At 39.7% G+C, this 72,089-nt stretch overlaps 3 protein-coding genes across 5 annotated transcripts; 1 reads left to right on the top strand and 2 right to left on the bottom strand.

The window, feature by feature from the left end:
* Positions 25,930–31,290, top strand: LOC109229031 (poly(A)-specific ribonuclease PARN). Of its 2 annotated transcripts, XM_019394333.1 has the most exons (7): positions 25,930–26,449; positions 27,070–27,200; positions 28,333–28,661; positions 28,951–29,064; positions 29,434–29,560; positions 29,642–29,912; positions 30,247–31,290. In XM_019394333.1, exons 1-7 carry the CDS (start codon positions 26,070–26,072, stop codon positions 31,049–31,051), a joined length of 2,157 nt encoding a protein of 718 aa, XP_019249878.1. In that variant the 5' UTR covers positions 25,930–26,069; the 3' UTR covers positions 31,052–31,290. The 2 variants fall into 2 exon arrangements, with proteins under 2 accessions (XP_019249878.1, XP_019249879.1); XM_019394334.1 differs by lacking the exon at positions 25,930–26,449 and having other exon boundaries at positions 27,113–27,200; positions 28,352–28,661.
* On the bottom strand, positions 33,271–35,927 carry LOC109229030 (probable L-type lectin-domain containing receptor kinase S.7). Its single transcript, XM_019394332.1, has one exon. It carries the CDS (start codon positions 35,678–35,680, stop codon positions 33,665–33,667), a length of 2,016 nt encoding a protein of 671 aa, XP_019249877.1. The 5' UTR covers positions 35,681–35,927; the 3' UTR covers positions 33,271–33,664.
* LOC109229028 lies at positions 38,503–53,869 on the bottom strand. 2 transcript variants are annotated; one of them, XM_019394330.1, is made up of 11 exons: positions 53,522–53,869; positions 50,683–52,763; positions 48,853–49,545; positions 47,857–48,546; positions 45,507–46,851; positions 43,004–43,353; positions 42,721–42,918; positions 41,096–41,253; positions 40,772–40,863; positions 40,589–40,695; positions 38,503–38,991 (listed from the first exon to the last, which is right to left on the bottom strand). In XM_019394330.1, exons 1-10 carry the CDS (start codon positions 53,700–53,702, stop codon positions 40,652–40,654), a joined length of 5,832 nt encoding a protein of 1,943 aa, XP_019249875.1. In that variant the 5' UTR covers positions 53,703–53,869; the 3' UTR covers positions 38,503–38,991; positions 40,589–40,651. The 2 variants fall into 2 exon arrangements, with proteins under 2 accessions (XP_019249875.1, XP_019249876.1); XM_019394331.1 differs by having other exon boundaries at positions 50,686–52,763.

Genomic DNA, 72,089 nt, shown 5'->3' with positions numbered 1-72,089 from the left:
ATTGTATTCTAGGTGAATGTCTATCTTTTAGAGAGCTTGTTATTATGTGGCTAAGTCATTTTTCCTATAAATAGATGGGTTTTACCCTATTATAATTCATCTCAAAATCATTAGAATTCTCTCCCCCCCCTCTCTCTCTCTCTCTCTCTCTCTCTCTCTCTCTCTCTCTGCTTTTCTCTACATTACTCTTCTTCTTCTTTTATTATTTTATAACACGTTATCAGCACGAGACTCTACCATTTCAAGAAGCTCTTTGAGAAGACTAAGCAAATATGGATATCTCTCAAAGTAAACTTGGATCAAAGTTCAATTATAAAAATATTTGTTTAATTGATTCATGTACGACGCATACAATATTCAAAGAAAAGAAATATTTCTCTCATTTAAATATGTGTAAGGCAGATATTACTATAACTTTTAGTAGTAGTAATTTAATTGAAGGCTCTGGAAGAGCTAGTATAACTTTGCCCAAGGGAACAATACTTATCATAGATAATGCAATATTCTTCTCCAAGTCTAGGAGGATCTTGTTGAGTTTTAAAGATATCCGTCGTAATGGATATCATATTGAGACAATAGATGAGAATAATTTTGAATATCTCATTGTTACCAAGAATATCTCTGACCAGAAAAGAATTATTGAGAAGTTATTATCTTTGTCTTGTGACCTGTATAAGACAAGAATGGGCACAATTAAGGTCTATCATAAACCAAAAGGTTACTGATTCCAATACTTTTGTACTTTGGCATGATCGATTGGGACATCCTGGATCAATTATAATGAGACGCAATATAAAAAACTCAAATGGTCATCCATTAAAGAATTTAAAGATTCTTTTAAATAAAGAATTTTCTTTCACTTCTTGTTATCAAGGCAAGTTAATTATTAGACCACCAACAATAAAGGTTGGGATTGAGTCCCATGCGTTTTTGGAACGTATACAAGGGGATATTTGTGGACCTATCCACCCATCTAGTAGGCCATTTTGGATATTTTATGGTCTTAATAGATGCATATTCTAGATGGTCTCATGTGTGCCTATTGTCATCTTGCAACCCGCATTTGCAAAATTAATGACACAAATAATTTGATTACGGGCACAATTTCCCAATAATCCAATTAAGTCATTAGACTTGATAATGTTGCTGATTATTCATCCCAAGCATTTAATGATTATTGCTTATCAATTGGGATAAAAGTGAAACATTCTGTAGCTCATGTTCACACTCAAAATGGCCTTGTAGAGACTTTGATTAAACGTCTGCAATTGAAAGAAAGATCATTACTCATAAAAACGAGGTTGCCCACTTCTGCTTGGGGTCATGCCATTTTGCATGCAGCAATGTTAGTTCGTCTCAGACTGACAAATTATCATAAATATTCCCTGTTCCAATTAGTTTTAGGTCATGAACCTAATATATCTCATATAAGAATTTTTGAATGCGCATTATATGTGCCTGTAGCACTGCCATATCGCACCAAGATGGGTCCCCAAAGACGGTTAGGAATATATGTTGGCCTTGAATTGTAACGACCCGACCGGTCGTTTTGAGCTCTAGCGCGTCGTTCGGCGGTTTGAGGCCTTGAGCAGCTTCACTTAAGGTATAATGACTTGTATACGTGGCCGGAATTGAAATTCGGGAAGTTCTGAGTGGATTTGGAAAAAGAATTCTCTTTTCGGAAACTTTAAGTTGGAAGAATTGACTAAGGTTGATGTTGAGTAAACGACCTCGAAATCGGAATTTGAAGGTTCCAGCAGGTTCGTATGATGATTTCAGACTTGGGCGTATGTTCGGATCGGGTTTTTGATGACCCGAGGACGTTTCGACGTCTATTGTGAAAGTTAGCATTTTGGAAGAATTTCATAAATTTGGGTTGAAGTGCATCTCAATGTAATCGATGTCCGTTTGGGATTCCGAGTCTGGGAATAGCTCCGTATGGTGATTATGGTGTTGGGAGCGCGTCCGGATGTGGATTTGGAGGTCTGTATGTCATTTCGGAGTCGTTTGGAAAAAATTAGAAAATTTGAAGGTTTTTGAGAAGTTTGACCGGAAGTAGACTTTCTGATATCGGGGTCGGATTATGATTCTGGAAGTTGGTGTCCGTAATGTCGAATGTGACTTGTGTGCAAAATTTGAGGTAAATCGGACGTGATTTGATAGGTTTCGGCATCGAATGTATAAGTTTGAAATTCTAAAGTTCATTAAGCTTGGAATGAGGTGCAATCCATGAATTCTATGGTGTTTGATGTGATTTGAAGGCTCGACGAAGTTCGTAATGTGTTTTGGGACGTGTTGGTATAATTGGTTAAGGTCCCCGGGTCCTCGGGTGTGTTTCGGGGTGGTTGCGGGTCATTTAGTGTTGTTCTGGAACTGCTGATTCTGGTGTCTGGTTTCCTTCTTCACGAACGCGAAGGAAGTCCTGCGTTCGCGAAGAAGAAATTTTGGGCGTGCTGGATTTGGCCTTCCCAAACGCGAAGCAGGGGATGCGAACGCGAGGCAATAACTGCTCAAGCTTGCGCGAACGCGAAGAAGGAAGGGAGTTGGGCTGGAAGTTCTTAGCCTTCGCGAACGCGGCTGTGGGACCGCAAACGCGAAGAGGAATTTGAGGCAGCTGGGTTTTTGGCCTTCGCGAACGCGAGGTGGAGCTCGTAAACGCAAAGAAGGGCCTGGCCTGGGCAGATTGTTTTAAAGACGGGATTTGGCAATTTTTCCTCCATTTTTCATTTGGTTGGGCGATTTTTGGAGCTCTTGGAAGGGAGATTTCCATCATCTATATCAGGGTAAGTGATTCCCACTTATTACAAGTTAAATACATGGTTTGTATCAGGATTTAATCATGGAAATTAGTAAAATTTGGGGTTTTCTAAGAAAAACCTAGAAGTTATTTTTTTGGATTTTGACCACGAAATTGGACATGAAATTTGGAATAAATTATATATTCGAGTTCATGGTGTCATGGGTAAAGTTTATCTTCGAAGATCCGGGCACGTGGGCTGAGGGTGATTTTATCAACTTTTCGATTGGGGTTGGAAATTGTTATAAATGATTATAATGAGTATTTGAGTATATATTAATGGATTTGCATAATTATTGGCCAGTCTTGGAGCGTTGGGCATCAGATTGAGTCGTCAGAAGGGATTGGGAGCCGAATATGGAACTTCGGAGCGAGGTAAGTCTCCTTTCTAACCTTGTAAGAGGGAATTTACCCCATAGGTAAAATAAATCAATATGTGCTCCTATTTGTGGGGGATACGTACGCACGAGGTGACGAGAGTCCGTGCGTAGCTACTATTATGCTTAAGTCCGGGTAGTCTAGGACCCAAAAGCATGTTTTACTTGTAATATTCGCAACCTTATTATTAACCTAAAATGCTTAAATCATATCGAACTTGGTAAATATATTTCTAAGAGGCTAAACATCATTTTCTTGACTGTTAAAAGAGAAATTGCCATTTTCTTGGATAACTGTTCCCTGATGAATTCTTGATTGACTGTTTGTATGTGTTTATCTTTGTGGAACGGGCCGAACGCCTCGGCAGATTAAATAGATGCATCTATGGTTCGCGTCATTCGACCCTCTGGCAGTGCAGAGTTTAAATATTATGTTGGATCGGGTCGTACGACATTGGCATGATTTGCGCATGCTTGTGTACCTTGCGTTGTAATTTATAAATAATGATATTGCCTCCCTGGTCCGAGATAAATTGATAAATGATGAAAATGAATTTGGAAATCCCTTGTTATCAAAAGGATTGTTTACTTGCTTCATGATTTTCTTAAGATGACTGTTGTTTTTAATAAAATCCATGACTAATTGTATTATTAGTACATTACTGTTGGATCACTAGTAAGTGTCGGAGTCGTCCTCTCATCATTACTTTTTCGAGATTAGATTGGATACTTACTGGGTACGTGTTGTTTGCGTGCTCATACTACACTTGTTGTACATTTTGTTGTACAGGCACATGTATGTCTAGTGGCCTTGTGGGCGCAGTGGCATGGTTGATACGGGGACTTAGGTGAGCTGCATCTTATGAGACGATTCGCAGCTAGCAGAGTCTCCTTAAGAGTATTTACATTTTTCTTTCCTGTCCAAATTTGTATTCCGTACAGATGCTGTATTTTATTTATTTTCCCAATTAATGTTCATGCACTTGTGACACCGAGTTATAGGATGATTATGGATTATTCATTGATGACATAGTTAAAATACTATTATTTATTTTGAAATCTCATCTTTTACTATGAAATTTAAGAAAAATCATTGTTTAAAAAAATACTAAAACGAGAACCAAATTAAGTATTTATGGTTGGCTTGTCTGACAGCGGTGTCCGGCGCCATCACGACCTTTATTGGATTTTGGGTCGTGACAACATGGTATCAGAGCAATAGGTTCACTAGGTCTCACGAGTCACGAGCGAGTCTAGTACAGTCTTGCGGATCGGTACATAGACGTCTGTACTTATCTTCGAGAGGCTACAGGGATGTTAGGAGAACTCCCTTTCTTGATTCCTCATCGTGCGATTTGGTTCCTTTGAGTCATATGCCTTTGTTTCTTTCCTATTCAATCTTATGCGACTGTGGGTGCAGCGACGTGGTTGATACGGGGACTTAGGTAGATGCATCTTATGAGATGATTCGCAGCCAGCAAAGTCTCCTTTAGAGTATTTACATTTTTCTTTCTTGTCCAAATTTGTATTCCGGACAGATGCTGTATTTTATTTATTTTTCCTAATTGATGCTCATGCACTTGTGACACTGGGTTCTGGGATGATTATGGATTATTCATTGATGACATAGTTAAAATACTATTACTTATTCTGAATCTCATCTTTTACTATTAAATTGAAGAAAAATCATTATTTCAAAAATACTAAAACGATGGCTTGTCTGACAGCGGTGTCCGGCGCCATCACAACCTTTATTGGATTTTGGGTCGTGACAACATGGTATCAGAGCAATAGGTTCACTTAGGTCTCACGAGCGAGTCTAGTAGAGTCTTGCCGATCGGTACAGAGACGTCCGTACTTATCTTCGAGAGGCTACAGGTCTGTTAGGAGAACTCCCTTCTTGATTCCTCATCGTGCAATCTTATGCGACGCGAAGCGCTTGTTATAACTTGGGAATTCAGGAATTGTAATGGTACTATAAATGTGGTGCAGGATGTTTCTCCCTACGTATTTGATTGAGCTATTGTCGTCGCCTTGCGAAAGGCTGTTCTATCATTTTAGCTCAGTATCAGTATTACCTAAAGTTTTGATATTTGGCATTGATTGTTATGATGATTCGTGCGTTGCTAGCGCACAGTGTGGCATAATGGTAGGATGCTTGTCTATGCTTCGAAGCAGTGAATGACTTGGAAGGATGTTTACTCAGTGCAAGATTTAGAGATACGGTATTTTATTTTTGGCGGAGGAAAGACAACCGGACTATGATTCGGGTATGGTTGATGGAGTAATGATACTTGGTATTTTCGAGCGTGGTGGAATCTTCATTTGTGATATGGTGTCATCATCCTTGATTGAATATAGAGTGTTAAGTTCGCCAGTGTTATGGTTTTCTTCACTTCGCCTTTGGAACAGAGTATTGTGAAAGGTGTGGGGGAAGCGGTTGTCAGAGATCACAGTGTGCGGTGGTTCAGGATCGAATCAGTGTTCCTAGTATTGATGGCTCGAGAAAGATGATTTTCGAAAGGGTTTAGAGCTGGTGGCGATCTGTTAGTTCAAGTGCTACAGAGATGGATTTTGACTTAAGGCAACAACTGGGCAGCGAAGGACGAGGAAGAACATGTGGGAGGTGTCTTGCGTTGGTTAAACTTCTAGAAGGACAAGTGTGAGAAGCAGGAGTCGAGTAGTTGCTTAAAGGATGAGTTTGACCAAAGTGGGAGAGTGACGGAGTAGCATATGGGCTCTGTGGTAGGATGACTACACGCCTTAAGAAAAGTGTAGAGAGATTTGGGATTCATGGTGGACAGTGACTAGGTCTACGGACTTAATTTAGAATATTGGCTATTATACGGGGGAGATTGGATACGACAGGAAGGAGTTGCATGATATGAAGAAGGATACAACATGACTTTGGATTCGAATGTGTCGTCACACCTTTAGTTGATGTCAACGGGGAGTGAACAGGTTTGTATAGCTGGTGAATGGGCACGAACCCGGGATGGTTTATTGGTTTCGTAGTGATTGTGCTTGGTGCATCATCGTTGGAAGGTTTCGAGGAATTTGGCAGGTCGATGGCGCGAGGTCATGTTAGAGATGAAGAATGAACTTTGGTGGTTTCCAGAGTTAGGCAATGGAAGCTTCGAGCTAAGTGGGAGAGGCCCACCGCCTACGATTGGATTGCATAGTTATCTACTTGTGATGTTTCTGGTCATTGGTGTATTGGTGGGTTATTACGACTAAGGGAAAGGAAACATCAGTGGTGATTTGAGCAAAGGATTGAGGAATGTGTGCTATATTGGGCCTTATCAGTTCATGTGCTAGCAGAGCCTTGGAGTTGATTATTTTCGGGACCAAGTCAGAGTGGGTGACTCTTAGCAACGGTCCTAGTGAATTCAAAAGTTAAAAGGCGGTGCTTAAGGATTTCAAGCCCACAATATGGTTAAGAATCGAGCTTTTGCAGCTGATTATGAAAAAAAGAGCGTGAGTGTTCTATGTTATCTTCGGCTTGCAGTGTAGCATTTGAAGGAATGAGGGAAAATGACTTCGGATTCGTAGAGGAATTTTCAGAATGGGTGTATCGGTTGAGGATGTGAATATGCGCGCAAGGAGGGTATGAGATGGTTCGTGGGATTTGAGACAGCATGGTCTTGTGATATAAGGTCACTCAGGATGAGTGCGGATTTGGGTTCGTGATGTTTTGAATGAAGCTAAATTATTCCTAAGGCAAGTCTAGAGTAAATTAGAAGAAGTCAGATTGGTTAGTAATAGCTGGATTGGCATGATGGTGGCAATGATCAGTTCCTTCAGCGTGTTGAGTTACACATGTGCTTTGTGGCGGTACATGCGAGGCTTGACGGCCGCCGTAATTGATTTTATTTGGAGGCATTCGAGTATTATGGCTTGTTATGTGTAGATGGATCCTGGAAGAGTTATGGTGGTTTAGACCACTACTTGATGTCGGTATTTTCTATGGATATGAGAATTCAGTCACGTGTTGCCATGGTTCTCTTGAAATGAGTTGAGCAAAAGGTTTCTATATGATGAAATGTTTACCCTATTAGTGGTTCAGGAGTTATGATGCAATTCTTGTACTTTTGCGCATTGGCATGATTAAGTCATCGAGTAGCATGGGATTTGGAAGTTGATGATCAAGGTTGCAGTTTGGTGTTGACAAGAATTTCACTAGCTCAGACGAGAAGGGAAAAAGGATTCAGATGATTAGAGTGAGCGGGTATTGTCTCCAGCATCACCTGAGATCGGTATCATGTGTCAGAGGCTTCGCGTATCGATTTGTGGATCCTTGATTTGCTTTACAGCATTAGTATGGCCGGTGGTATGGAGGTGCAGACTTGTTAACCGGTGTATAAGTTCATGGGAGCATATCCCACGGGAAGATTGTGTCAGTGTGACATGTAGTCACTTGATTGAGTGAAGGATTGAAACCAAGTATGGAGATTGTGGTTCTATCGTTCATGTGAGAAGTTATGCCTGAAGGACGCTCAGTTCATTTGGTTGTGGACTGTGGAAGTTTGTTCCGAATCGACGACTGTTCTTGTGTGTCATGGGAAAAAAGGGTTATTATGGACCCTTGAAAGGTTATTAGCCTAGTACGGTGCGATTAGAATCGGCTTGAGGTCCGTGGATGGATTTAGATATGAATATGGGCTCTATGTCTGGCCGGATGTGTTCACTTCAGCATAGCGCTCCTTATGGAGGAGTATTCAGACATTGGGTGCTATTGCATCGTCGGCTATTTCAGGTAATACTATATTGTGTCGTGTGAGTGGTGGAATGGCTTGATAAATTTCTTATATGCTTAGGTTCCGCATAGCTATGGTATTATGTGAGTAGGATAGCTCTCGAGATTCAGATCATATAACGCACCTTAGTTGTGCTTGAGTTTTGTAGCGTATGGCGCTATCTTGTCTCCCCAGGGATAGTATTATGCACTTAGTGTGCTCGTGGCCGATATTCGGGTATTTTGTAGTAATGAGCATTCTAGCTCGGTAAGTACCTCCTTATATAAATTTTACGTATGGATCGGGTGGCACGCCGCCACGGGTATGTTGTTTAGATCGGGTTGCACGTCGCAACAATGTGATGTTGAGTACAGTCCCCAATATCTATTTTTGTGTATTTTGTTTCCCATTTTCTAAGGAAGGTTCATAACACCTTTTCGGTTGTCTGATTAGTTATGTGGGTTGTGTAGTCCCTTCTAGAGTTCATTTTCCTTATGTATCACGTTCGAGTTTGTAGCTTATTGGCACATTATGGCATCACACAAGACTTTTGGCAGTGTCTGAGGTGTCTTATTGCCTGAATAACTTATACTCGGTGAGATGAGATTATTGGATCTGGGATCAGTGCGATCAGATTATATGAAGTGTATTAAAGAGCAAATACCATTATTTGGTTCATAATGGGGTGATGACTCTAGTCAAGAGTAGAGATTCAATGATTTGATGACTCTGCAGCTGGTTATGCATTTCTACACATCTCTTCCGTCATGGCGATATTGCAAGAGTTGAAACAAGACTTATATATGTCATGAGGTGCATTGTGAGCATCAGATTCGTGGGATGCCGGCTGTTATTATCAAAGAATGTTATTATGGTCATGTGAATTATGCAGTGCATGGTGTTAATTCAGCAAAGGCATGCAATAATGTTTTGGTACATCGTATGGTGATTGATACGATGTTCGTATGTTGGAAACAGGCCTGGTAGAGAATTCCGGGTGTTGGAATTTGGCTCCAAGGCTTATTCGGCTAAGTAAAAAAGGAGAATCTTCACATTTGTTCGAGCAAATGTGCTCAACTGAGTTGTGGTAGCACGAGTAGGTGCACGAGGTGTTAAACAGTGATTTCAGACAACCCCAGAGCAGTTCTTAGCACGTTCGAGGACGAACATATGTTTAAGTGGGAGAGAATGTAACGACCCGATCGGTCGTTTTGAGCTCTAACGCATCATTTGGCGGTTTGAGGGCCATGAGCAGCTTCACTTCATGTATTATGACTTGTATGCGTGGTCGGAATTGAAATTTGGAAAGTTCGGAGTGAATTTGGAAAAAGAATTCTCATTTCGGAAACTTTAAGTTGGAAGAATTGATGAAGGTTGGATTTTTGAGTAAACGACATCGAAATCATGATTTGAAGGTTCCAGCAGGTTCATATGATGATTTCGGACTTGGGCATATGCTCGGATAGGGTTTTGGATGACCCAAGGACGTTTCAGAGTCTATTGTGGAAGTTAGCATTTTGGAAGAATTTCATAAATTTGGGTTGAAGTGCATCTAAATATAATCGATGTCCGTTTGGGATTCCGAGTTTGGGAATAGCTCTGTATGGTGATTCTGGTGTTGGGAGCGCGTCCGAATGTGGATTTGGAGGTCCGTAGGTCATTTCGGAGTCTTTGGCAAAAGCTAGGAAATTTGAAGGTTTTTGAGAAGTTTGACCGGAAGTGGACTTTTTGATATCGGGGTCGGATTCCGATTCCGGAAGTTGGAGTAGGTCCGTAATGCCGAATGTGACTTTTGTGCAAAATTTGAGGAAAATCGGACGTGATTTGATAGGTTTCGGCGTCGAATGTAGAAGTTTGAAATTCTAAAGTTCATTAAGCTTGGAATGAGGTGCAATCCATGAACTCGACGTTTTTTGATGTGCTTTGAAGGCTCGACTAAGTTCGTAATGTGTTTTGGGACGTGTTGGTATAATTGGTTAAGGTCCCGGAGAGCCTCGGGTGTGTTTCGGGGTGGTGACGGATCATTTGGAGTTATTTTGGAACTGCTGATTCTGGTGTCTGGTTTCCTTCTTCGCGAACGCGAAGGAAGTCCCGCGTTCACGAAGAAGAAATTTTGGGGGTGCTGGATTTGGCCTTCCCGAACGCGAAGCAGGGGACGCTAACGATAGGCAAGAACTAGTCAAGCTTGCGCGAAAGCGATGCAGTGGTCGCGAAGAAGGAAGGGAGCTGGGCTGAAAGTTCTTAGCCTTCGCGAACGCGGCTGTGGGACCGCGAACGCAAAGAGGAAATTGAGGCAGTTGGGTTTTTGGCCTTCGCGAACGCGAGGCGAAGATCGCGAACGCGAAGAAGCGCCTGGCCTGGGAGATTGTTTTAATGACGGGATTTGGCACTTTTTCCTCCATTTTTCATTTGGTTGGGCGATTTTTGGAGCTCTTGGAAGGGAGATTTTCATCATCCATATCAAGGTAAGTGATTCCCACTTATTACAAGTTAAATACATGGTTTGTATCAGGATTTAATCATGGAAATTAGTAAAATTTGGGGGGTTTGAAGGAAAACCTAGAAGTATTTTTTTTGGATTTTGACCACAAAATTGGGCATGAAATTTGGAATAAATTATATATTCGAGTTCATGGTGTCATGGGTAAAGTTTATCTTCAAAATTTTTTGGAATCCGGGCACGTGGACCTAAGGGTGATTTTATCGACTTTTTGACCGGAGTTGGAAATTGTTATAAATTGGATTGTAATGAATATTTGAGTATATATTAATGGGTTTGCATAATTATTGGCTAGTCTTGGAGCGTTGGGCATCGGATTGAGTCGTCAGAGGGGCTTGGGAGCCGAATATGGAACTTCGGAGCGAGGTTAGTCTCCTTTCTAACCTTGTAAGAGGGAATTTACCTCGTAGGTGAAATAAATCAATATGTGCTCCTATTTGTGGGGGATACGTACTCACGAGGTGACGAGAGTCCGTGCATAGCTACTATTATGCTTAAGTCGGGTAGTCTAGGACCCAAAATCATACTTTACTTGTAATATTTGCAACCTTATTATTAACCTAAAATGCTTAACTCATATCGAACTTGGTAAATATATTTCTAAAAGGCTAAACATCATTTTCTTGATTATTAAAAGAGAAATTGCCATTTCCTTGGATAACTGTTCCCTGATGAATTCTTGATTGACTGTTTGAATGTGTTTATCTTTGTGGAACGGGTCGAACGCCTTGGCAGATTAAATAGATGCATCTATGGTTCGTGCCATTCGACCCTCTGGCAGTGCACAGTTTAAATATTATATTGGATCGGGCCGTACGACACTGGCATGATTTGTGCATGCTTGTGTACCTAGCCTTGAAATTTATAAATAATGATATTGCCTCCTTGGTCCGAGATAAATTGATAAATGATGAAAATGAATTTGGAAATCCCTTGTTATCAAAAGGGTTGTTTACTTGCTTCATGATTTCCTTAAGATGATTGTTGTTTTTAATAAAATCCACGACTAATTATATTATTAGTACATTACTGTTGGACCACTAGTAAGTGTCAAAGTCGACCTCTCGTCACTACTTCTTTGAGATTAGACTGGATACTTACTTGGTACGTATTGTTTGAGTGCTCATACTAAACTTGCTGTACATTTTGTTGTACAGGCACATGTATGTCTAGTGGCCTTGTGGGCGCAGCGGCGTGGTTGATATGGGGACTTAGGTGAGCTGCATTTTATGAGACGATTCGCAGCCAACAGAGTCTCCTTTAGATTATTTACATTTTTCTTTCCTGTCCAAATTTGTATTCCGGACAGATGCTGTATTTTATTTATTTTTCCTAGTTGATACTCATGCACTTGTGACACCGGGTTCATTGATGATTAAGGATTATTCATTGATGACATAGTTAAAATACTATTATTTATTATGAAATCTCATCTTTTACTATTAAATTGAAGAAAAATCATGGTTTCAAAAATACTAAAACGAGAACCAAATTAAGTATTTATGATTGGTTTGCCTGGCAGCGATGACCGGCGCCATCACGACCTTTATTGGATTTTGGATCGTGACATGAATCGCCCTCCATTATTTGCTACCTCAAAACATTAATGGGAGATTTGTTCGTTGCTCTATTTGCAGATTGTCGATTTGATGAGGTATTTTTTTCAAAAATTAGGGGGGGGGGGGAGGGGAGAAAATGGTGAAACCAAACGAGAAATATTATGAAAAAATCCATCATTGACTCATCTTGATCCACGTGCCTCTGTTTGTGAAAAAGATGTGCAAACGATTATTCATTTACATCAAATAGCAAATCAAATGCCAGATACATTTACGGAGCTGAAAAGGATCACAAAAATCACAAATCGCTTAAGGTAATGTTCCAATCCGTAATGATGTCACTATTGGAAAATCTTCTAGTGTCATAGATAATGAGTCAAAAGCACGCATAAAGCGTGGCAGACCATTGGGTTCTATAATGACCCGACCGGTCGTTTTGATTTGAAGAACCCCGTTCCCCTAAATAAGACTTCTCGTACTTGCTTTTACTGATTTATGATTTGCGGGGATGGGTAGTTCAGAATTTGGAAGAGTTTGGGTTGAAATATTATATTGGATCGGGTCATACGACCTTAGAATAATTTACGCATGATAATTATTTGGAACTCTCCATGATTTATATTGCTTAAATACCTTGAAATGTAAGCCGTTAAATGATATGACTGAAATTGAATCATATTTATGAAAGAAGAACTTATCACTTTCTGCTATTGAGCTTTCAGTATTATTCATGATATCCATGCTTAGCATAACTCTTTAATTATATTATTGTTAGACCATAGTAAGTGTCTAAGTCGACCCCTCGTCACTACCTCTTCGAGGTTAGACTGGATACTTACTGGGTACATGTTGTTTATGTACTCATACTACACTTCTATACTTAATTGTATAGGATCTGAGGCAGGTGCGTCTAGTTACCCGTCCGGCGCGTGTAGTTGATTTCCACTTTGAGACTTCACGGTGAGCTGCCTTCCGAGCTGTCCTGTAGCAGCTGGAGTCTTTTATGTTTTACTTTTCTGTTTATTTCCTCTCAGACAGTAGGCTAGCAGTATTCTTTTGTATATTCTACTAGATTGCCCACACACTTGTGACACTAGGTCTTAGCATACTCACTAGTAGACTTATGATTTTGGGTTTGCTTACATGATTCTGGTTGGTACTTATTGCTTCTGCTTATTTATGTTACACCTGCAAATTTCTAAATCTTCTTAACAAATAAGGAAATGCTACTACTTAATAATTTATTTAAACGAGAAACCACTAGTTAGCGATGTTGGCTTGCCCAACAACGATGTTGGGCGCCATCACGGTCTATAATGGAATTGGGTCATGATAACGTGGTATCAGAGCACTAGGTTCACGTAGGTCTCACAAGTTATGGGCAAACCTAATTGAGTATTGCGGATCGGTACGGAGACGTCTGTAATTATCTTCGAGAGGCTATGGGGTCTTAGGAAACTACTCTTTATTCACCTTCTATCGTGCAGTTGATACTATACTAAATTCTCTCCCTTATTCTCTCAGATGGTGAGAACGCTCGAAGCAGACGTTCCGGACCCGGGAGGAGCTGCTCCCCCCATTGCTAGAGGCCGGGGCAGAGGCCGAGGGAGGGCACCGGTCCGAGGTAGGGGACGAGGACGGCCCAGAGTTGCCCCAATTGCACCACCAGCGGATCCAGTAGAGGATCCCATCATTGAGGAGCAGGGCGAGGTGCCCGTAGCAGAGCCTGCCCCGGTAGATTTCATGACAGCACCGGGCTTTCAAGAGGTCATGGGTCGTATGCTTCGGTTCATGGATTCTATGACCCAGACTGTTTATTTCCAGCAGACCCAGCCACATCCCAGGCGGGAGGGGGAGTACAGACCCCTACTGCTCAGGCTTCTGGGCATGCAGTTGTAGTGTATCAGAATCCGGGTACACTACCCGCGGACGGGGCTCATCCAGTTGCAGCGGTTAGAGCTGTCAAAACGGGCTATCCCAGCCCAATCCTAGTGGGCTTTTAAATTTGGTGGGCTAGGGCGGGCCGACCCTCAATCTATATGGGCCTTAAAATGGTCAGCCCAGCCCTAAGAGGGTCGCAGGCTAGGGCTGGCCAGCCCTTCAATTTTTTTAGAAAAGAATATTTCTCCAAATCTTTAGATATTTTTTCGTGATATAATCTCTTGATCATATGAACGACTTCTATTTATTTAGAGTGTACAAGAATCTTGATATTTGACAAGGAATCTCGTAATTAAAATACAAATTCTCTATATCTCTAGCTCTTCTTTTTTTAACGTTACATGAATACTTTTTAGTACTTTTCTTTCACTTTCCTTAGGTTCAGGAATTTCTTCAACAAGTTTATATGTTAAGGTTTTTTAATTTAGGTTTAACATTATTTGTCGATTTCATCATTATAGTCCATGAAATTTTTAAAATTTATGATATTTGCTAGTATTGTCAATTTTTTGGGGTATTAAAACCTAACCTTTTTCTATACTGAAGAGCAATTTAATAATTAATAATATATTAAAGTAACCAAACTGATCATTGGCCACTTAAAATAATATTTTCTTTTGAAAAAATATTATTGGCCACTTAAAACTTTCCTAGTTCGTTGTTAATTAAGCAAAAGAAAAACTAATCTTGTCATACTACATGCATATCAAAAATATAAATTCTAGTTGATATGGAAGGGTAAATGAGCAATCTAAGGTTGGAAAATGGTGATTATAGTTGATATTTTTTTTTAGCTTTTACTTTTTAAAAATATTTAAATTTGAATATAATTAATTTTTGGCCCACGGGCCGGCCCAGGCCCAGCCTCGGTCAAGCCTCAAGGGCTAGTTGGCTGACTTGGGCCGGGCTTATAAGCCTCAATTTTAAATGGGCTAAAAAAATCCCAACCCATCCCTACCCAAGTAGCGGGCTGGGTTGGGCTGGCCTCAGGGGCCAAGCCCATTTTGACGGCTTTAGCAGCGGTTGTGCCTGAGCCTAGACCAGCTGCGGACGGCGAGCCGCAGAAGTTATTGGACAGATGGACTAGGCTACACCCTCCTGTTTTCGGAGGCGAGTGTCGTGAGGATGCCCGGGACTTCATTGATAGGTGTAGGGACAGACTGCACAACATGAGGATATTGGAGTCTCATGGAGTGGATTTCACTACTTTCCAGCTGGAGGGCAGGGCTCGTAGATGGTGGCAGTATTATCTTCTTGGTAGACCAGCAGGTTCTCCTCCCATGACTTGGGGTTAGTTCACACAGCTTTTCTTGGATAGGTATATTCCACCCTCCGAGAGGGAAGAGTTGCGGTATCAGTTTCAGCAGCTCGAGCAAGGTCAGATGTCAGTGACCGATTATGTGATGAGGTTTTCTGAGTTGTCTCGCCATCCACTTATGATACTTCCTACTGACATAGAGAGAGTGCGGAGGTTTGTTGTGGGGTTTCACTCCGGTATTAGGGACAATATGGCCCGAGAGGTTGAGATGGACTTCTTATCAGTTGGTAGTGGAGATTGCTCGGAGAATTGAGGGCTACAGTCAGAAGGGTAGAGAGCAGATGCAGAAGGACAAGAGGGCCCGTTTCTCTGAAGAGTTTAGAGGTGCCCCGGATAGGGGTAGAGGTCAGTTTGGAAGGGGTCAGCCTAGCAGACCCCCATATTCAGCACCACCACCGCCTCGAGGTACTCCAGCGCGCCCCTATTTTAGTGCCATGCCAGAGAGTTTTACCGCCCACCAGCCATCCAAGGTTCTTCCAGTGGGTACTCAGGCCACCAGGGTTTTTCCAGCTCCCATTTCAATGCCATGCCAGAGAGTTATACCGCCCACCGGCTATTCAGGCTTCTTCCAGTAGGTCTACAAGCCATCAGGGTCATACATCAGGGCAGCAGATCACCGCACCGAGGGGCTATTTCGAGTGCGGATATCTCAGTCACATGAGGAAATTTTGCCCCAGGCTTTGGGGCAAGGCAGTGCAGGGGGTCAGGAGCCCATGATTACAGCACTAACTGTCCGGCTGCCCAGAGGCGGAGGGCAGGCTGGTAGGGTCCATCCTAGAGGTGGAGGCCAGGCAGGGGGGAGTCTGACAGCTATTGTTCAGTCAGGCGGAGGCCAGCCAACCGGTGCTCCAGCCAAATTCTATGCTTTTTCGGCCAGACCAGATGCATTGGCCTCAGATGCCGTGATCATAGGTATTATTTCTGTCTGTGGTAGGGATGCTTTGGTGTTGTTTGATCCAGATCTACCTATTCATATGTATCCTCTCTATTTGCTCATTTACTGGATATTCCTTGTGAATCCTTGGGTACTCCTGTTTATGTGTCCACTCCTGTGGGCGATTCTGTAGTTGTGGATTGGATCAATCGGTCCTCTGTGGTCACATTCTATGGTTACGAGACTAGAGCGGACCTTCTATTACTCGATATGACCGACTTTGAGGAAATCTTGGGCATGGACTGGTTATCCCCATATTACACCATCCTCGATTGCCATGCCAAGACTGTTACTTTAGCGATGCTAGAGTTGCCGAGATTGGAGTGGAAGGGTTCCTCCGTTAGTACAGCGAGTCGGGTCACCTCTTTTCTGAAGGCTCAGCATATCTTCGAGAAGGGTTATTTGGCTTATCTAGCTTATGTTTGGGACACTATCGCAGATCTCCGACGATTGATTCAGTGCTAGTAGTTGGGGAATTTGCCGATGTGTTTCCTTCTGACCTTCTAAGCATGCCACCAGATCGTGATATTGATTTCTATATTGACTTGGATCTAGGTACCCAGCCTATATCTATCCCACCATACCGCATGACTCCAAAAGATTTGAAAGAGTTGAAGGAGCAGCTTGAGGAGTTGTTAGCAAAGGGGTTTGTGAGACCAAGTGTATCACCTTGGGGTGCACCGGTGTTATTTGTGAAGAAGAAATATGGGACTATGCGAATGTGCATTGATTACCTCCGGTTGAACAAAGTTACCATCAAGAACAAGTACCCGTTGCCACGCATTGATGATTTGTTTGTCCAGTTGCAGGGTGCTAGGGTGTTCTCTAAGATCGACTTGAGATCAGGGTATCATCAACTGAAGATTCAGGACTCAGATGTCCCGAATACTGCTTTCCGTACTAGATATGGCCATTATGAGTTTCTGGTGATGTCCTTCGGCTTGACTAATGCCCCAGCAACGTTTATGGATTTGATGAACAGGGTGTTTAGGCCTTATATTGATTCGTTCGTCATTGTCTTTATTGATGACATTTGATCTACTCACGTAGCCTGGGGGAGCACGAGCAACATTTGAGAGTGGTGCTTCAGACCTTGAGGGAACATAAGTTGTATGCTAAGTTCTTCAAGTGTGAGTTTTGGCTAGAGTCTGTGGCATTCTTGGAGCATGTTGTATCAGGCGAGGGTATTAAGGTGGATCCCAAGAAGATTTAGGCAGTTCAGAGTTGGCCTCGTCCCACTTTGGTAACTGAGATCAGGAGTTTCCTGAGGTTAGCAGATTATTATCGCCGGTTTGTGCAGGGGTTTTCATCCATTGCAGCACCTCCGACCAGATTGACCCAAAAGGGTGCTCCGTTCCGTTGGTCCGATGATTGTGAGGCGAGCTTTCAGAAGCTCAAGACAACTTTGACTATAGCACCGGTTCTAGTGTTGCCTTCTGGTTCGGGAATGTATACAGTGTATCGTGACGCTTCACGCGTTGGCTTGGTTGTGTATTGATGCAGGAGGGGCGAGTTATTGCATATGCGTCGTGTCAGCTGAAGATTCATGAGAAGAATTACCCTATGCACAACCTAGAGTTAGCCGCGATTGTTCATGCTCTTCAGATTTGTAGGCATTATCTTTTATGGGGTGTCATGTGAGGTTTACACTAATCATCGCAGCTTACAACATTTGTTCAAGCAAAGGGATCTCAATTTGAGGCAGCGTAGATGGCTTGAGTTACTGGAGGATTATGACATCACCATTTTTATCATCCGGGTAAGGCAAATGTGGTTGCGGATGCCTTAAGCAGGAAGGCCGAGAGTGTGGGTAGCTTGGCATTCATTTCAGTAGAGGAGAGGCCACTAGCCTTGGACATTCATTCCCTAGCTAACAGAATTGTGAGGTTGGACATTTCAGAGCCCAGCCGAGTTCTTGCATGTGTTGTTGCCCAGTCTTCACTATTGGAGCAGATAAAGGCTCAACAGTTTGATTATCCGCACTTGGTAGTCCTCAGAGAGATGGTACTACAGGGTGGTGCCAGGGAGGTTTCTATGGCGAGGATGGTGTTCTGCGACTCCAAGGTCGTCTATATGTTCCCAATGTCGATGGCTTGAGGGAGAGGATTCTAGAGGAGGCACACAGTTCTCGGTATTCTATTCATCCAGGTGCTACGAAGATGTATCGTGACCTGAGACAACATTATTGGTGGTGGCGGATGAAGAAAGACATAGTGGAGTATGTAGATAGGTGCCAAATTGCCAGCAGGTCAAGTATGAGCACCAGAGGCCAGGTGGCCTACTTCGGCAGATGACTATACCATAGTGGAAATGGGAGCGCATTACTATAGACTTCGTAGTTGGGTTGCCGCGGACCTTGCGGAAGTTTGATGCAGCTTGGATCATTGTCTACAGGTTGACCAAGTCGGCACACTTTATTCCGGTTGTGACTACATATACTTCAGAGAGGTTGGCCCAGATTTATATTCAGGAGATAGTTGGGTTGCATGGTGTGCCTGTTTTCATCATATCAGATAGAGGGCCTCAGTTTACTTCATATTTCTGGAGATCCGTACAGAGTGAGTTGGGGACCTGTGTAGAGCTCAGCACAGCATCATCCACAGACCAACGGGCAGTCGGAGCGGACAGTTCAGATCCTGGAGGACATGCTAAGAGCATGTGTGATTGACTTTGGAGGGTAGTGGGATCGATTTTTACCCTTGGCCGAGTTTGCTTACAACAACAGTTATCAGTCCAGCATCGAGATGGATCCATTTGAGGCTTTATATGGTCGGCAATGTCGTTCTCTCATCGGGGGGTTTGAGCTCGACGAGGCTAAGTTATATGGTACTGATTTGGTAAAGGATGTCTTGGAAAAGGTAAAGTTGATCCAGGAGCGACTTTGCACAGCACAGTCCAGACAGAAGAGTTACGCAGATTAGAAGGCGCATGATGTATCATTTATGGTCGACGAGAAGGTTCTCTTGAAAGTCTCGCCGATGAAGCGTATTATGAGATTCGGGAAGAAGGGCAAGTTAAGCCCCGGGTTTATAGGCCCATTTGAGGTGTTGAGGCGAGTTGGGGAGGTTGCTTATGAGCTTGTTTTACCTCCTAGCCTATCAGGGGTTAATCCGGTATTTCACGTGTCTATGCTCCGTAGGTATCGCGCCGACTTGTCACATGTGTTGGACTTAGGGGTGTGCATTCGATTTATCGATTCGATTTTGACCCTTATCGATAATTACTTATCGATTATCGATTTGTACATATGCTTATCGTTATCGTTTCAATAAGGTTTCGATTTTTCGATTTCGATTTATCGATTTTGGGGGCTTAACGATTCGGTTATCGATTACACCAATAAGAAAATTTGCGGGAGTCCACGGAAAGTATATCGTTATAAACGCGCCTAACTAATATGGACAAAAAGAAGCTAAAATAAGACGAACACTATTTATAATATAAAAGTTGTGTCAACAAGCACATGCAACAAAACTAAAGTAAGGGATCAAATGTATGCCACCAACACTCCAACGGTATAAAAAAACAAAACAAAACAAAACACATCATCACGGCTAATTCTGTTTTCCATTAATTTGAACTTCATTCCCTTGATCTTTAAATATGATGATTCCTTAAATGTGGTAGAGGAAATAATAGGGTAAGGGACTTAGGGTAAAGGAAAAGGTATAGATTAGGGAAAATAATATTGTATAACCGCTTTCAAAACCTTAAGTTACCCCGTCGGGTAAGTTAGTACCTTTAGTACCCTACCCTTACCGTACGTTAACGTTGGTTTACTTAATTTAAGTCCTTACCCGTAACGGTAAAATTACGGGTAACGTTACCCGTACCTTAGTTTTAACCAAACGTAGTTCGTACGTGTCTACAGTCTAGGGGTGTGCATTCGATTTATCGATTCGATTTTGACCCTTATCGATAATTACTTATCGATTATCGATTTGTATATATGCTTATCGTTATCGTTTCAATAAGGTTTCGATTTTTTCGATTTCGATTTCGATAACAAATAATGGATTCGATTTATCGATAAACCGATTCGAATGCACACCCCTAGTTGGACTTGGACTTTAGCACTATTCAGTTAGATGAGAGCCTGGGTTATGAGGAGGAGCCAGTTGCCATTGTTGCTAGACAGGATCACCAGTTGAGGTCCAAAAGGATTTCTATGGTAAAGGCTTAGTGGAGGGGACAGCCAGTCGAGGAGGCGACCTGGGAGTCCCAGCAGGACATGCGGAGCAGATATCCACACTTATTCAGCACTTCAGGTACGAATCTAAACCCGTTTGAGGACGAACGTTTGTTTAAGAGGTGGAGAATGTAACGACCCGACCGGTCGTTTTGCTTTCTAGAGCACCGTTCCCCTAAATAAGACTTCCCGTACTTGCTTTTACTGATTTATGACTTGCGGGGATGGGTAGTTCGCAATATGGAAGAGTTTGGGTTGAAATCGGAACACTTGGTTCCTTAAGCATGACTGAAAAGGCCAAGTTTGACTTCAGTCAACATTTTGATTAAACGGCCTCGGAATCGGGATTTGACGGTTCCATTAGGTTCGTATGATAATTTCGGACTTGGGCGTATGTTCGGATTGGGTTTTGGATGACCCGGGAGCCTTTCGGCGCCTAATAGTGAAAGTTGGTTCTTGAAGGTTTTGAAAGTTCTTTAAATTTGGTTTGGAGCAGGTTTTGGTGATATCGAGGTCCAAAATGGAATTCCGAGATCGAGAATAGTTTCTTAATGTCATTTAAGACTTGCACACAAAATTTGGTGTCCTTCCGAGTAGCATAAGTACGTTTTGGTGCATTGGAAGCAAATTGAAGAACTTGAAATTCATAAGTTGGATTCAATTGGTTTTATGGTGTGATTCTTAGTTTGAATGTTGTTTCGGGCGTTCCGCGAGTTTAAGCGAGTCCATTTCATGATTTCAAACTTGTTGGTATGTTCGAGCGAGGCCCCGGGGGCCCCGAGCGTCAATCGGACAAGGCTCAGACCAAGTTGGAAATTTGGAGCAGGAGCTGAAGCTCAAGCTGTTGTCATAATCGCACATGCGCTTGGCCAGCCGCATAAGCGAGCTCGGAGAAGCGAGCCAAAGAACGCAGAAGCGGCTCAACATGGGCTGCCTAGTCATCGCAGATACGGAAGAGGGACCGCACCTGCAAAAGCGCAGGTGCGTTGGCAGAGATCGCAGAAGCGACTTTTTAGCCGCAGAAGCGGGACCACACCCGCAGAAGCGAAACCAGCCAGCCTTAGGCTCCTCCGCAAAGCAGACCTTTGACCGCAGAAGCGGTCTCGCAGAAGCAGAAGTCCCTCCGCAGGTGCGGAAATCGCAGAAGGCAGAACCTTCATTTAATACGGGACTTAGGCATTTTTGACTCATTTTCATACTTGGGCGATTGGAGAGCTTTTAAGGAGGGGATTTCGACCTAGCTTTTGGATGTAAGTAATTTCTCCCAAATGTGAGTCAAATACTTAGATTATGTGTAGATTAACATGTAAAAATTAGTGAAAATCAAGGGTTTAGAGGAAAACCTAGGTTTTAATAAAAACACGATTTGACCACGAAATTGATTATGAAACTTAGTGAAAATCATATATTTATGTTCCTAAGGTGATGGGTAGCAACTTTCTTCGAAAATTTTCGGAATCCGAGCATGTGGTTCTGGGGGTGAATTTTTAGGAATCTTGCAATTTGATTGGGTAATCACTTTAATAGTGGAAATATGAACGTTTGAGCATATATTGATTAGTTTATATAATGTTTGATTAGTTTCGAGTCGTTTGGCATTGAATTTGGAGGTTTGAGCGCAATTCTTGAATTGGGAATTAGGTTTTGAGACGAGGCAAGTCTCCTTTCTAACCTTGTAATAGGGAATTAACCCCATAGGTGAATTAAATAAATATTTGTACCTATTTGTGGGGGCTACGTACGTACGAGGTGACGAGAGTCCGTACGTAGCTACTATTATGTTAATTTCCCGGTATTTTAGGACCCATATCATGCTATATTTGAAATGTTTGCGTCCTTACTTGCTAATATAATCACTTAAGTCATGTTAGGGATTGATAAAAAGAATTGTATAAGGTTGAACTCACTTACTTGAAGATTTGCATGAGGTACTTGACTGTAAATGAGAAATTTGTGTTTTCTTAAAAATAATTGTTATTTGTGGATCGGGTCGAGCGCCTCGGTAGTAAATAAATGCATCTATAGTACGCGCCGTTCGACCCTCCGACAGTGCACAGTTTAATATTATGTTGGATCGGGCCGTACGACCTCGACATAATTTGCGCATGATAATTATTTGGAATTCTCCATGATTTATACTTCTTAAATGCCTTAAAATGTAAGCCGTTAAATGATATGACTGAAATTGAATCATATTTGTGAAAGAAGAACTTATCACTTTCTGTTATTGAGCTTTCAGTATTATTCATGATATCCATGCTTAGAATAACTCTTTAATTATATTATTTTTAGCTCATAATAGGTGTCTAAGTCGACCCCTCGTCACTACTTCTTCGAGGTTCGACTGGATACTTACTGGGTACATGTTGTTTATGTACTCATACTACACTTCTGTACTTAATTGTACAGGATCTGAGGCAAGTGCATCTAGTTACCCGTCTGGCGCGCGTAGTTGATCCCCACTTCGAGACTTCACGGTGAGCTACCTTCCGAGCCGTTCTACAGCAGCTAGAGTCTTCCTTATGTTTTACTTTTCCATCTATTTCCTCTTAGACAGTAGGCTAGTAGTATTCTTTTGTATATTCTACTAGATTGCCCACACACTTGTGACACCAGGTCTTGGCACACTCACTAGTAGACTTATGATTTTGGGTTTACTTATATGATTCTTATTGGTACTTATTGCTTCCGCTTATTTATGTTACACCTGCAAATTTCTAAATCTTCTTAACAAATAAGGAAATGTTACTACTTAATAATTTATTTAAACGGAAAACCACTAGTTGATCGGTGTTGGCTTGCCTAACAACGGTGTTGGGCGTCATCACGGCCTATAATGGAATTGGGTCGTGATAGGTTCTAAGGATTGAAATCCTAGAAAAATAAAAATAAATGATCAAGATGACACCACGAAAGAGTCTCAAAGAAATCCATGATTTAACCAATACTGAGATTCATGAGGAAATCACTGAGCCTGAGACTCAAGAAAATAAGGAACTATCAATAAATCCAATCGATATTGAGACGAATTTGAATCGATCTGATATAGTGATGGATTATGTCTTTTCATATAATGTTGCATCTAGCATTATGCAACATAGTGAGGATCTTGAACCTCAATCTGTTGGCGAATGTCGACAAAGACGTGATTGGCCAAAATGGCAAGAAGCAATCTTATTCGAGTTGGATTCACTTGCGAAACATTAAGTTTTTGGGTCTGTAGTCCAAACACCTAATGGTGTTAATCCTGTTGGCTATAAATGGGTCTTTATACTATAAGGCCTGCCTTGTTGCACAAGGACTTTCACAAAGGCATGGTGTCGATTATGAAGAGACATATTCTCCTATTATGGATGCAATAACATTTTGTTATCTCATTAATTTTGTTGTCCGTAAAAAGCTTAACATGTATTTAACGGATGTGGTTACAACCTACCTTTATGGCTCACTTGATAATGAGATATACATTAAATATCCCGAAGAATTTAAAATGCCTGACACACATAATTCAAAGTCCCGAAAAATATTTTTAATCAAATCGCAAAGATATTTGTGTGGTTTAAAGCAATCAGGACAAATGTGGTATAATCCCCTTAGTGAGTATTTATTAATGGAAGGTTATATAAATGATGTCATTTGTCCATGTATTTTTATAAAGAAAACAACATCGGAGTTTGTTGTACTTGACGTATATGTTGATGACATAAACCTTATTGGAACTCCTATAGAACTCCAAAAGAAAATTGATTATTTAAAGAAGGAATTAGAGATGAAAGATCTCGGAAAGACAAAATTATGTCTCAGTTTGCAAATTAAACATTTGGCAAATGAGATTTTTGTTCATCAATCTGCCTACACAAAAAAGGTATTGAAACAGTTTTACATAGATGGAGCACATCCATTAAGTACTCCAATGGTTGTTCGATCACTTGATGTGAATAAGGATCCGTCCCGACCCCAAGAAAAGAATGGAGAGCTTTTTGGTCCTGAATAGAGATGGCAAAATGATTAAAAGAAAATATTTAACCACCCATATTATCCACTAAAAAGTGGGTTGAATAATGAACTTTTTAAAAATGGGTCAAATATGGATAAGAACCATATTATCCATTCAGAAGATGGATAACCAATAGGTCTAACTTTTACATTTGTAAAGCCTCAAGTTGGGGGTTCTTCAAGTTAGGAAGACTAAGAATTCTCCCAAAAGTGATCATATGCAAGAAGTCATGGATAATATGGTTACCCAATTATCCACCGGTTAACCCGCTTTTTATCCGTATTAAATATGGGTCGGGTCGGAGAATTTATCCATTTTTATTATCCGTTTTCGATCCGAACCATATCCAACTTGACCCGCCTGTTTTCCATTCCTAGTCCAGAAGTACCATATCTTACTGCAATTGGTGCACTAATGTATCTTGCTAATACAACAAGGCCCGACATAACCTTTTCAGTTAATGTCTTATCAAGATGTAGCTTCGCTCCTACAAGGAGACATTGGAATGGAATCAAACACATATTGCGGTATCTAAGAGAGAATACCGATATGGGCTTATTTTATGGCAACGATTGCAGTCCCGATCTTGTTGGTTATGCCGATGCTGGGTATTTATCTGACCCACACAAGGCTCGATCTCAAATAGACTATGTGTTTACATGTGGAGGCACTGCCATATCTTAGCGATCGACCAAGTAACCAATTATGGCTACTTCATCTAATCATGCTAAGATAATTGTTATTCATGAACCAAGTCGAGAATGTGTGTGGTTGAGGTCTATAATACGTATTATTCGAGAAAAATGTGGTTTGAAGTGTGACAAACTACCCACGATTTTATATGAAGACAATGCAACATGCATAGCCCAAGAATGGAGGATTCATTAAAGGAGATAGGACAAAGCACATTTCACCAAAGTTATTTTTCACACATGATCTTCAAAAGAATGGTGATATCAACGTGCAACAGATTCGTTCAAGTGATAATATGGCTGATTTGTTCACCAAATCTCTACCGACGTCAACTTTCAAGAAGCTAGTGTACAAGATTGGGATGCGAAGGCTCAAAGATGTGAATTGATGCTCTCGTCGTGGGGAGTTAATACGCGTTGTGCTCTTTTTTTCTTACAAGGTTTTGTCCCACTGAGTTTTTCCTGCAAGGTTTTTTACGAGGCAACCAAAAGGCGTATTTCTAAACCTGTGTACTCTTTTTCATTCACTAGAATTTTTTCTCATTGTGTTTTATTTTAGTTAAGGTTTTGACGAGGCACATTATTTGTTGAATAGACATTCAAGGGTGATTGTTATAAACAGAATTGTATTTTAGGTTAATACCTATCATTTAGAGAGTTTGTTACTTTGTGGATAAGTCATTTTTCTCCTATAAATAGAGAGGTTTTATCCCATTGTAATTCATCTCAAAATCAATAGAATTATCTCTCTACTTTTCTCTTCAATACTTTCTTTTATTATTTTATAATAACATTAGCATTATACAACACAAATATGAACAATCAACAAGATATTCAATCAAACAAATAAGAAGATACTATTTTTTTTTCTTTTATTTGTTTCAATCTCCAAACAACAAATTAGGAGAGAAAAGGAAAAAAAAACACACACACACCTAGTCGTTTTTCGCTCCTGGGAATGTAAACCCTTGGTACCCATGTCCCCCGAGTCCTGAAGAAGCTACTACGCGATGAAGGACTAAACATAGAATGAAGAAACAGTGTATGTTGAAACCTCTATCCACAATCCTAATCCAAATATCCCACGCTCCGATCACCTCTTTCACTACGCACCGCCGCGCCCTCTCTTCCTCTTCTTCCTCTTCCTTCGCGCTCAAGAATGTTACCAAATCCAACTTCGAATCAGCTCTCAAGGACCTACGAGGTCTTGTACGCGACGCCGATTTCGTCGCTGTCGATTTGGAAATGACCGGAGTAACCAGTGCTCCTTGGAGAGATTCCTTCGAATTCGACCGATATGATATTCGTTACCTCAAAGTTAAGGACTCCGCCGAGAAGTTCGCCGTTGTTCAGTTCGGCATTTGTCCTTTCCGTTGGGACTCTCACAAGCAATCCTTTCTCGCGCATCCGTAAGTCTTCGTTCTTTCATTTCTATTAAGTTAATTACATGTAATTGAGTTTAAGTTATGTGCACTGAAAGCGTAAAATTTTTTTTACAAGATTAAGTTAATTACATGTAATTTTTATGATATGCATTAATTGGTAAACTAATAGACATTGTAATTAACGCTATAGTGATAGGGTATATTACTTCAATCCTTTGATTTTTTTGTGAGTGTTTTCAGTATCTTCAGAATGCAAAGTTCGTTTCTTTGAATGATAATAGATAAGGTATTGTATTAAAATATGCTCTAAGCTAGTGATTCAAAATAGTAGCTACACGTTTGTTTCATTTGCTTTTGGTGAAATGCAAGGTTTGTTTCTTTTGCTTTTGGTGAAATATAGATTATCACCTAATTGAGCAGCGACCTACCTTGTTTGACTTAGAGATGTTGCATATTGCATTTTCTATATCAATTCAGCTCTACTTGGGCTCACATTGCGATACTGTTAAATAATACTTGTTTTTTAAAAGAAGGAAAAAGAGAAAAATGTGTTCTTTAAGGGGGGAAAAGCAGCGAAGATTGTCTTCATCAGTTAATATTATATTCCACCTCTCAGATCTGATGCTTTGATTTCTCTTTGGCAGACATAACTTTTATATATTCCCACGGCAAGAAATCCCTGGTAGCAACCAATCCTATGAGTTCCTTTGCCAGACAGCCTCACTTGATTTCCTGGCAAAATACCAGTTTGATTTCAATGTGTGCGTACGTGAAGGTAATTCCTTAACACCTTGTTTTCTTCTCTTGGACAACTTAATGAGATTATAGCATGTTTTGCGATTCGGAAACTTTATAATAACTGCTAGTCAGCCTTGTTCAAAAAATATGGTTCTGCAGCGGCTTGTCTGAGTCATATGAGGTGAGTCACACGAGTTACACAAGGATAGTTGGAACATTAGTGTACTGACTGAACCTATACCTTTCTCGGCCTTTGTCTAAGATCATGTACTGACTGAACTTGGCTCTGACTGAAGTTGCGGCAGTGATCCTGAGTTTTTTAGTATACAAAATCATACTAGGTTTTTTACTATCTTTTGGCTTTTAACTTTATCAACTTACTAGATTTTCATTGGCTGGAACTTGAAAGAAAGGTATAAACTGTAAACCATTAAATCATGATGTTGAGTTGTCCCACGTCGGTGGGAGTTGAGGTCCTTGGTCTCCTTATATGGCTTGGGCAATCCTCACCTCACAAGCTAGCTTTTGGGGTTGAGTTAGGCCCAATGTCCATTCTTATCATGGTATTAGAGCCAGGCCCATCCCAATTATTTTTAAATGTTAGCGATAATTCGTATTTTACCCAGAAGAACAACAACGTATAGGATTCATTTATTGGATAAAGTTCCTTTGATGCATCCAGCATCAGGATACATTCTTTAAAAGTTTGTGACGGAACGTAAGGACTGCAAACTTAGGAGTTGTCTATTGAGATATCAGTTCCCACCCCCTCATTATATAAGTAGTTTGACTTACCTATGATGGGCTGTCTCTTTGAGTGTCATTGTTTTTCTCTTGCAATTTGGATACATTATGTTACATCTTGCACTGGAAGCATTCTATAGAATTGGCTTTATCAAATAGAACGTTTTACATTTTAGTCTCTTTGCTACCATTGTAAGTGGTAAGCTGCAAATGTCATTAGTTTCATCTCCAAGTAGGTGAACTGATGTGACGGTTTTGGTTGGTGAGCTGTTATACTTTGTTAAGTTTGATTTTAAATTTTCAGAGACTTAGTCACTGTTTAGATTTATATTAGAGTTATGCACCCAATGAATTTCTTTTTAGCTAGCTCAGTTATCTCTTCATTGCTTTCATTTTTGAGATTTTACACATCTATGTAATCTCAGGAGTCTCTTATTTATCCAGAAGCCAAGAAGAGGAAGCAGTGGAACGTATAAATTCAACATTCATGGATGAATCATCGGATTCCGTGTATGGCTTGAGAGAAGATGCAGAGTTTCCATTGGTTAGGATGGCAGATGTTCTATTTGCTGAAAGAATGAAGAACACAATAAGGGAATGGCATGCTAGTTTGTTAAGTAAGGGAAGCAGTAGCTCTGAAATTAAACAAATGTCAACTGATCCAAACCAGAGATTTCAAATGGTTTTCTTCAAGACCCGTCCAGCCCTTGCCCTTAGTGGGTTTACTTCGCGCCAGCTAAGGGTGATTAAAGCGGTAACAAGCTCTTCTCTTCCATCTCATTCTTATCTTTTTGTACGAGGATCAACTTATGATGTGAGACTGCGAGCGCATCTTCTTTTTCCCAATGTTATCTAGTGTTTGTTTTTTGTCTAAAAGTTTGTATAAGAGGATGCATTCTTTTTATTTGACAGTATCAGTTATACCTTTTCTTTGTTCCTCGGCTATTCCCCAGAAATGAGAGGAGTGCTAAAGTATATAGTTATACTTACTGATATGCTATTGTCCTCTGACGATGATTGACTTTGTGAATTGGAAAATCCAGGTCACTAAAAAGCATTTCAAAGATCTAGCCTTTATCAGAGTAGCTGGCGAAGCAACATCTCCGCAGCAATTGATTGTCTATACAGATTCCAATGATGACAAGGATCTACTGATGGTAAGGCCTAAACGCTTTGAATCATAAAGAAAATTCTTGTTGAAACATCACATGTCATGATATGTACACATTGATTACATTTGTGACCATTGGGGTACGTTCCAGTTTTTGAAAGTCTATAAGTACTAGTTATAACCTTCTTTGTTTAGTTGCTGTTATTATTGGTATCATTTTTGCCAATATGAGGATCTATTCTCCTTATTAACTATTTATGATAATTTATCTAAATGGGGTGAGTAATTAAGTGGAAACCTTTGAGTAAATAATGTTTGAGATAATGATGAGAGAAAAAGAAAATAAGTGATTCCTTGTCTGATCAGTACCTTGACTGTATCTCATCATATCTATTCATGTCTTAACATCAAGTAGAAAGAGGTGAAGGAAGGCCTTCGTAAAGAAGCGGAAATAAAGGTCAAATCTGCTGTTGGATTTCGACATGTTATTGATCTTCTTTCCTCGGAGCGGAAGTTGATTGTCGGACACAATTGCTTTCTTGGTAAATAAATCTCTTCAGTTTATGGGAAAGCTACTTTTTCTATTGCATGTTTTGCTTATCACTTTTACACAATCAATGCAGATATGGCGCATATATACAGTAAATTCATTGGTCCACTACCTTTGACTGCTGAGGACTATGTGTCTTCCATTCAGAAGTACTTTCCTTGCATAATTGACACCAAAGTACTCTTGAATGCAAACGGTGTTTTTCAACAGAGTGTGAATAAAAGCAGCACATCACTATCCAGAGCGTTTGTCTCTATCTGTCCTCAAATTGCTTTAGGTGTCAAAACTTCTGGTTTGGCTGATAGACCGTGTGTAGAGGTGGAGGTTCAAGTAGATGAAAAAAGGTTTACTACCAATTCTACTCAACTCTTGGTACTGAATCAACATGATGCTCTTTTGTTACTTTATATGTGCTTACCATGTGCCTGGCTGTTTCTTGCTTCTTTTACACAATATCTTTAGCTCCTGCATGCATTTGACTCTCTGATGTTTCACTTGACCATTGATTTGCATCAACATTATCAACTGTGTTTGTTTTGCCTCTTTGGTATATTTCCTTAGCTTGTGAAGAAAATCTTTCGCTTCTTTCAGCACCCTTGTTGCTTAAATCTTTTGCACTGTATCTCAATTTATGAGATCAGAATGAATAATCCGTCTCTAATTTAAGTTAATTTGCAGATCCTTGAACTGGAACTCAGGGGCCAAGCATGAAGCTGGCTATGATGCATTTATGACTGGATGCATTTTTGCACAGGCGTGCAATCATCTAGGCATTGATTTTACCCTCCATGTGCTTGCTGGAGGTTTACCCAAGGAGACAAAGCTTCAGAATTATATCAATCGCCTTTACCTTAGCTGGGTTACTGGAGACATCATTGATCTAAGTACTGGGAAATGTACAACAGACACCTCAGCTTCGAGTAACCTCAAAAGTCGGTACCAGGAGATTTCCTTTCCTAGCATTGTTTTGTTGTGGGGATTACCATCAAAACTAAAAGCAAGGGAGATCAAAGCTTGTATAGTAAAAGTCTTTGGCCCAAATTCTATTTCCTCTGTCTACCATTTGGATGAAAGCGCTGTCTTTATTCAGTTTAGCAAGCCAGAACTGGTTTCTAAGTTTCTGGAAATAAAGGAAACTCTAAGTAGGAACAGCGATCCAATTTCAGTGTTGCATCCTCTTTCGGATATTCTGAATGCCGACTGCACTCATGCAGCTAACTATGATGTGTATCAACAAATATGCAGTTCACCCATCTCAAAGAAATTATTTGCAGATCAGGCTGAAGCTGTTGGTATCAAACACAAAACTGTATCATCCAGGGCAGAAGGGAAAAAAAAGGGAAACCAGGTATTTGGCAAAGAAAACGAAGTTAGGCTGTTTGATGAGAAAGTAGATGATATGATGAGTTCATCATATGGTTATTCTGAAACGGATAGATCTGCCGATTCTTCTTATCTCGATGAAGCTCTGGTGAGCAAATAGATTGTTTTCATAAATTTTTAGGCCCAAATTTACGTATATCTAGATCATTGTTGGCCAGATGTAGTGATCTGTTTTTCCAGATCCCTACAGCTTCATAGTGCTGTATTTTTGCTGATAATTCTGTAACATAATAGTGAGGTTGTAATGTAGATGTTGAAGAGCTACCTGTCAAGGAAAAAAGCGAGATTATCAAAGAGCTAAAGATCAATTTACCATTTTAATGCTTCTTCATGAGCAGATATCAATCTATTTCCCACTTCATTTATCTTGGGCCTATACAGTTTTGTATTAACACAAATTATGCATGAAAGTTTATAAATCTAAAGAGATACTAAAGAATCTATTAATGCTATCGTGTAAACGTATTATAATCTATATTGTTCCTAAAAATGATAAAAATAACAAACATCAAATACTATAAGTCGAGATGCGTGTAAGCTGGTCCGGGCACCGCAATTATAAAAATAAAAATAAAAAGTATTTTGTTTTCAACTTTAACCAAGTATTGTCCAAACCCCTAGTTACAGTTGAGAACAGAAAAACTCTGTTTCAGAATTGAATAATGTTCAGTCCTCGGATGCTTGAGTATCAAACCAAGTCATTATCTTAAAACCAGAAATAGCTAAGCATGACATCAATTGTGGCTTTGAAGGTTCATTATCATGAACACTTATTCCACGTAAATTCAGTATAATACAGGTTACTTCTGTCCAATGCTATAGCTGTAATAAATATACATGAAAAGGAATTTCCCTTCTCTTTGCCTTTTTTAGCTGATTCTCTAAATCCAAAGGAACCTCCAAATATTACCCCAACACAGAATTAAAGTACTCTTACAGTCTTCTCATTTTCTCTATAAATTTGCTATATGTAACTCATCATCTTCATGCCCCTCACTACTGCTACTAAGCTTATTTTCTTTTCTTCCTTTGTGCTTTTCCAATCTTCTCTCTTAGTCCAAGAGTTTGCTACCAACTCTTGTTTCTTTCTTCAACATCCCACATATTCATCACCAGCTCTTGTTTATTTGGATTTAAGTTAAACGCACTGATAGCGCAAACATTTTTCATACTAGCAGTGTAGTTTAACATGTGTTGTAGATTAATCACCATTTTACTTGTTATAACTGACCTGATTGTGTAACATATATTTTACACCGCCAGTACATGGAGCTTCCAGAAAACCAAACATCTTTTCTCATGCAAGAAACTAAACTAAATTTTTATATACTGTTTGTTTTGTCTTGTCTGTGGACATATCAGTTCAGATCATGCTTATAATTTTGGCTTTATTAAAGATTAAGCTGACAGAATAGTAGGAATGTGAAAAGATTAATCTTTGAGGATTCAAAGTGAGGAATTCTATTGACAGAAGAGAGAGAGCACAATCTGCCATCAGCAAAATGATGTTGTTGTTTGTTGGAATGTGCTCTCTCTTCTTCTGCCAATAGAAACTTAAATATCCTTTTTGGATCCTCAACAAAGATTACACATTTCCCATTCATAATGAATATAATTTGATGTGTTAAAAAATTAGCCTGGAGCGAAAAATATTTCAGATTGTTTACATCAAACTACAACACAAACCAGAAGTCATTACTGTATTGATGTTAGATGTTCTGTTTCTAGAGAGTAGATACATGTTCTGTAAATTAAATGAACATCTCTAACACTACACAAAAATGTTATTAGTCTAGCATTGGTAAAGAATGTGCTAGTAATGCTGAATAAGGATGTTACTGAAGATATTCTCTTATTTTTCATCCAAGCACAGATGCATAGTTTTCTTTGTTCAGCATATTTCTTCATCCTGTTATGGCTTGCTCAAAGTCCCATCAGGTACATAACTGAAAATGACATCTAGTTTGAAGAGTCATGCAAGTTTCTGTATCAGTTTTGCTTTTAAGCACATTTATTTGATCCTTCAGCAATTACACTGTAAATATTTTTATATAATGGAAGAGAGATTTTCAACTTGAGAAGATGGATACAATTGAAGAGAAACATGTTTTAGTATTTCACATGTCCAAAGATTGAGGTTAACATGGCATATTCTGGTAAACAATGATGAACTGAAAGTCATTACATTAATGAGAGGTCATGTGAACAAAATTTAGCTTTGCTTATAGAGTATTTTATTAACTAAAATTTGTAAAAAAGGAGGATGCCTTGAACTTTCCAAGTCATTGCAAGTACACAAATCAAATGTCATCCAAATACTAAGAAGAAGTCATTCTTCATCTGTCCAGCATAATCTTGAAGAACTCACTATTACATAAACAACTCTTCGCAGAATAAGCAGATATTCAAACATTGTTTTCGGCTAGTTCTACTTTCATAACTACTCTTAGCAGTTAAAGGAAAAAAAAAAAGAAGGTGCAGAAAATGAAACAAATGACATGTTAATCGGATAAGATTGAACAACTGAAAAAGTTCAGGAAAAGGGACAAGAGCATATGAGTTCAATATATTGGCTTTGAACTCAGGCTAGTTAGCTTCCCTCATTTCAAACATAGTGAAAACTATAGTATATATCAGCTCTCATTAAAATCGGACATGAAAAAATGAAAGAATTTTTAGCTATATATTGCAGAAAATTCACTAGACATTTACTTCAATCTACTCTGATTTCAAACTCAGGTTCTGGTGCTGCCTCATTGTCTTCGTCGTCTGAGAAAATGTCATTAATACTGAAAGGCAGACTAGTGGAGAAAGTTAGCGTTGGTTTCACTTTCGGAACAAAGATAGGCTCAGCTTCATTGTTGAGAATCTGAAATACTCTTCTCATACAAGGTCTTTCCATACTATCAGGATTTGCACAGCTTAAACCGACAAGTAGAAGCTTTCTCATCTCTTCCTCTTTGAAGTCACCATTTAGCCTTTTGTCTGCTGCTTCAATTATCCTACCTTCAGAGTAAAGCCTCCAAACCCAATCAACCAAATTCACCATTTCATGACCACTCCCTTCTCCCTCTATTGGCCTCCTCCCACAAGCCACTTCTAGTATAACCACGCCATAGCTGAAAACATCAGTTTTCTCGGTTGCCTTTCCATATTGAAGGTATTCAGGAGCAAGGTATCCCATTGTTCCAGCTGTAAGAGTCGAGACCGGACTCTTGTCATGATCCATAAGTCTTGCCAACCCAAAATCGCCAAGCCTCGCGTTATAGCTGACATCAAGCATAATATTGCTGGCTTTAATATCTCTGTGAATCACTTGCTGCTCACATTCTTGATGCAAATAAGTCAGAACAGAGGCCAAACCAACTGCTATATTATACCTATAAGGCCATTTCAGTGGATTCCCATTCTCAGATTCTTGGTATAGTACCTTATCAAGACTCCCATTAGGCATAAAGTCATAGACAAGAAGTAATTCTCCCTTCTCAATGCACCACCCTTGCAACTGAACTAAATTCTTGTGCCTTAAACATGCTATGATCGATAATTCAGCCCCGAACTCCGTTTTACTTTCGTGACTGTGCTTAGATCTTTTCACTGCAGCGATAGAGCTCGAATCCATGAAAAAGGCCTTGTAAACAGTACCAAAGGCGCCGTTGCCTATGATCCTACTTGAATGAAATCCTCTTGTAGCTGACCTCAGTTCCTTGTAGCTAAACTGCCTTGGTCCAGTAACAAGCTCAGCTGTCAAATTCTTCTCTGTGTTAAGGCCCCTCCATTTCTTGAAAGAAATCCAACCAAAAGCTACAAGAACAGCACAAAAGAAAGCTGGACCAGCAATTCCAAGACCCAAACCTAACCTCTTATGATGTTTATTGTCAGAATCTTCCTGAATAGTAGGGGGTTTCACTAACACAGAATTATCAGACACATTATGGGGATTATGCCTTGGCCTCATAGGACTAAATCCAAAAGTTTGAAAACTCCAATTCTCAATACAATGCAATTCAGTGCTTCCCTCAGTAGAAGCAGCAAACCCCACATACATAAACTCCTTTAGATAATCAGACAGGTCAATATCCACAGTCAAGAGTGGTTTTTTAGGCTTGTAACTTGAGTAACTCAAGAACACTAACAACTGCTTCTCCTCACTCTTGTAATCAATCCAAGAAGTAATCAAATTCCTACTTTTGAGATCAACACCAGCCAACTTTACATTAGCAGTCTTGATTGAGATAAGGCTATCTATATCAAGACCTACATGGTTATCATCAGGATCATTAAAGTGCAAATCTTGCCTAGTGTCAAACTCAACAGCAACAAACTTATTCTTGGTTAATTGTGATGAATTAACCAGACCCAAGAAACCACCTGGACTACCTAAAGTCTGATTATCAGGTGAAAGGAAAAAAGCCAAACCATCTCCAAATGAAGATGGATTGATGTTATTGACTGAAAAAGCAAATCTTGTGGAAAAAGAAACAGTCTTTTTAGATTCTGTATCAAAGAATGAAATGGGGTTGTTGTAAATGAGAGAACCAGAGCTTGAAGATGGAACTTGAAGCTCTCTTGTTAGACCCACAACCCCATTTCTGAGATAAGAATCTCCAAGAAGTGTGAAATTTCTCAGTGTAAAAGATTGCAAATCAAAGCTGCAATTTTGTGATGATACCAATAGTGCACAGTACAAGAAGCTTAAGAAAATGGAGCAATAAAAAAGCTTACTCATTGTTGACAACTGAAATAAAATCCAAGTGTTATCAAGAAATCTTGAATTTACACATATTAATGGGGTTATAGGAGAAAAAGTGGTGATTTAGTGGAGATAGATGGTGGGAATCTGAATGGGAAAATGGCGTATAAACGGTTAAGAAAATAGGCGCCTTTGGTCGGTTCTCTTAAGTTTGAAGAAAGATAGAAAACAAATTAATGAAATAAATATTTAAAAAAAAATTGAGAAAGAGAAAATGAAGAATATAAAAGAGGAGAATATAATAGAGCTTACTATAACGGTAATATAGGTAAAGCGGACGAATATTGGGAGTGAGGGGTCCCTACTGCATGTCTAGGATTTAGATATGTTTGTAATTATTATATAGAGACCCAGTTGTATTTATTCAATGTGAATCTATAAGGTCCCACTGATCTCTATCATTGGGACTTCATGAAATTCAAAACAAGCCCTTGGTTTGACCAATTCTTTCATGTTGTTTTTTTTTGGCTGTATAAATAAGAAATAAATTATGGAAAGAATAATTGTATACCCTACACACCTATATTCTCTTCGTGCATATTTCTCGAATTACTTATCATGGTTCATCTTTTTAAGGAAAACGAAAAGTATTTTGAATAGGTCAAGGAGCTTTGTTTTTTGGAATTATTTTTAAATAGTTAAAGTTTATATAAAAATGGAAAGAAAAACAAAATACAGTAACTTTTATAATCTTTAGAGATAAAAGAAGGGCATGAACTTTTTATATGTCGTATGTTAACTTTTTTTAATAAATATTTTTTGATGATTTTAGTAGACGGCGATGGAATTATTAGGCATAATATTCTTTTGAAAGGATAGAATCAAGAATAATGTTGAACAAGTATAACTGTAGAGTTCTACTGCAATGAATTCAAGGGCCAATTATAGTGATCCAGCTAGGTGAAAAAAAATTCTGGACATCCTCAATTAGGTGAAATTTTTACTTCTAACTTTCTTTTTTGTTTTTTTTTTGCGCAAATTGTTGCTTTAATTTAACAATAATGTGTAATAAAGTCATGCGCCTTAATAAGGGTAAAAAATATTAACAATCGATAGAGTATACCATTTTACCTAAAAGTATTATTTACTACTATTTTGTTTTATAATGAATTTACTTAGCAGAATTATAATTAATTTATTAGCAGATAAACTTAAAAGATGTTAATATAAGTAAACTCAATGGGTCGAAGCAATCAAACTCACAATCTTCGAATAGAAAAGTAGAAGTGATGAAACCTTAGAAAGTTGTGTCAGAGAATCACCAAAAGGTTGAGGAACAATGGCCTCGAGAATCAACAAAGACACTGAATACTATGAGATTATTGAATCGATTTTCCAATTAGTTTAATCCAAAGATTCTATAATACTACACGCATAGAGCCGTTGGAGCTCAATAAAAAAAATTATTTTTAGTTCTGCAAAAAATAACACAATCGGAGACACTTTCATTGAGCTCTTGCTCCAATTTTTGAGATGAAATGATTTCACGTGTAATGATCGTTATCCGATAACACAATGTAAGGAGCGTTACTGTTTTTGCCAACAACAACCAGGGGCAGATGATCCTCAAATAGTTCAGTCACTACTTTTAGTTTTAAGGCAAAATATATCGATAGCCTTTTTAACGTTTTCATACTTTTCACTTAGATATTTCATCTTAAGTCTATTTCATTTAAACATTGTAACCAGATTTTTACTATGTCATTTAGACACAATGTGTTGACATGGCAGGATACGTGTTTCTCACATTTTTTAAACGCGTGAAAATGGTCCCAAAAAAACAAACCTTTCATACATCTAGCCGAAACCTTTCATACATCTAGCCGGAAAGTGAATAATTTTTGCCGGAAAACTTTTTGGTCAATGTTTCTTTTAAATTTTTAGTTCTTTCACACTACTACTATCATCTCCTCTCCAAAATCTGAGCACACCACCACTGCCACTTTAAATTTGGTTACCACCATAAATTTGGAGATCTGAGAATGTTAAGAATCACAGCGAAAAAATCTCAAAAACTTTTAGTGTTGATCCTGCTGCCTTCTCGTCATGTTGCTGCCAAAGTTTCTCTTTTTTTCTCTTTCTAGGGAAAAAATGGAAGATTAAGAGGAGAAAAATAAGAATATCTTAGAAGGGAAAAGGGGGATAATGGAAAAAAAACGAGTCAAGTGGATAAAATTTCTGAAAGGGAGACTGATATATATATATATATATATATATATCACGGTGGTGCTGTTCCGATCACTGATCAACACTCTTTTACCTCTGTAAAAAGGCCTATGGTCTTGGGGAAGATGACAGACGGGTGGGATGGGATTTTCGTTTTTATAGTTTTATTTTTTAATTTTTTACAATTTATTTAAATTAAATCTACATGTCCTCGTCTTATTGGTCACTATGGTGTGTGAATTACACGCACCTTTTTTGTTTGGCTGACTATAAATTTTGTGTCTAAATGACACAGTAAAAGCATAGTTAAAGTGTTCAAATGGAACAGATTTAAAATAAAGTGTTTAAATGAAACATGTGGACAACTTTAAGGAAATGTTCATGTATTTTGCCTAGTTGTAATGAGCCCATTAGGGGCGTAAAAGTCAGAAAAAGTAGAAACAACTTTGTAACTAGGGCACCCACTGAGAAGTGAGCACCCCGCTCCCTGCATTACTTTCATAATATGCAAATTTCCACTTTTCGACCAAAAAAAAAAAAAAAAATGTAAGGAGCGTTACAGAACACCACAAGTTGGATCTGAACCAATGTAAATTCTTCCACTAATAAAATGAGCAAATTACAAACACTAATTGAATAAATTAAACTGGAATGAAAGGACTATTTAACACAATTCCGTAGCTAATTTTGTCTATTCTACTGTTCTTTAACTACTTTACCTAACCCAATTCACGCTTACGTGCTGCTAACCCGGGTTCCACACATTATTTACTAACTTCCCAAATGTGTCATCCGCGGCCATTTCATTCATAACAACTTGTGATTATCTTCTCGTTTCGAATAAATATGTCCAAAGAAGATATTAAAATTCTACAAAAGACAGCCAAGTACTGCGATTACTGTAGTCTGTTTTTAAATCATCTCAAGTTATGATGTACCAAAACTACTTGCCATATTACAAAAAATTTCAAGCCAACTTACATTGGAAAGGTTTTTGAATCACTGATACTGGAAGTGCACATTTCAAGGGGTAAAACAACAGCATGCACAGCCGTTAAAGCTTGTTTTGCCGAGCTGCATAGCAAGTCATCTTTCCATCTGTACAATTTATGTATACAATCCTGCAAATAAAAAATATACTCATAAATTCATGGGCTTTTGTCCTGGATATGAGATAAATGCATGGAAGAGAAATTTCTTGGATAAACAAACCACTGATGAAATCAGGCTATATTTACTGCATTCCGTTTTACGATTAAGATGATAACAGACGTGCACGATGTAAGTTAGGAAATTGCTTCTAGCAATGCCTTGAAATTTAGTGGCAGATTATCAGTCAACAACAACAACAACAACAACAACCCAGTGAGTTCCCACAGGTGGGGTCTGGGGAGGGTAGTGTGTACGCAGACCTTACCCCTACTCCGGAGGGTAGAGAGTCTATTTCCGAAAGACCCTCGGCTCAAAAAAACGAAAAGAAACAAGAGAGACAAAATGTTAGAACCATATGAGCAATAACAACAGCATAAGAACCAATAATAGATGAGAAAAAATAACAAAAACCAGTGAATAAAACCCGATACTATGAAAAACGAAAGAATAGTGGGGACACAACAATAATCAGTAGCAGCTTAGGACCCAACATTATCAGATCAGCCTCTCCCACGGACGAACTGTATCAACTACCTCCTATCCTAACACCCTAATGCTCGACCTCCACACCTTCCTATCAAGGGCTATGTCCTCGGAAATCTGAAGCCACGTTATGTCCTGCCTGATCACTTCTCCCCAATATTTCTTAGGCTGCCCTCTCCCTCTTCTCGAACCTGCCAAGGCCAACCGTTCACACCTCCTGACCGGGGCATCTGGACTTCTCCTTCGCATGTGCCCAAACCATCTAAACCTCGCTTCCCGCATCTTGTCATCCACAGGAGCCACACCCACCTTCTCCCTAATACCTTCATTCCTAATCTTATCCATCCTAGTGTGCCCGCACATCCACCTTAACATCTTCATTTCTGGTATTTTCTACTTTCATCTTCTTGATATGTGAGTTCTTAACTGACCAGCACTCTGCCCCATACAACATGGTCGGTCTGACCACCGCTCTATACAGATTATCAGTGAGATGGAAAAAGAAAAGATTACTAGTGAGGAGATAAAACCAGGTTCTGGAGATAATTAAATTTTGATGAAAATAACCTTTGGAGTTACATATAAAACTGATAGAAAATAATCGCAACTGGATGGAGTTGGGGAGCAGAATGGGAGAAATGGGCTAAGAAATCCATTTATTGGCCGTCTCACACAAGAACCTCATACAAGTCTTTTAGAAGCATAGATATGATCACATTTTCATAATTCACCTTAATTGTGAGAAAATTGGATTTTCAATTAAAAAAGAAAGGTTCTTTTTCCTCTAAAATTCTTGTTTGACCCCCAAGTTTAGTCTGGAAGGAAACAGCAACGAATGAGACAAATCAGCAGCTAAAATACAGATAAGAGATCAAATTCCTGTCTAATGTTTTAGGAAACGGATGATATAGTTTTTTTTGAAAAGGAAAACGGATGATATAGTTAACAGCATAAAAAGTGTATGGCACACAGGACAAGGAAACTTCTCCAAATTCACACCAGAAGTCAATTCTAGTATATGGTTATGACAAGCATAAACAAGAAACTATGAATGGGAAGTTAGCATGGGAAAGAAGAGACAACCTTGTCTTCGAGCAGAAGCACTAGCCTTGTATAAACAAGTTCTTGGAGTCTAGGAAAACATAATCAGATCGGCGTATGTCTCTTCTGTAACTTCCTGGGCACAAGTACTACAAAGAAAGAAAGTTGCTAATTGTGAAAACAATCAAAGAAATGAGATGTTAAATATAAGGGGCAAAAAGATACCTTCGTCCATACTGCAGAAACTTTCGGAGGGGAATATGGAATCAGGGTCAATTGCTTGCTGCAGAGGTAGGACATTAGCCACACTGAGTTTGCTGCATAAACAAGAAGAAACAACCAATTTTGGTTAAGAAGAATGTTAACAGGTACATAACAAGCTAAATATTACATATGCAGTGCAAAAGCAATGAGGATCTAAGACAGTTAAGGTTATTATTTTCTTTACTGTTTGTAACTATCGAACATAATGGTCAGCTTCCAATATAATGTAAAGGAAAACCTGAAGATTTATTGCTTCAGGTGCTAATAAAGAATTAATTTAATCACCTGGCCCATGAGGGAACAAATTTTCGAATGGGTAGATCTTCATCCTCATCCTCTTCATTATCGGAGCACTGATAAGGTGAGATCTCATATGATTTCTCTTGACTTCTCTTGGGAATGCACTCAGTGTTTGCATCAGGTTTCCCCAATACACATGTTACCTATGCAAATAAAATACATCCAAGTGTGAGGACTGAAAGCAAAACTCTATTTATGAACATTGGATCAGACAATATAAAACAAGCCTTCTTTCTATAATTAGTGAAATATAAAATTTTACCTAGGTAAGGCAAGTGTCCCAAATGGATTGTAACCTAACAACTTCAAAATTCTAAAGATAGAAAAACGGGCATGCCTAACAGATCCAAGAATACGATGAAAGTCTAGAAGTGGTTTGAGCAGTAGCAGCACAGTGCTTCTTTGTATCTTAATCAGGTAAGTTCTTTATATTTGGCACAATATTGAACTGTCACTAATTCTGTTAGCAGAAAGTGACTAAATAACATAGCCATTTTTTATAAGGACAAATAACATAGCCTTCTTCATCTAGTCATCTAGATTATGAACTTGCTATTGGATGCATTGTCTTTTAACTTTCTCCAGTGAAAGTTTCAGTAGAAAATAGAAAAAGGAAGAGGGCAGGACTAGAGTTCAGAGAATACAATAAAATGGCTAGGATTGTTTGGGCAGTAGCAGCACACAGCCCATTTGCATCACAGCAAGTAAGCTCCTTGCCTTTGGCACAATAATAAAAAGTCAACCAATTTTGTAGCATATATAAAAAACGGCCTCAGACCTAAGTCCACTCCTTGCTGAGCACTATTGGATTGTGCTTCCGTATGTCAACTAACTTCACTTTCAGAGTAGAATGACATATGTGAATTGCATATGCATCTCATACATAATATTTTGTGAATGTCTATTAGATAAAGCAAGATCTATCCTTGCAAAATGAACTGGAACTGGCTTCTCTATGGGATGTGTCTCTCTTTTTCTAATGATGCTTTGTTAGGTTGCTTCTTGACAAAAGTCATGCTGGACTACAGAGATTAAAGCCTGACCACTAGAGAAACTTAAAAATGAATTAGATAAATAGAGGAGTAGATACTAAAAGGTAGTGGAAGAGAAAGGAAGAAACAAGGACAAATGAGTATGTAAAGATTGTTGCTGTTTGGTTTACTGCTAATAAAGAAGGAGGCCTTTTCAAGCACACTGGATTCGTTATTGATGTATGTTTCTGCAGGAAACACTTGCTAGGGAGCACAGTCAGTGCTTTGAGAGTGCCTATTGAAGGACGGCATCTCAAAGTGATAGTTCAAGAAGACGTGTCAAAACAAAAGCCCCCTGGGATTTTGGAACTCAAATACACCAGTCAATGCAAACAGGGTTACAAGGTATAGATAGCCTAGTTCCTACAGATAGCAGCCAATCATAACTTTTTTCTTGGTGTGTGTGTGTGTGTGGGGGTGGGGGGGGGGGGTGGGGGGGAGTGGGTGGGGTGGGGGTGGGGGGGATAATATAGTGATGCTGCGGAGGAAAGCAAGTGTACATCGTGGACAATCAGAACTTGTACTGAACTTAGCTACTGATCAGCTACTAACTAAGACGTTTCTATGGAGATGCATTACCTTTTCATGATCAGTAGAATTGTCAGAAACGTGACATTTTCTTGGTGGTGTCGTTGCTTGAAATGAATCATTTCTCACAGGTTCCGCCGGCTTGGGTTCAGTCTCTAGCTTCTTGAAGGTCTTTCCTACTCTTTCTTTCTCTGTTTGACACTTTTCCACGTCACTATTACATTTCTTTTTACCTGTCATCTTGTCGTCCTATAGCAAAAGTAATCAATAATTAGTGCTAGCAGAACAAAACACAAGCAGAAAAGGCAGAATTTTAAACAAGAATGTTGCATACAATAGTGAGAATTCCTTTGCCTTTCTCCGCTCTTTTAGCATGAGTTTTATCCTCCTGCTCTCTCTGCTGTCGTCGTGCTTCTTCTACTCGCTTTCTTTTCTTTTCCTTGTCATTTTTCTCTTCTTCTTCCCTCAGCCTTTTCCTTGTTATTGCATCAGCCTCCTTTTTCTTCTTTTCCTCTTCCTTCTTTTTCTTGTGTAATTCCAATTGTTTTGAATTTTCTTGCTCCAACCGTGCCCGCTCATGCTTCATTGCTTCTTTCCTCATCTTACGCTCGTTCTCTTTTTTCTCTTCCAGGCGTTTTGCAGCTTCAGCAGCTTCCAGAGCCTTCACTTTGATGTCTCTCTTTACTGTGGAATAACAGAAAACTTAGTAATTACACCAGTACTATCAAAAGGCAGCCCTTGATCATGCACAAGCTTCATTTTGCATAATCTGACTTGGCATGCAGGAGAAAGGGTGGGTGGGAAAAGTTTGTATTACTGATCAAGATAAGCAAAGCTGCAAAGGTGGGGGTAGTAACACGTTGAATCTTCAAGATTGATTTTCTTTGGCTTGCAATATATCATCACAAGGGAATCCAATTCAGTGAAAGAAAACAAGAACTATGCCTCAATCCCATGCAAGCCGAGGTCGCTTGGGGTTGGGTATATCAATTTTCATGTTGCTCCATTAAGCTCATCTATATCCAATATTATACAAAACACAAATAAAAACAAAAGGGACTAAAAGTTCTCTTATTTTCTACTGGCATATAAATCTCTATTAGGACTCGAAGACTCCTAGTAATATTGGACCTATAGTACACATACTAACATGATTAAAACTTAATCCCAGCTAATTGGTGTCACCTAAATAGAGCTTTTTCGTCCATCATGTCCTACTTTTCCTGGAATTCAGTGAAAGAAAAAAGCACAAATTCTCACCACCTAGTTTTGATATCTCCAGTGTATCATCAACCAAATGTGATATTCTGATAAGAATCTTGTTTTAGTTTTTAAATCCTCATTTATGTTCCTGTAGAATGCAAACATTAAACATCACACTAAGTAAAGATTGCTATTAACTTCGAGCCCGTTTGGACATAAAAAAATATTTCCTTTTTTCCAAAAAAAATTCACTTCTTTCGAAATTAGCGTTTGTTCATAAAATTTACAATTTTCACTTGAAGATGCATTTTGGAAATTTTCGAAAATTTGAAAAACTCCAAAAAACTGTTTTTCAAAATTTTCACTCAAAACACTCACAAAACTTCAAAAACAACCCAAACTGAATTTTATGTCCAAGCACAACTCTAAATTTCAAATACCATTTTCACTTGAAAAAAAATTTCACCATTTTTTGGAATTTTATAAGTAATTCTTATGTCCAAACGCCTACTTCTTCCTATCACACAGTGAAATACCAAAAGCAATCTTTTTGGCAGAGAAAAAGAAGAAAGAAGAAGCTAGTAGCAATCTAGATTCATCCCCCATCAACCACCACGGCACAACCAAAATAAACAGCTGAAAGTGAGTAAATTCTGAGAATTATACAACGTGCTATTCTCTTACCAGAATAATGAGGTGCTATTATCACATAATCAAAGGCTAATCAGGTATTACCTTGAATACTTCTTGAAAGAGCCACTAAAGCTTCAAACTCTCAAATTTCAGGTATAACATACTCAACGGGAAAAAAAAGTATAACATGCCTAAGGCCTATGTTGCTCGGACTCTCCAAAAGTACTGCCGCACCCTTGTCGGATCCTCCAAAAATGCACTAAATTTGGAGGATCCGACACGCAGGCAACAATATTTTTGAAGAATCCGAGTAACATAGCCTAAGGCATAGTAGAAGCATGATACTCCATAGAAGAACACAGGAGATGCTACAATAAAAACCAAAGGCCAACGACCACTGGCCTTTTTCCGGAGGAAAAAAAAAAAGAAACCACTGAATTTTCCAATCTCCAAAATCAAAGTCCAGGGAGATCAGATTTATTGATGCAAAACACCACCAAAGTTAATTGTTTAAGTACCACGTTAAGTCATAACAGAAAACTTGATTCACTTGCATCAATATCCTACTATGCTAAGTTCTACCGAGATTAACAGATACTCCCTCCGGTCCACAATAAGTGACCAATTTGCCTTGGGCACACCCATTAAGGAAATACTAAATTCTAGACAAAAATAGTTAGTGTGACTAAACTACCATTAATTAAATGTTGCAGCATAATTTAATGTGAGGAGTAAAAGACTTTTTAGGGATACGTACATAAGGGTAATTTTGAAAGAACAAATGGTTTTTTTCTTGATTATAGACACTTATTTTGGACCAAAATAAAAAGGCAAATTGGTCACTTATTATGGATCGGAGGGAGTACCATTTAATGCTAGCAAGCAGTCCTGCCACAAAAGGTCACCAAGATTATTCACAAATTATTTTTTTCCTCTTTTTATTTTTATAAGGATAGTTCCAAATTTTGCTATAAAAGAAGGAAAAAAAAATGATATTTTACCTGTACATACAGCAGCTGCTTGTTTCTGTTGGACTAGTGGTATAAATGAAGTCGCATTTGAGACAATGTTGTTCTGTCTTGCCCCTTTTTCTGATAGGTTCTGCCTCTCGCTCTTAAAACTGGATTTAGATGATAACTTTTGCCTACTAGACCTCCTAAGGGATTCCTTACCTTGTTTAATTCCTTTTGCACCCATCAAAAAACTCTGTTTCACCTTTGCCCCACTCATATTTTTTAAGCTACTTCCAAGCTTTCTTTTGGCTTTATTATGATGCCCAGTGCAGCTAGCATCTGTCTTGAGAGAATCCAGACTTCCCCTAGCATGAGACCTCTCAGCTTCAGAGATTGAAGCAGGAGGATTCAGATATGAGTCAGCTACATCAGCAAGTGGTAGTCTTTTGACATGACTATTCACTACCGTTGAATCAAATTCATCACAGATTTTACCAGCCACCTCATCTGCAGCCTCATTCTCCTCACTACTATTGGGATCCTCCTCAATTGGGAAACACGTGAGCTCCGGGTTTGAGCTCAAACGCTTCTCTGAACTGGTAGAATGTGACGAGATCCTTTCCCAAAACTTTCCAACAGGAGACTGGTATTGGCTCCCTGACCTCCCTCCAAATTGACATTGGTAAGAAGATTGATAATCAGAACAAGGTATCTCCAGTTTATAATCTTTCACTTCATCCACACAGCTATAACTTGCCCTAAGCTGTTTGTTGACATCCTCCTCCGGAAAGAAGGTGCTCCTCAGATCCAGGTGCTCAAGAAGCCCATTAGGTAAAGATTGATATAGATTTTGAGTATGGTGCAACCCAAAAGCAGATGTGAGATGAGATAAGGGTGTATTTGCACTAGCTGATTTGCAGATGCGCTCCAGAAGGCTAGCACGCTGAATTGTTGTGCTTGGAAAGTTCAGGTTATCATCGCTGATCCCAAATTGGGCAATATCCATTTCCCCATCTGCTGTTGAGGCATCAATAATAAAACCCTCGAGCACAGGCTTAGATTGATCAGCATCTGTGATATCCAAGTCTTTATTTTGCGGAGAACTGCTAACACATGATTGGGAATATAGGCTCTGGTCTCCAGTATGAGATTTTCTCTCCAAACAAGTCACGTCTTTAGGATTATCCAACTTAACATTCTTTTCAAGGTGCAGCAAGTCTGAAATGTCTTGTTCATCAGAGAATTTTTCAGCATCAGAAAGGAGTTCATGTTCTTCTCCAGTTTCCAGTTCCTTTTCAGCTGGCTCTTTAAACAAACTTGAGACATGGGATACACGTAACAGTTTGTCATCAGAAGAGGAAGCAGACCCGAACTGTTTAAAATGTACCGCGTCCTGCAGATAAGTGACATGGCAGAAATTATGTCCTAGAGGAATTTAAGGTAGCCAGCTGAATCATGGCAAAAAGATCGCAATATTATTATAAGCAAAGAAAGGATTCTTAGTTTTTTATTTACAAGGTGCAATACAGTAGATGATCTTGGCAGTGGATCAGATTTAACAACTTGCCCTTGAAAAAATCAAACTAGACTTGAAGAAATTTGAGTCATCAAACAACCTGAACACATTAGTCCGCCAAATGGACTTCATGACAAGCAGAATATGGCAGGACTTTACATCTTTCATGCAGTCATTAATTTGCCCTTGAGGTCACAATTGCCAAAGCAAACACACTTAACATGGATAGCTGTTTTTCGGCGCATGGTACTCCTTCCCAGATCTTTCATTCCATACCCCCCCCCCCCACCCCCACAAAATAAAGATAATGGTCTGCTAAAATAAAATTGGGTCTTCCTCTGTTTCTTATCCTTTATTCTATTCTTTAATGAATCGATCTGACTTGAGCAAATATTTGTGTATTTCAAAACAATTTGTAGGTCGGCCAAACAAGAAAATATTGGTATAACTACAAAAGAGAGGTTTACTTGAAAGTCACGGCTATTATCAGCAATCAATGTGACATGTGCCCCAAACAAAAAACAGTAGATAATGTAAAGAAATGCATGCAAAAAACCTTTGCTGTAGGTCTGCCTATAATGGAAGAGTCACAACCATTACCAGAGTGAACATGTGCTTCAAGAAAATAGCAGTAAATGGTAATTAGAGACATGAAGAAATCTTTCACAGTAGTTCAATTTGTAGTACAAGATGGAACTTGCAAAATAAGATTTTGTTTCCCAGCTAAACAAATTGGAAAAAGGCAGTGCAATAGAAAATTCTTACTCCTAAACCTCGTTCCATTAAAATATTGTATACACCAATGAAGTCAACTTGTGTACACAGAAGAATGTGAATATCATTTTAAATATGCAAAGAATAAATTCAATTTAAGTACTGTACCACTTCATTTTGCAGCTTCAACAAGGAACTAATTCCTTCTCCCAAAGGACAATTTTTCTTCTTGGATATACACACATCAGAACTCTTGGCTCTGAAAGGTGTAAGTTCCAAAACACTGTCTGATTGCTCTTGAGTGGTGTTGGAGTTTAAGCTTATAGCATCCATCTGCATGTGGTAAAGCTCTGATATTTGAGAGTTTGGACAAACAGAAAAGCATTTAGTTTGCCTATCTTCAATTCTTCTCCTCTTAACTTGTGGCCACGAATCCAGCTTAGCAGATCTGAATCTTCCATCAAACAGCAAGGACTCCCTTGAATTTTCAATTTCACTTGATATGGAAAGATTGAGATTCTGCTCATCATTGCATCCAGATTGTTGAGGACTCCATGTAGGCATGTCATTCTCTTTCTGATGGGAATCCCTATCCATATCGCACTTGACACACAAATCTCCATGACTATTTTCACCATCAAAACAATATAAATTTGGATCATTTGGCATCCTAGACTCTCTCTTTGTATCTTGGGAAATGGAAGTCAGATCTTCAATTTCAAGTTCCTTCACCAAGCAATCCTCGGAATTGCTAGTCACCTTTTCGGCCAAAGTTGAGATGTTATGTGTCGCAGCAGTTTCAGTGTTGGCAACATAAGATGCAGGTAGACAAGCATTCCTGTCACAACTGTTACCTCCCTGTCCAACCATGAGGGAAAAGTTCCAGCCTCAGATAAGCTTATAAGCAATGCATAACTTTCTAAGCAAAAATTGAGTACTATGTCAACAAAACATTGTTCTGCCTGGATACCACAGAAATTTTGTAAATTCTGAGTGTTTACTACTTACAAAACATAGACTAAATAAAAGATCAAAAAATTTCATAGAAGGAACAACGATTGGACATGCATAATAAAGGAGCACGCACTAGTGTTTTTCTTACTGAAATAAAAGGCTGCATTGCAAGAAAAGCAGGTTTTAAGCTCAAACAGCTTCTTCACGTACCACTTCTTTTTGCAGCTTTGGCGAGGAAGGTGCTCCTTCTTTCAAATGACAGTTTATCTTCTCGGATATACCTCCATTAGAACTCTTGACTCTGAAAGGTGTATGTTCCACAACATTGTCTGATTTTTCTTGAATGGTATTGATGTTTAAGCTTATAGCATCCATATGTATCCGGTAAAGCTTTGACATTTCAGATTTTGGACAATCAGAAAAGCAGTTAGCCTGCTTATCTTCAATTTTTTTCCTCTTGACTTGTGGCCATGAATCCATCTTAGAAGACCTGAATCTGCCATCAAACAACGACAGCACCTTTGCATTTTCAATATCACTTGATACGGAGAGATTGAGATTCTCATTATCATTGTGACCAGATTGTAGGGGACTAGACGTATCCAAGTCATTCTCCTTCTGATGGGAATCGCTATCATTGTTGCACTTGATGGTAACATCTCCATCACTGTTTTCACCACTAAAACAAGTTAAATTTGGATCATTTGGCATGCAAGACTGTCTCTTCGCATCTTGGGAAATGAAAGTTGGATCTTCAATTTCAAAGTTCTTTGCCAAGCAATCCTGGGAATCTCCAGTCACCTTTTTAGTCAAACTTGAGATGTGAGGTGCTGCAGCAATTTTGGTGTTGGCAACATAAGATGCAGGTAGACACTGAGCATTCCTGTCACAACTGTAACATCCCTGTCCAGCCATGGGAGAAAAAGTTCAGACTCAGATAAGGCTGAAAGCAATGCTTAACTTTCCCTTGCTAACTAAAAATTGAGTTACACGTCAGCAGAGCATTGTTCTGCCTGGATACCACAAAATTGTGTAAATTTTGTGTGTTACTACTCAAAACAAATACAAACTACATAAAAGATCCAAAAATTTCATATAGGGAATAAATTGATTGTACTTGCATAATAGAGGAGCACGTGTTAGTGCTTTTCCTTCTGAAATAAAAAGTTGTAGTGCAAGAAAAGCAGGTTCTAAGCTCAAACAGCTTCTTCATGTAGCAGCCAAAAGAGGGGCCTACACCCCTAATATAAAGAAAGAGGGCAACCATCTACTTTTCTCCACTTGACTAAAAATTGGAAAGGACTCCAAGGTGTTGCCGAATTATAGAATATCAAGTCCCTATGAGTTAATGGAGTTCCTGCCCAAACTTTGAATGCAAACAATGATGCTAGTGCCACTATTAATTTCAGAGATGACTTACACATTGTTTCTTTGTGTATCAGTCATATATGAAGTACGCCAAAACCAGTACATATCTACCAGAAATATGGCTTGAGTGTAAGTGTTTGATCACATCATGATATAGATACTCTCTTTCAAGTCTTAAGTAAGTCATCCGAATTCAGAACAACCTAACAAACTCATAACTGAACATATTTATAAAGAAAAGACAAAGCAAAACACACAAAAATCACCTTAATTAACTAGTAGATGATCATCTTTTCCGAATTATTAAATCAAAGCTACTTAATCAGATTCAGAATCTGCAGGCATCCATAGGTTGGCAAAGTAAAACATATATGCCTGCTGAAATACATAGTTCTAAAATTAGGAGTAGCAAAAAGTTTATAAATGTCACTAAATAATATACATCAATCAATTGCAGATCTATCATAAGGACTTCCCGATGCCAAATCAAGAGATCCATACACCATAAAACTGTTAATACACTCCATGATATCCAAAAATAGATAATGAAGCTAAAAAATAAAAATGTAATAATAGATATTAGGAACATATTACTTTGTCATGCAGCTTTTACCAAGATAGCCTCAAGCCAAAGAAGAATGCATGTAAGAAAAACATAAGAGTGCAACATACCACCTCCGCGTGCAGTTCTACCACAGAATTATGTGATTCTTCTAAACTGAGTTTAACATGCTGAAGCTCTGCATCATAATGACCAACATCATTTGACAGTGTCTTATCATCATGCAGATAAGGAGATTGCCGAGAACATTGTCTGCCCATTGACTCATATATGGTATTCCCTGATGCACAGCCATTCATTCCGGTACCAGCAGGGTCTCTGATTCTCGAGGCAAAAGAACTCCCTGGAACGTCGTCTAACTTACTTGAAATTTCCTGCTCGGGTATTGACTGTTCCCAAGAAAATCTGTTATCTACAGGGCTGACAGACATCTTCTTTTGTGAGATTGGTTCTAGTGAGGTATTGGAAATATCATCTGTTAGTTTCAAGCTCTTCTCCTCAAAGTTAGGAGTAAAGCTCCTCTTCAGGTTACACTTTTCCATGTCATCAAAGTGAAGTTGTTTTGGCTTCATTGACATAAAACAATCAGGTGAAGGATTGGCAACCAGACATTCCACTCCCACTTCTGGGTCAGAATTGCTGGTTCTAGACCTAGAAGTGGGAGATCCTTCCGTTGCAGCTTCAGTGTTTCCTTGCTGATTATGGGTGTCACTGTTATCAGAGCAAGGGATGATCGATTTACTGCCTGTTGGACAATGAGTATCGTAATTTTCATTGGAAGACTTCTCTGAATCAGCAGATATAGAATGGGCACCTTCAGAACCAGCAACAGTGGAAGTTACAGGCTGTGTTGTGACTTCATTGCCAGTGTTATTTTGTCTCTTTTTGCTTTTCTTATCTGATCCAAGAGAAGGTTTAACTGACTTGAATGAACCAGAATTGTCAGATAACACTTCTGATGATCCACCAATTGCTGTAGCAAAAACATCAGTGCTCAACCCATCTGAGAATGCAGATATAGTGGCATGTGAATCATCAACCAGACAAGGCAATTGTTTGGCCATACTCTTGGATCTTGTGATCCTACCACAATAAATGTCATTCTTCTTCTTAGTTTTCAGGCAGCCTTTGACTATTGCCTTGTGAGTATTAGATGTATTAGTCTCTTCCAATGACCTACCTGACACACAACCTGTAGAGCGTGCTTGGGTATGATCATCGTTTTGAACTACGCCAGCAGAACCATCCACTTTAAGAGAATCATTTATGCAGTTCAGTTGTTTGGCATTACTTCTGGACCTTGTGACTCTATTTTCAATCCCCTCATGCTGGTGTACTTCTACAAATTCCTTTAACTTGATAGCTTCACTGCCAACAGGAAAAGATTCCAACAAGTGGTCTGACTTGTTGGAAAAATCAACTAGTTGAGAAGCAGAGGCAGACAAATTGATACCTTTAGAAGCAAAATTGCAGCTACGTTTGTGGCTTGAATGGCTTTTCTGAGCTGTAGCAAAAGAGTTATCCACTTTTTTTGTATGACTTTTCACACACTCAAGTTGCTTCGCAGATGTTTCATGCTTAGAACTCTCACCAGTATGTAAATTGATGTCCCTTTCTTGACCTTCATGATTTCTTTCAGCTGATTCCCTCAACCCGCCACTACCATAACTAACTACACAAGGTTCAGACAATATCTGCAACCCATAATTGAGATTAACTCGTTCAGGAGTAGAGAGACCAATCCCTATAGAGGCAGCATCACAATTTTTCTGCTGACTGGAGCAGCCCTCCACTTCCCCTTGTGCACTATTACGAAGCTGAAGAGCCTTTTGTCTAGACTTAGACCTTTGTATTCTAGCTAGTGACTGGTCTAGATCATTACAATTGTTCTGGAATCTTGTATCTGTCTGATCTAGGGGAGAGTTAACACTTACATCAAGCTCGGGAACACTTTTCAGAGCATATTCCTGGTTATTATCATGATCTACAGCTTTATTAGCTGTCCCATCTGCGTGATAAAGGCCTTTGTCGGAAGTATGAGTCTCTGAGAATGTTCCATGAGACAGATCTTCGTTGTCATCTGTGACAATTGGCCTCTTGTTCAATGAGCAACGAGCACTAGCATGGCGCACAGTAGGTGGCCGTGGTCGTGGAACTAAAATTTCAGAAATCAGCTCTTCTTTGTTCAGCTCTGGAAAAAAATGAGAGAGAAGAGAGATCTAAGTGTTCCTTCAACCAAGCCAAAACATGAAATTATCGAAGCGTAGAAATTAGCAATTGAAAGTTTCGAACGTAAATTTATTAAGGGAAAACAAGACATTTTTTGGTTAAACTGTGGTTCTCTTTATAATTTGTGTTTGAAAACCAGCAAGACCACAAAAAGGACATAGACAAGCACATTTTAGCTGTACCGAACAGTAGAAAAAAAGGAAGAGTGAAGAAACATGAAAAACCTTAACTTATATTTTTTGTGAGCGTGTGGGGCCAACTCTTAGGACCAACTACAGCCTTCGAAACTCGGGGATAATGGGACCGCTCCTCTAGCTTCTCCACTTAACTACCAGGCTCAGTTGGCATGGCGCAGGGCTCGAACCTGTGACCTAAGTCACAAGTCCCTCAACCTTGACCCCTTGAACTAAGCCCTGGGGGCACATGAAAATCCTTAACTCTTTGCTGTTCGAATTTCAAAAGTTCCATTTACAGCAGATAGATGAGGTAACTTATCAATCATTATATTTATCCGGAACAATAAATACTACGCTTTAACCAGGTCGTACAGTAAAAACGATTCTACTGCTGAATTTCCTACAAAAGAAAATTAATATTTTACTATGTATATAGAAGTCGAGCCAAAGGCAATGGTTAAACTGAATCCTATACTTGCATTCGCCTAACTGGGTCACAACGGAACCCTAGAAAAGTGGAACAGCAGAAATTGGCATATGTTACCTTGAGGATTTGACGACTGGTGATTATTCAAGAGCCATGGAGGAGGAGTAATTCCTTCGATTATAAGTTTAGAAGCGAGGTGTTGGCTATACAGGTCGGTTTGTTGCTTAACTTGTTCGATGATCCGATTCTTCCTCTCGAAGATTTGTACGAACAGATTCTCCACCGTCGACATGTTCATTCCAAACGACACCGCATTACCGTCGAATCTAAGCCGTCCGGTGACTTTGTGGAGGGGGGAGTGTAGAGAGTGAACGTTTCAGGAAGAGGAATGGGGCGAGATCACTTTGGCGTGAGCGCGGATGGCATTTTCAAATTTTGCTGGATATGAACGACGTCGTAGCCCTCAATTTTTTGAAGAGTAATAAATGGAATGCTTTCTACCAGTGGTATAGTTATAAACTTATAATTCCTTACACCTTGTTTGGATGGTTGTTGCTCATCCTTTCATAATATATCATTTTGTATTGCATTTTATTATAATGTAGTATTTATAAATATAATATCTAAATAGATTATATTGTTTAATATAATTTAATATTATTCAGTAATTGATAAGTTTTCTAAATATCCTTAATCGTTGTAAATATTTTATTTATTAATAGTTCTCATAAAAATAATTTAAGACAAAATACAATTAACTTTCTAATTAGGTTCCTTCAAATCGTCTTTATTATTATTTAAAAGAAAATATATTTTTTCTGCAAATAGGAGCGAAACAAAAGAATATGAACAGACAAATTCCTTATTTTTTGTATTTTTTTTTTCTCCAAGCAAAATAAGTTTCTTTCATATTAAGTTTCCGAAAATTGAAGAGCAAAAAAATATTTTTCTTCTTAAAAAACTATTATTTTCCACGAAGGTGAAAATATATAAATAAAACGATAAGATACCTTTTTTTTGTACATACAATAAAGATAGAAGACTATTTTGTTGGTAAATGCCACAAGAATACGAGAATATAATACTAACCAGAAATATAAGGTAGAGATGTCTATCATAGACAATAAGAGAAAAATATCAAATAGTAAGTATGGGCAGAAATTGAAGGAAAATATGATAACGATCCCACCACATCTAAATTGGCCGATTTAGAAAATAGGATTGTTTATTGTTACGTTTCAAAGAATGCAATAATACGATACAATAAATTTTAAGTAACAATCAAAATAAATATTATATTTATAATAATAATAATAATAATAATACAGTATGATACAATAGGTAACATTCATCCAAACAAGTTGTTAGACATTGATCCGCTCTTTGTTTAGTACCTGAAGTTTTAATTCATGGCATAATACCTAGGGTTTTTTCCTAAATTTGACACCATTTGTTCAATAAGCGTTTTAATTATATTTTAATTTAATTACACTCATATGGTTGGTTATTTGATAGTCTGACCAATCCCGTCTCACTTATATTAAAAGCAAAAAATCACTTAAATGAAATGTTGTTCATAATTTTTACCCTTTAAAAATATATTTTATATTGAACAAAATCGTATTTTTTTTTAAAACATCTATGACTTTAAAAACAACTAAAGTTTTCTTACTAAATCATTCATTATTTGAACTATGTAAAAAATCCTAAAATATTCAGAACTTAAAAATTAAATAAAAACTTACCTAAACAAACAAACGAAAATGGTATTTTAACTTTCTAAGGATATGAATCCTTGTGGTTCCAATTTGTCTTCAACACAGAATGACAGGAAGTTAGCACTCTTTGGAAAAAAACTAAAAGTTTATAATTCTTTTGAGCAGTTTCAATCTTTTTAAATTTTTTGAGGAAGTAAGGATATTTATATATTAATATTAAAGGTCCAAAAGATTACAACTAGCAAAATTGTCCCGTATGGTATTTTGATTAGCAAAAGTAGATACAACATTACTACCACTATCAGAGACGTCCCGTATGACATTATGACTACTGTATGCAGCTAGAACCTAGAACATTACAAAAATTTGCATCTAGATAAAAAGAGTTCCTCTTCGGCGGTCAGCTACTTTTGACAAAATATGGAGGTCGCGACATATACGTTAATTTTTATAATTTGGACTGGTTAAAAGCTTTCTTTTCTAGTAGAAGAGCTACTTTATTACGTCCCTGTATGAAGTTATGCATGATCGTCGGGTCCTTCAGCCACAACATTGGCAACCAACATTCACGAATAATGCCAATAAGTAGGGTTCCCTTGGTCTAGTAGTTTAATTACCTTTGTTGAATCATTTTCTGCTTTCAAGGGCATGTTTACCCTTAAAATTGGATAACAATTAAACTTATAAGTAGTTTTGGATATGTGATTTCACTTGACACAAACCGAGAAATATGAGATTTAATGTTAGAAATTAACTGTAAAATAAAGCAAACCAATATAATGAGCGGCTATGGCCTTTGAGCTAGATCGCCCTCGGACCAACAGAGTATGCTAATAAAAGTATGAACTGAACAGCAAAACTTAAGAGAGAAAATGCAATGTATTGCTTTGTTATGCGTGAATATGATCATTACAAAATGATTAGACCCCCTTTATATAATAAATGAATTCTACTTATGGTACAATTCTAAATATAGAAGGAAATCTCATGATTGGCTAAATGTCCTGTCTTGACTCGATACGTGCCGAGATTTCCGCCACGATCCTTGCCCGGTCACGGATATCTCGGCTTTCTGTTATTCGTTTTAGCATGCTTCCTTCGATCTCGCTTGGTTTCTATCTCGCTTCGGTCTTGAACACAGCTGGTCTCGATCTTAATCGATCATCGACTCATTAGCTTAATTAGCAACCCATTTCCGTGTCGTGGTTCAATGCAATGCGAGGCCAAGCCTTGGTCTGCCACCCCGGTTTCGATTAGCCATATAAAATTAAGGAAGCTCGATTCGAACCGTATATAGATAGTCCCCTCGTTTTTTGGAGTGTAATGACAAGAAACGAATTGAGTCTTCGAACCTCCCCTCGATTTACCATGACGCAACCGGTAGAGATGACCGAAACGTCCCGTCGGTTTAGTTTCCTAGGCATTTAATGCGCGTCGGTCGACAGTCAGCCACTACTAGTATTGAATCGTCGTTGCGAAACCAATAAATAGCCACCTTCTTCATTCTTACAAACTTTACTTTCAATTTCCTTCAACCTAATCTTCACAGTTCTTTGCTTTCTCCAGATCTTTGTGTTTCCAGTTTCCTGGGTTTCTTCACTTGTTTCTTCGCAAACTATCCAAGCGTTCCACCTTTGTTTTGTTCTACCCCATTTACAAAAATGGCTAAGACCTAAAAAGTTGTCTCACACAATGAAACTGCTTCTTCATCAATGTCTGCTGGCGTTGTAGCCGCGACAGATCCTCCCATAGAGGACTTTGTTCCAACAAAGCGCCCCACTGCTGCCGATTTTAAGGTAGAGAATACACCCTCGACACTTGGTCGATGTGAACCGATATCGAGATACATATGTACAATTACCAAAGGTCTCCTCGAGAAGGTGAAAGAGGAGTGCAACTGGGTAGGCAAAAATGTAGTAGTTCCTACCCCGAGGAATCTATCACAACTCATGTGGAGGGGTATCTAAGTGTCTATACTTACCTCTTCACGATAGGTCCCTTAGACCCAACCATCGTCGTACGATGTCACTCTTGGCAAATCCATCCATCATTTTGGGGGATCGTGATCTTCCTCCGATGATTTGTAAGCAAGATCGTGGGGCATTTTTTTTACCCTCTATCACCTTATGCTTCTCTACATCCCACAACTTTACCGTGGAGGCTTGATCAAGCTTTATCGTCGAGCCACCAAACTCCCGTTCTCGAGCATAGACGAGACCAAGACCGAGGTTGGATTGGCAGATTTGTCCGAATAAAGACTTCCGACCTAATCCTGGCCGAAGACATGTCGTTTCCCGAAAAATGGAACATGAATCGTAAGTATTGCTTCGCCTTGAATATCTAACTTTGCCATTTTTCTTCTTATCTTCCTTACTCATCTAAGCCTTTGTGTTGTAGCTTTGGCCGGTGTGCCGAAGGTGGTCCCCAATCTCGAGCAATGGGCCAGGGGCCTGGTATCGTAGAAGTCATACTCCAAGCGTGCTTAGATGGAAATATCGAAGGGCCAATGGGAGGCACGTAACCACGGTAATCTTCTTTTTTAATAACGGTTTCCATTCGGGCTTTGCATTGGACTTACTCATTTTTTTCCTTTTGTAGGCCTAGGGAAGGATGTAGCAATGAGGCCCCCTCTGCTGAAGAAGAGGCGCTTTCCCCTTCACCTGCTCCGAAGCAGACCAAGGAGAAGAAGAGAAAAGGGGCTCCGAGTTCTCCGGGCCCGGAAAGGAAAAAACCGGCGAGGAGGCCCCGTAAACCCAAGGGGAACGTCATGCGCCTAACTACAGAGTCAGTCAAACAGCTGAGGGATGAGGCTGAAGAGGACGAAGAAGAAGAAGAAGAAGACTCTAGGTTGGTGACCCATGTGCGAACTACATCGAAATGTAAAGAACTATTGGGCCGGCGGGAGCTGAAACTGCTTTGCCTCGTCTTAACGAAGTCCCCGAGTCAGAAAAGCTGAAGACGCTTCACCTCGAGGTGGGAAGGCTACCGAGGAGGCGGTCAAGCTGGTGGAGAAAGCATGCTCGATGTTTCCCGCGATGAAGGCGTAGCCCCAAAAGATTTACTTGGGGTAATAGAGATTGGAGATTCCCCCCTCATTGCCTTCGTTCTCTGATTCGACGATCAAGAACGCTCAGGAGATGGAGACTTGCCACAGTGAAGGGGTCTATGAAGCAGAAGACCCTTTCCATGGTTATTCTGTTGAAGTGGAAGATGCTACCGGTCTGGGTGACTTGGATGTACAGAAGAGCTCGAGTGAGGCTTCCTCGAATTTCAAACTGACCAATCAATTCTCGCCCCCAGTGTCGATCCCAGGCGTAAGCGGTCACTTATTATCTCGGTCCCGAAGGATGCTCGGGTTCTTTTTGCCCCAGTAGGGGTGGCTAGCTATCTCTAATGCTTGTTCACTAAAGAGGACCGAGCCAAGATAGATTAAGTAGAAGTTGCTTGCTTGTTTAATGAGGTCCAACATGCTCTAAATCGGTTAAGTTTGAGGGCCATTCCATCATCTTCTTTTTAAAACTTAGTTGTAGATGGTACTAGCACTTTCTTCCTTACTTGTAGTCTTGGGTGTTACATCACGAGGCCTTCCTTCGAATTCGGGAGGAGAGCAAGGCTGAGGTTCAGGGCCTTACTGAGAGATGTGATACCTATAGGCTTGTTAGTGAGAAACTTCAGGTAGATTTGGTGGCGGCTCGAGATGAGCATGCTGAGATGGCCGAGCAGGTATTTCGAGTGCTTCATGATAGTGAAAATGAGTTGGAGATAACAACTAACAATCCGATTCTACAGGGTTCGACAGAGGCTCAAACAGATCAAGGACCTCCAAAAGCAAATAGATAAAGTGCGAGCCGAGGCTGAAGAGTTCAAGGGGTGTATAGACATTTTGGCTGCACAAAAGGAGGTCGTTCAAGCAGAGCTGGATTTGGCCGAGTCTCATCTTCAGTCTGCAAGAGAGAATGCCTCGGTTCAGGCAAAGAAAGTCGAGGAGCTTGAGTCCAATTTAGCCAATTTGGCCAAAGAGCTCGAAGTGGCCAGATCTGAGGCGGTCGTGGGCAATATTAAGGCTCAGGCTAATGTGACCCAATACAAGGCCGATGTTGAAGCCACCCTAGCGCAGGCCAAAAGCATGATGGATCATGAGAAGTGGCAAGCTCGAAGGGAGGCCCTTGAGGGGGCCCATGATCAAAGCCTCGATATATCCACTAAAATCAAGGTTGCCAGGGCAGAGGAAACAAAGGCTCGAAAGCTGGCTCTTCCCAAGGAAGACTCCGAGGACTTGACTGAATCTGGCGATGGAGAAGATTCTGAAGGCAAAGATACTTCTACCAATAAGGATTATGCTGCTTAGGCTTTGTGTTTTTGTAATTTTTCGCTTTTATTTTGAGGCCGATCGGCCCTTGTGAAGAACTCGTAATCGGGACATACGGCCCTTGTAAAAAGATTATGATGAATATATGGAACTTTTTTTCTTCATGGCTTTCGAATATGTTGCCCCCTTTTTTGTTATCTCTTGTAAGGGTTGAAACGCCTTAGCATAATATTTTGAAGTTGTGTTTAAGGATTCGAGGTTCGGGATAGTGAAGACCGATAATAAGTCTTACCCTCGACCTTTTCCAATCGATGAACCCTGAATGATTATTCGAACTTGAATTTATGTAGCCCTTAAGCTTAATGGTCGAGTGAGGACCTGCTCTAACTCAAAATAAGGTAGCCCTTAGGCTTTCTAGTCGAGCGAGAATGATTTCTCGAACTCGAAGTGAAAGTAGCCCGTAGGCCTTTGTAAATTTTGTATTAGGTCAATCTAGCCTTTGTAAAATGATTGTTTATTTATATATATATATATATATATATATATATATATATATATATATATATATATATATATATATATATATATATATAAAAGGCTTTCTACCCTTTCGGCTTTCAAATTTTTCCTTTGCNTATATATATATATATATATATATATATATATATATATAAAAGGCTTTCTACCCTTTTCAGGTTTCAACATTTTTTCCTTTGTTTTATCGATCGTGTTCACAAAGGTTGTAATGCCTTAACATGAGATAATGAGGTTTTTCGAGGGTTTGAACAAAACCTTGCTTTTATTGCCTTTCTGGGTTAAGGCGTTATCGGGGTTCGGTGTTACCGAAGTTGTTTCTCGAAATGTTTTAGGTTTCAGATTTTGCCGAGGGTAGCATTTAGAACCGGTTGTGAAAGAATTTTTTCTTTTTCGAAGGCCTGTATTTGTTACGGATTTCAGATGTCTCAGAACCGTGTTAAATGGGCCGTAACCTTTTAATTCGGGTATAGCCCAGTGAGCTTGTTTTCCTGAGTTATCCAGGCTTGCCTAAGATAACAGTCCCAATGTGGGTATGGACGTGGCCTTTAACATTCGAGGGTTGCCTAAGAGTCTTATGCCCTCGATGCTCAATAGTTCGATCTGTTCGAGTTAATTTTTTGGACGGCAATCCCCGAGTGTTGGGGTGACTATCCGAACTCCGGTTGCAATCGACCCTTGGGCTCGTTCCATAATAGATCGAAAGCATGAGGTTGTAAAGTGGAGATTTTTCCAAGACATTAAATAGTTGCAAGGAAAGTACTTCTCTTTATTCTTGTCAAAAATAATCACACATGCGTACTTATTTTATGTCAGGGCTCAGGAAATCTATGTGGGCAAGGTTTGTTTTGTTGTTTGGCCCTTACAATAAATCCTACCTATTGAGACCCCTTCATTTTGAAATAAATTCCTTTCTAGAAAAATTCAATATCCGATTATAACCCTCCCCCCCCCCCAGTATTCGAGGTTGATTGTAGAGAAATCTCGGATACTATAAACACAACCTTTGATACTGATTCGTGGTCGGTCTTCAATTCTAAGGTAGCACGATCCACTATTTCCTAGTTAAAAACCTTGCCAAAAAACCATTTGTGACAGAAACGGTTCAAGGGAAAAAGAGTGCAACGCGTGCTCTCAGGCCTAAAGGCTTCGTATCGCTTTTCCTCGATAACCTGCAAGTGTTAGTCAAAAAATAGAAAGAATTGAAATGGGATTGTACCTTAGCAGTAATATCGTTTGAGATGACTTGTGTTTCGATTATTCGGTAACTAAGCTCTGTCAATCGTTCCGAGCTTATAGGATCTTTTTCCTGTGATTTCGAGAATCTGGTATGGCCCATCCTAGTTCGGACCCAATTTTCCTTCATATGGATTTTGGGTGTTTAGTGTACCTTCCTTATTACCAAGTCCCTTACATTAAAGTATCGAAGTATGGCCTTTCGATTGTAATACCTCTCGATTCGTTGTTTTTGGGTGGCCAATCGAACAAAGGCAGTTTCACGTCGTTCATCCAATAGTTCCAGGCTCGTATTCATGGCTTTGTTATTAGATTCCTTCATCGCATATCGGAATCTAATGCTCGGTTCTCCAACTTCGACTAGTATTAAAGCTTCGATGCCATAAACAAAAGAGAACGGGGTTGCCCCGGTACTGGACTTCGAAGTTGTGTGATACGCCCAAAGAACTTCTGGCAGGACTTCTCTCCATTTTCCTTTAGTGTCGGTCAACCTTTTCTTGAGGTTTTGTATTATGGTTTTGTTGGTTGATTCGGCTTGCCCATTTCCACTAGGGTGATAAGGTGTTGATAAGATCCTTTTGATCTTGAGGCCATCGAGAAATTTGGTCACCTTGCTGCTGACAAACTATTTTCCGTTGTCACACGCAATTTCGGATGGTATCCCTAATTGACATGCGATATGGTCCTGAATGCAATCGATGATTTCTTTTTCCCTGACCTTCTGGTAGGCCTGTGCTTTAACCCACTTAGAGAAATAGTCAGTCACAAATAAAACAAATTGAGCCTTACCTGGTGACGATGGAAGAGGGTCGACGATGTCCATCCCCCACTTCATGAACGACCATGGGGACAAAACCGAATATAGCAGCTTCCCGGGTTGATGAATCATTAGAGCATGCCTTTGACATTTATCACATTTTTGCACAAACTCCTTCACATCTTTTTTCATATCACTACAGTAATAGCCGGCTCGGATTACCTTTCGAACCAGCGATTTGGCGCATGAGTGGTTCCCACATGTGCCTTCGTGGACTTCCCTCAAAACATACTCGGTATCATCCAGTCCTAGACATATCGCTAGCGGTCCGTCGAACATTTTTCTGAGTAAGGTTCGATCTTCGGACAAGCTAAATCGGGCTGCCTTCGTTCGCAGGGCCCTCGATTCCTTTGGATTTGAAGGAAGTATTCTGTTCTTCAAATACTCTATATACTTGTTTCTCTAATCCCAAGTCAAGCTTGCGGAATTGATCTCGGCGTGGCCTTCTTCGACCACTGAACTCATGAGTTGTACGACAGCCCCCAAATTGAGTTCGTTGTCTTCGACTGACGAGCCTAGGTTTGCGAGGGCATCGACTTCGCTATTTTGATCTCGAGGCACATGTTACAAAGTCCATTCTTTGAACCGGTGTAGAGTTACTTGTAGCTTGTCCAAGTATCTTTACATTCGTTCCTCCCGAACTTCGAAGGTCCTGTTAACCTGATTCACAATGAGGAGGGAGTCGCATTTGGCTTCGATCACCTCTTCTCCCAAGCCTTTGGCTAGTTCGAGACCTGCAATCATGGCCTCATATTCGTCCTCGTTGTTAGTCAATTTTACAATTCTAATAGATTTTCTAACCACGTTGCCTGTGGGTGGTTTTAGCACGATGCCGAGTGCGGACCCTTTATGTTCGAAGCACCGTCCGTAAAGAGGGTACAGATCCCCGAAGATGTACCCGAGTTGACTAACGATTCTCTTTCAACCTCGGGTACTAGGGCCGGCGTGAAGTCAACCACGAAGTCTGTTAAGATTTGAGACTTGATGGTTGTTCGGGGTTGACACTCAATATCGTACCCGCTGAATTCCACGACCCATTTGGCCAATCACCTCGAAAGCTCGGGTTTATGCAAAATATTTCAAAGGGAATAAGTTGTTACAACATGGGATGACATTGAAAATATGGTTTTATTTTCCTAGAGGCGCTTATCAAAGCAAGCACTAATTTTCTAAATGAGGATACTTAGTTTCAGCCTCATCTAAGGTCCGACTAACATAATAGACTGGGAATTGCGTACCTTGTTCTTCTCGGACCAGGACTCCACTTACCGCTATCTCCGAGACTGCCAAGTACAATTAAAGTTAGTCGTCCACTTTCAGGGTATGAAGCAGCGACATGCTCGATAAGTACTGCTTTAGTTCCTCCAAGGCCTGCTGAGTGCTGGCATTCTGGGGTCCAGGAAAAATTGCTCTTCTTCCTAAGCAGTGAGAAGAATCGGTGACTCCTATCTGAAGATCTCGAAATGAATCACCCTAGGGCGGCTATGTGCCCCGCTTTGAACGGCCTTTACATTATCTACGACCGTGATATCCTCAATAGCTTTTATTTTATCGGGGTTGATCTCGATCCCTCGATTGGACACCATGAAGCTGAGAAACTTACCTGAGCCAACCCCGAACGCGCACTTTTCTGGGTTGAGTTTCATATTGTACTTCCTCATTATATCAAAAGTCTCCTGCAAATGCTTTAAATGGTCCTCTGCTCGCATGGACTTAACTAGCATGTCATCAATATAAACTTCCATAGATTTCCCTATTTCTCGTTCGAACATTCGATTTACTAGGTGTTGTTAGGTCGCACCAGCATTTTTTAGTTCGAATAGCATTATATCATAATAATAGGTGTCATACTTAGTGATAAACGAGGTCTTTTCCTAGTCCTCTGGGTTCATCTGTATTTGGTTGTCCCCGGAGTAGGCATCGAGAAAACTGAGAATCTCGTGGCTGGCCGTGGCATCGATCATGCGATCGATGTTAGGCAAAGGAAAAGAATACTTGGGGCATGCTTTATTTAGGTCTTTATAGTCCACGCACATCCTAAGTTTGTTTCCCTTTTTAGGGACAATTACTAGATTCGCTAACCATTCGGGATAATTTACTTCTCGGATGGATCTTATTTTGAGAAGTTTGGTTACCTAATAGTTGATGAAAGCGTGTTTTACCTCGGACTAAGGCCTCCTTTTTTGTTTCACTGTGCGCAACTTCGGGTCCAAGCTTAGTTTATGAGTAGTGATCTCCAGTGGGATCCCTTTCATATCGAGATGGGGCCAGACAAAACAATCCATATTAGCTTTAAGAAACTGAATAAGTTTTTTCATGAGCCCGGGAGTTAACCCCGTGCCCAGGTATACCTTTCGATTAGGTAGATGCTCGATCAGTATGATTTGTTCCAGCTCTTCGACCGTTGATTCTGTGTCGTCAAATCGTCGAGGATTATGAAGGATCGAGTTATCATTTAGTCATCATCCTCTTAAGTTCCCTGCTCTTCCGATTGGGTCGAGGCCGGTGACTGTGGTTGCTATTTGGCCTCCTGTTTTCCCTTTGAATCCGATCCCTTTGCTGATGAAAGTGCCGATACCGGTATCACTTCATCAATTGCAAGCATCTCCTTGGCGGCGGATTGTTCCCCGTACACTATTTTGACCCCTTCCGGTGTCAGGAACTTCAGATCATGGTGAAGGGTCGAGGGTACTGCCCTCATGTTATGGATCCAAGGCCTTCCGAGCAGTGTGTTGTACCTCATGACCCTCGATCACATGGAACTTTGTTTCTTAGATGGTCCCGGACACGTTTACTAGCAAAATAATTTCACCTTTGGTGGTTTCACTTGCCATGTTGAAGCTGTTAAGTACTCGGGCCGTGGGAACAATTGATCTTGTAGGCCGAGCTGTTCTACGATCCTTAATCGAATAAAGTTGGCCGAGCTACCTGGATCAATCAAAATACATTTAACTTGAATTTTACTCATAAGGACAGATATTACCAGTGCGTTGTTGTGGTGTTGTTCGATCCCTTTTGTATCCTTGTCATTGAAAGACAAGGTCCCTTCCGGTAAGTAGTCCCGACTTCGCTTCTCCCTTGTGATTGACACCTTGGTGCGTTTAAATATTGGTCCTTGAGGAATATCGACCCCTCCAATGATCATGTGGGTCACGTGCTGTGACTCCTTCTGCTCGATCTGCCTACTAGAATCTCTATTTTTGAAGTGATTCTTGGCCCGATCGCTTAAGAATTCTCGAAGATGCCCCTTATTGAATAATCGATCTAATTTCTTCCTCAGCTGCCTGCAATCTTATGTTTTATGACCATGGGTGCCATGATACTTGCATATTTTGTTGGGGTTTCTCTAGGCCGGATCGGTCTGCAAAGGTCGAGTCCATCTAGTATCCTTCATACGTCCGATGGCTGTCATGATGGCTGATGCATCTAGACTGAAATTATATTTTGACAATCATGGAGCTTCTTTTGGCCCAACATCCCTATTAAAACCATCCTTACTCATGAGTCCCCATGAATTTTGACCACGATCATTTCTTCTCTCATTCCGTGTAAAGTTTCATCCAAACACATTGCCTCTACGATCCCCGTTATACGATTGATATCAATCTCTATTCGACCTTGGCTCTCAGTCGATATCCCTCTTGATTCTGTCCACAAGCATGTTTGGATAAACAGACTCGGAAGGAGTCCCTAGTTGATCATCCTCGACCTTGATCTTAGACTCATATCGATTATGTACATCGGCCCAAGCGACGGCTGGGTACTCGATCAAATTTTACTTCAACTGTTGTGAAGCTATGGAACTCCGAGTGTTGAGACCTTGAGTAAAAGCTGGAATAACCCAGTCATCGGTGACCGAAGGCAAATCCATCCTCTCCGTTTGAAACTGAGATACGAATTCTCTAAGCATCTCGTTATCTTTCTGCCTTACCTTGAAAAGGTTCGACTTTCTTGTTGCAACCTTAATGGCTCCGGCGTGTGCCTTTACAAAAGGATCTACAAGCATAGCAAACGAATCAATAGAATTAGGTGGTAAGTTATGATACCATATCATGGCACCCTTCGATGGAGTCTCCGTGGATTTCTTCAACAATACAGATTCAATTTCGTCATCTTCCAAGTCATTTCCTTTGACGACTCACGTATACGAGGTGACGTGTTCATTTGGATCGGTCGTTCTGTTATACTTAGGAATCTCGGGCATACGAAACTTCTTGGGGATTTGGCTTTGGAGCCGCACTTGGGGGGGGGGGGGGGAAGGGTTTTTGCACAAACTTTTTAGAATCTAGTCCTTTAAATATCGGTGGTGCCCCCGGGATTTTGTCGACCCTGGAGTTATAGGTTTCCACCTTCTTATCATTTTCCTCGATCTTCTTTTCTCTTGTCTCGATTCACTGCCTCAACTCTTCGAGCATTTTTAGGGTAGCGGGATTTGTCTTCGATTCCTTCTCATTCGATTTTCTTGAAGTCGATTCGACCCTATGCATAACTTCTTGGGACGGCTCGAGTTCGACCCTGCTCGGCGTGTGGTTCTGATTTTGGAGCTGAGCTATTGCTTCCTGCTAGGCCTGCAACATCTCGAAGATCACCCGCAGGCTAATCCCACCATCTTTACCGTCATGCGCATTCTGAGTAGCTGATCGGGTACCCCCACGAACGCTGCTATCGGGATCGACGGCCACATTTCCATTGATGGCTACATGTGAACTGACATCGATTGGGTCTGCATCCGGAACTCCATCGAGGCCAGCTGACTGAGAGTTTTACATCTTTCAATCCTGTAACCAAAGACACTTCAAAGAACAAGCGTAAAATAGTGTGTGTTACGAAAATTTGTACCAAGCAATCACTATCATCCTTAGCCCCACGGTGGGCGCTAAACTGTTTTCCCTTAAAATGGGATAATAATTAAACTTATAAGTGGTTTTAAGGATATGTGATTTCACTTGGCACAAATTGAGAAATATGAGAACTAATGTTAGAAATTAACTGTAAAAAAAGCAAACCAATATAATGAGCGGTTATGGCCTTCGAGCTAGATCGCCCTCGAACCAACAGAGTATGCTAATAAAAGTATGAACTCAACAGCAGAGTTTAAGAGAGAAAATATAATATATTGCTTTATTATGCGTGAATATGATAATTACAAAATAATTAGAACCCCCTTTATATAGTAGAGGAATTCTACTTATGGTACGATTCTAAATACAGAAGGAAATCTCATGATTGGCTAAATGTCTGGTCTTGATTCGATACGTGCCGAGATTTCTGCCATGATCCTTGTCCGATCACGGATATCTCGGCTTTCTGTTATTCGGTTTAGCAGGTTTCCTTCGATCTCACTTGGTTTCTATCTCACTTCGGTCTCGATCATGTCTGGTCTCGATCTTGATCGATCATCGACTCGTGAGCTTAGCAACCCGTCTCCGTGCCGTGTTTCGATGCAATGCAAGGCCAAGGCTTGGTCTACCATCCCTGTTTCGATTAGCCATACAAAATTAGGAAAGACCGAGTCTGACCGTATACTAGGCATGATATTATGATCACAAGCCATTTGTAGACCTTGTCTCCATGCCAAAAATTCTGCATGCAAGGAAGAGCGTGCATTTGTGTACTTGTAGAAGACTATGTAGTCACCACAAATGTTACGAATTAAACATCCAATATCGTATTGCAATTTGCTAGAATTAAAGGCTGCATCAATTTTCAGTTTGCACCATCCCTTCCAAAGTTTATACCATGAAACTCTAATTGGATATTTATTTTTGATAATTGGTACTTTGGCGGTGCGCAGCTTGATCAACTCAAGGGCTACATTTATAATATAATTCCTACTCAGAGTCCTGACATTTTTGTTTTGATTATTCTTGTTTCGGATTAGCTAAAGGTTCCATATTACAAAGGCGAAAAGATCTTGATAACTTCAACTTGAAAAGAAAAACGAATAAAAAGAGAAAAATAGTTTTTTGGTGAATGAAAAAAAGAAGAATGTCAAATTTATTAGTGCTTCATTTTGAGTTTAACAAAGTAAAACATGTAAACTTTATTATTTAATTAATTACTGTATACGGGTAAAATCGGGCTCGAGGTACACCCTAGTCTCCGACATGATAAGTCAAGCTCGAGACATAATAACAAGGGGCCGAAGTCGAGGCAAAGGCCTTAGAGTTGAAGTCCGAGGGTATGACGCTCACCCTCAAGAATATCGGGGTCATGGTTCGGGATCGATCCTAGCCTTGAACGACTTCGAAGAACATTGTCGGGCAATCACGCACGACCAATAGAAGGCCGTGATATCCGCGACCGGCCGAATATCACGGCGGTGATCTCGGCACATATCGATGGGGAACCGACAATTAGTTAATCAGAAGATTTTTTACCTTTTATAAAGTTGTACCTAGAATGAGATTTCTCTACTATATAAAGGGGGTGTGATAATTCATAATGGAGGTTGTAACACGCATTCCAAAGCGATATATTATTATTTATCTTTGTCATTAGTGCCTTTTCTTGTTCATCACTACTGGCCATTGCAAGCCCGGATCGAGGGTGAATATTTCACTGAGACTAGAACTATCTGCCTCGTGTGGTTTGAGTTCATTTTATCTTCATTTATACATTCTAACTCAATTTATCACTTTGTATCAAATTAACCCATGTATCCTTAAACCACTTACAAATTTAATTGTTATCCAATTTTGAAGGTAAACAAGTATAAATAAGCACATTGTGCCATTTTGTTTTGTCACGATCCAAACCCTGCACTGGTCGTGATGGCCCCTCTCGTGGAGACGAGGCCAGCCAACTAACCCAACTTATCATTTTAGAATAGTTAACATTAATAAGCAGCTTTAATATATTTTAAATAACCACAGTCTATCAAAAGGTCTCTTTAATAAGTGCAGAATAAAACCCAAACACAGCTCAAACCGGGGTGTCACAAGTCACGAGCATCTATCAGAGTATACATACAACTACAAGACCTAAAATATACAAGCCGGAATAATGAACCAAAAGAGAGAAAAAAATGGTGCTGCGAACGCAGGCAGTCACCTCGCTACTCCTATAGCTCTGCCTCTAATCAGCCAAAACCCGCTACCGGGTGATCAATACCTGCATCTGCACGCGAGGTGCAGGGAGTAAAGGGAGTACTCCAACTCAGTGAGTAATAAGGGTAAATAACAACTGAGCAGTAAGAAATTACGTAAAGCAAACCATCATGCTATATAGGGACAGTGAAAAACCCTTTGAGAAAAGCAGTGAAGCTGTAAAACCTTTAGAAATATCTTAGCTCAGTTTAAAACCTCTTTTGAAAATGATCTTTTCAGCGGTAACGCAAATGAATGCCAAAAACAAATAGTGCAGATAAGCACAGAAGTCCGTCTCTCGGGCACCACACTCGGTTATCAGATAATACCAGAACAACAGGTAAATATTGCAAGAAGAAGAACAAACAACATATAATCGCAGACAAATGAAATAAGGTAAACACATCAAATAGTACTAGTACTGCTGCGGCGTGCAGCCCGCTCCACATATCGCTGTGGCGTGCAGCCCGATCCATTTATCGTCGACGGCGCTCACTGGGGGTGTGCAGACTCCGGGAGGGCCCCTTACGGCCCAAGCGCAATAATAAGCCATCTCGTGGCATCAACTAGGCCCTCGGCCTCATATCAACATCAATATCATACCGCCGCGGCGTGCAACCCGATCCCATGCTCAGTACAAAATCACATAAGCCCCTCGGGCACAATCATATAGAAATATTCAGCCCAAACTTCATTAAAAATATAAATTAAGTTTCAAGTTTAAGAAAAAGTAGGTACCAGGACTGAGTTCAATGATATGTAGAAATGGTAAGAAACCAGTAATAACAATCCCTGAAGGATTCAATCAATTGGCACGAAGCCCAAATATAGCAATCAGCTCAATTAAAATGATAATAAGTGAATTTCAGTCAAATACGCAGAATATTCATCTACCGGGACGGACCAGGTCACAATCCCCGATGGTGCTCTACCCCACGCTCGCTACCCGGCATGCAAGTCACCTCAATATAGCACTACGATGTGTAAATCCGGGGTTTCAAACCCTCAGGATGTCATTTACAATCATTACTCACCTCGAACCGGCGAAATCTCTAGATCGCGACGCCTTGCCCCTCAAATCGGCCTCCACGCGTGACGAATCTATCCAAAATCAGAGCGAATACATCACAATATGCTAAGGGAACAAAGCCCAAGCGAAAACAATCTATTACGGGCACAAACCCCGAAATTACCAAAATCCGAGCCCCGGGCCCACTTATCGAAACTCAAAAATTTTTACATTAGTAGATTCCTTATCTCCTCACGAGTTCATACATACCAAAAGTTCTCAAATCCGACCTCAAATGGTCCCTCAAATCCCCAAGTCAAATTTCAAATCCCTAGGCCCCAAACCTTCGGATTTCACCCCAAAAAGAAGTAATCTAGTCAGGATATTTGATGATAATCCCATATTATTGACTAACAATGACCGCAAGTGACTTATCTCTAGTTTTCACATGAATTCTTACTCAACAATCACCCAAAAACGAAATTGAAGATTAGGGTATAGAACCTTACCTCTTTGATGAAGTACTTGAGGGATTTCTTGTTGGATTTCAAGGATTGGACAATATTTTTTTGATGAACAAGGCACTTGAGCTTCTTCCTCTCTCTAGAATTGCTCTTTCCTCTCTCTAAAAGCTCCAGAAAACCCCAAAATAACAAACCCCAAATGAGTTAAATGAAATGGGGTTCGGGTCTTAAAAACCCCTTTTTGTACTGCCACGCCGCATGGGGCGCCGCGGTAGTGTAAAATTCTGCGCTACTTTTGGTAATTTGGTCATAACTTCTTGTAGGAGTGTCCGAATGACGAACGGTTTGAAGCGGTAGAAACTAGATTCGAAAATCTTTCATTTGATAGGCTGTTCATCACATAAATCCTTATATTTATTCAGATATTCTTGTCCAAAGTTTGGTCTTGTGCTGCTCATTCGAAACTTTCGTCTAAAATGAAACTTTTCAACTTGGCTTGGACTTAGGCCTCTCTTTAGACCCCAAATCACTTATAATATGCCCCGTACACTTATTATCATATCCAATTGATATCCATCATATTAATAGTCCTCGTTCGCAGACAAAATAATATAATTAGCGCACATCAATTTTCTTAATAACACTTTAAAAATTTTCCGGGGTGTTACATTCTCCCCCACTTAGGATCATTCATCCTCGAATGAGAAGTAGAGTCCGCTCCCAAACACATAACATCATTTAAGCTTGTTCCAATCATCAAAACACCTCAAACAACATCAAAACCATCAATTCACATCGAATTCAAACCTAAGTTCTTCTAAAATTTCCGAAACACGCATTTGATCAAAAACCCAACCAAATCACCTCCGAATGACCTGAAATTTTACACACACATCCCAAATCACATAACGAAGCCACAGCAACTTTCGTAATTCCATTCCGACCCTCGGATCAAAATCTCACCTATCAACCGGAAATCGCCAAAATACTAACTTCGCCAATTCATGCCTAATTCTACACCGGACTTCCAAAACCAATTCCGATCACGCTCCTAAGTCACAATTCACCTAACGAAGCTAACCAAATCATAAAAACTCCGATCCGAGCTCATATACAAATAAGTCAACTCTTGGTCAAACCTTTCAAATTCAAAGCTTTCAACTGAAACTGTTCTTTCGAATTCATTCCAAATTTTTCTGAAAACCAAAACCAACGATCTACATTTGTCATAATACATAACACAGGGCATGTCATGCCCGAGAACTGGCGATCAAAGTGCAAAAGCTCAAAACGACCGGCTGGGTCGTTACATCCTCCCCCACTTAAACACACGTTCATCCTCGAATGTACCCAGAGTTGTTCTAAAAGCCAACCAATCGCTGAATAACCTTACCATGCATATACCCAGGAGTGATCCCACGTCACCCTAACTCATATAGGTCCGATAACACATTTTAACCAAAATCACACAATCCAGTCTAGCCCATAAATCATAGAACCACATTTCACT

This window comes from Nicotiana attenuata, chromosome 7 (assembly GCF_001879085.1).
Source record: "Nicotiana attenuata strain UT chromosome 7, NIATTr2, whole genome shotgun sequence".
In the NCBI taxonomy this organism is placed as follows: Eukaryota; Viridiplantae; Streptophyta; class Magnoliopsida; order Solanales; family Solanaceae; genus Nicotiana; species Nicotiana attenuata.
Note: the sequence above shows the minus strand (reverse complement) of the source record. Positions and strands in the feature narration are given on the sequence as shown.

Coding starts and splice junctions, on each gene's coding strand:
- LOC109229031 (XM_019394333.1), top strand. CDS start 26,070: ATGAAGAAACAGTGTATGTTGAAACCTCTATCCACAATCCTAATCCAA. Junction 28,662..28,950: donor AGCTAAGGGTGATTAAAGCG/GTAACAAGCTCT, acceptor TGGAAAATCCAG/GTCACTAAAAAGCATTTCAA. Junction 29,913..30,246: donor GTTCAAGTAGATGAAAAAAG/GTTTACTACCAA, acceptor GTTAATTTGCAG/ATCCTTGAACTGGAACTCAG.
- LOC109229030 (XM_019394332.1), bottom strand. CDS start 35,680: ATGAGTAAGCTTTTTTATTGCTCCATTTTCTTAAGCTTCTTGTACTGT.
- LOC109229028 (XM_019394330.1), bottom strand. CDS start 53,702: ATGAACATGTCGACGGTGGAGAATCTGTTCGTACAAATCTTCGAGAGG. Junction 43,354..45,506: donor AGCAGCTGCTGTATGTACAG/GTAAAATATCAT, acceptor GTTATTCCACAG/TAAAGAGAGACATCAAAGTG. Junction 41,254..42,720: donor ATTCTACTGATCATGAAAAG/GTAATGCATCTC, acceptor TTATTTGCATAG/GTAACATGTGTATTGGGGAA.